Below are 72,089 nucleotides of genomic sequence, written 5' to 3'. Positions count from 1 at the left end.
AACTATTGAAGTTACACAGCAACAAAAATACCCCTTTTCTAGGCAACAAAAAAGTCTTTACTTCACCTCTATGCTAATTAACGCACCATTCAATACACTACAAACTCACATTAAATATTCTAATTAATGACCAAAAACACATAGTAAGAAAAGAATAGCATTTCATGGAACCCTTTTTATCGTTTATCATTGGAAATATCCAATTATCATAGGAAGCTCTTGACTTACTTCAGGTTTAACATGTTTTATCAACTCTTGTTATCTGGAGGGGCTTGGTGTACAGCCTCGGATCGCACTCCTGAGATAACGTGTACCTTCCCAATACTTTCCATATTGCTATGCAATGCCCCAGATTCAACCAGTTGTGCCATAACCTAGTCCAGCCTCTTCTGTTGAACCTGAATTTTAATCAAGTTCGGACAGCTTTTTATTTTCTCTGAATGTTAAAAACACCCACAACTAGTTATTATGTATCCCATTTTTTATCAGTGGAATTTAATGGGCATTGATAATGCATTATAGATTGCTGGTTTTATTAGGATAGTTGTCTCTTTTTAATTGATTAGAACGTTTTCTTTATATGTTTTTATCCTTTTGTAACTATATGAATATTCTGTATTAAGTGTGGAGGGGGATTTGGGATACTCATCCATTAAATTGCCCAATCTATTTTCTATGTACCTTTATGATTTAAAAAAAAAATGATAATGTTTTGTTAACTTACTTACATACTTACTTACTTATTTACTTACTATTCTGTCTATTCGAACTCACCAACACACACAAATAACAAAAACTACTAAACGGAATAGATTAAGAAAATAAATCAAGCTACATACTCAAAAAAATACATGAAGAGAAAAGATGAATAAAACTTTGCTCCAGAAACCAATACAATAGTGAAGTATGTAGTTCTAAAAATAATATTAAACCAATAGAAGAAAATGTAAGTAAGAAATGTAACAAATAATTGAAACAATATTATAGTTTAACATACAGGCTTATTTCGCAAAGATATTCTTGCCTGAATACATATGCTAATTGCCAAAAATGCCATAAACATGCCTACAAGGAATTCATGAAAGCATTCTCGGCAGGGTTAAACTAAATCACTCCAACTACTACTATTGCTAATTACTCTGCCACAAGTATGGAGAAATACTCAATATTAAATGCCACCAACAAGTGCAGGTGAGCATTACAAGGCAAGGTTAGTCTAGTAAGATTGTGAATGCCGACAGACAGGTACATTTGTGGGCATTCATAAGCTAAAATCTGAACCTTTCCCACACTCGTATTGGTTGGAACATAACTGTTCTTCCAAGATGAGAAGGGTAATGTCCACCTCAAAATACAATGAGAATGCTGTTGACGGGCTTCTCCTACTGGGAAAAATTGTTTCATCAGGAGGCAAAAGTGTACATTTGCACAAGGGCTTGGTATCTACAGTACTTAAGTCCACATTATGTAGATTTCAACTTAGAGGACATTTAAGCCATTGGGAGATATCACATGACATTACACATAGTACATGTGGAAACACAGAGACACCTGCTTGCAATTAAGAAACAGAAAATCCAGATCAAGGAAAAAAAAGTCCTGGTAAGAAAATGCACTAAATCAATGAAAACTCAAATCACCACAACAAAAATGAAAAAAATATGATAAACAATCACAACATATTTAGCTCATACATACTCAGTCTTTTTGGATTACAGTCAAAATAGTCTAAATGGTTTCATTTAACGCCTCACAAGCAATGCTTTCTCTCATAACCTATAAATGATATACATATTTAGAAGGAAACACACATGATTGAATGTAGTAGAAATGTTTGAAATAGCAATCAAAGAAATACTTCTGAAGACCACCCACCATGAGTAACTGAAATAGAAACGCTGAAAGTACTTAAAGTAATTAAAGGCATTTCAAACACATACACTGTACCAAGTGGAGCCATATTTAAAGACCATTGTCCAAAAATGCTCACTCACATTGCCAGTCAAACGCTAGTACATTAACCCTGAAATGAACTATCTAGAGAAAAAGATCAGATAACTACGCCAACCTCCATGCTACCAAAAATGTAAGTAACCAACTACCTGACCAAAACACACAACAAATCCAAATAACCAACCAACTACCCACAACACTTACAAATACTCAATCATCTAACTATAACACAACAAAAAACATTTATAATAGATGACAATGAACATGACAACAAACAATTGTGTTAGCTCTGAAGGAAATCCTGCAAAAATCATCACACTAGATAAAGAATGGCACATTAAAACATGCTCGCTGTGCACACATTTTGGACACTGATAGATGCTGTCCATATAAAAATATGCAGCCAATATATACTTTTTGGCAAATCAAACGTTAACCTCTGCAAACAATGTCAGGATTTAAGAACAAAGAATAAAATATAACCCAAAGAAACTTACAATTGGCTTTGAAATGCAAATATTGCACACCATCTACAAACTAAACCCTGCAATCCAAAGGCAGGGTTTCCATTATCCCCTTAACCCCTTCCATGCTCATGACGAGCTCAGCTCGTCATACAGTACAGTGCTCCTGTGCTCATGACGAGCTGAGCTCGTCATGACCACACCCATTTTTATTGCTGTCCGGCACAGCAGAGGAATATGTGCAGCATCCATGTGGTTAACCAAGCCTTCTGGAACAATATCACTAGTGAAGGATGACACTATAAACAACAAATCACTAACATTTGCACCGTACCAGCCTGTAACTGAACTCTTCGACTATCAACGCAATCAAACTACCAATCAGAAAATGAAAAGAAAGCATTCTTAGATTATTTTGAAGATGCTTCGGTCAGAAGCATAAATAATGCTGGTAGCAGAAGAGCCTTCATGTTTCTAATCCCGGGGTGGGATTGTTATTAAAGCACACTAGATGGTGAAACAGCAACACACAACTCCACCAAAGGAAAGCATTACTCTTTTCAAGGCATCATATTAAATCATCACTCATATGCATACTTGTTTACTCCACTTTCTAGAAACATTACATCAGAAACAAAGGGGCTTATTATGATGCTGGCCGTCAAATACCGACTGATGAGTCTGCGGTCCTCCCTGCAGTATTATGAAGGTGACCATTCCTGCACAAAAACAATCTCCCCACGACACAGGCTTCCTTGCACCATGATGCAAGGGTGCTGGTGCATGGCAGCAGTTTGTGTGCCATCGCAGGGAGAAGCACAGAGATGCAACATATTGTTTTAAATATGTTGTATTTCTGTGGTCCGAAGCAATCGCAGCGTGGCACAGCAAAATGACTTGCAGCACAACGCTGCATTTCTTGCTTCTAAATCTGTCCTTAAGTCTCCTGAATTGGAACCACACACAAATTGTGTCTGTTCACAACAACCCCAGGTCCTCCAGCAAGGACACAGCCATATTTGTGTATTCCACTATCTGTAACCTTTCGTCATCTATAAACAGTATGTTGTCCTGATAAACTATTTTATTCAATCGTTCCCATAGAAATGATGCTACCGGCTGCAGTACGTTTGTGAAAACCATGGGGAAGAAGGCAGACTGAATGACAGGACAAACAAACTTCAACATTTTTTCACCCCACCTGAGCTGTAAAAAAGTCTAATTGCATTCTCATATTGGAATTGTCAAACAGGCATCTTTCAAATCCGACTGGGTCAACTAATCCCCTGTCTGCAACATGTCTTTCAATAAGGGCATGCCTTCCATCTTGAAATATTGGTACTCCACCCAATCGTTCAGGTTTCTCAGATTTATCACTGGTCTCATACCCTTGTCCCTTTTCACTACCAGAAATATATTGCTGAAAAATTCCTTTTAACTCTTCTCTTACTTCCACAATGGCTCAGTTCGCCACAAATTCCTGAACCTCCTTGACCACCAGTTCTGATAGCTCTGAACTGCACCTTATAATTCCTGGGAGATGGAACTGTACTACTTCTTTTATAAAGTCTATATGATAACCTTACACTTTTTCTAGTACCCATGGATCTCCTATTACCTGAGTCTAGTTGCTAAAAATTGAGCAAGTCTGTCTCTCAATTTTAATGGGGTACCTTAGGGTTTATTCTTACTTGATTATGGGGAATGACGTTTTCCACAATTTCCTATCTCTCTTGTTCTTTGTTTCTCTGGGTAAAATCAGGTAGCTTGGCAAGAGATTGATATTGATTGGGCCTACAACCTTATGAAAGCAAAGTTCTTTTGATGCTCTGCCCACGGCCAGGGAACCTGCTGCTTGTTCACCCGGTTCAACCAAACACAAATCTGTCAAAGACTTATCTGATCTTTCATTGAGATTTTTGCAGGTAACTAAATGCCCCTACACAGTTCAACATTTCCTTTATCAAAAATCATCTCCAAATAGCAATCCATTTGCAGCTTGCCCTGCTTCCTTATTGGCTAATTCCACCAATTTCCAGTTTATTTTAATTAAAATACTTTTCCTGCGCTCAAAAGAGTTAGCCATATTTGCATTCCCTAATAGACAAACTGCCCTCTGAATCCATTCTCTTAAGTATTTTTACCAACATTAGCTTCCTCAACCATATCACAGATCTTTATTGGTGGTTCCATGAGGTCCAGCAGTCTATCCTGACACATTCTCAGGCCTTTATCTAATTCCTTCCTGAGATCTCGTTGCCCTTTTCCAAAAAATGCCAGAGTCTTAGCATCCAAACCAGGTGCCATCATAACCTTTTTTTTTTTAAGTTTGGCCTCGGACATTCTGATCTCTGGCGTAACCTTACATTTTAGGAGTCTGTTTCCACAGCCATGTTTGCACATACCCAGCAACATGGTCTGCCAGGGACCACTTTGGTGAAAGTGTATGTTCAATAACATGGGATCAAACATAAAACCTCCTAAACGGTCTGTTATAGCTCTAGCTTCTCCGATTTACGTACTCTCTAATAGTTCCAAGATCTCTATCATATATCTGTTCTCATCATCTGAATCAAATTCAGAAGAACAGCTCAATTCCACGTTTGGGCTATTGAAAGATTCATTCCAGAGAACCACAGAATGGTTACATACACTACTCAATTTTTTCTTAACTTTCTCTTGATCCTTCTGTTGGCCCCATGAGTGTCCTCGACACCACCATGTTTTGTACTCTAATAAACCCCAGTTTCTGCCTCCATAGATTTATTTCTCTTTGTATGTGCCAGGTTTTAGTCAATAGTCCAGATGTACAACCCCATGGATTTGCGTCTTGCAATTTGCGTCAAATAGCGAGTCGCAATTTGCTAGTCGCCAAAATCAGTGTACGTACCCAACTGGTCCCCAATTTGTGAGTCACAAATTACTGGCATCACAATTTAGCACGGAAGCAAATTGCGACTTGCTAAGCACACACAGATAGTGTTTGCGGTAAAACAGACAGTTTAGCGTGCACAAATAGCGTACGCTGCAGAGAAGGGCATTTTGCATGCGCAAAGAGCGACTGTGAGCAAAACCACTTCCTAGGAGACCAGAAGGACCCCAAAACAGGAATTGATGATCCTGGAAAATCCTGAACCAAATTGACATTACATTGTAAGGGGCAGCAGCACAGTCTAACACTGAACGCCAACTAACCAAAGAAAACTAATATGTCCAGCAAGTGAGAAGGCAGGCAAGGAGTGGATGCACAAACTCAAATTCTCAGATAAGGAACTGGACATACTAATTGAAGAATGCTGCAACAACCATGAGCAACTGTTCGGGAGGTCATCTCATACTGTCCCAGAGTCTGAGAAACGGAAAATCTGGAGAGAGGTGCAGCTGCGCATAAATGCCCTGGGTGTGGCTGACTGGTCCCTGGACAACCCAAAGAAAAGCTGGTACAACATGCTCTCCAGGGCCAAGAAGATGGTGGCAGCACGGCTGCGTGAAGTACAAGAAACAGGCTGAGGCCCATCCAATGTTTCAGAACCATCAGCAGCAGAGGCAATGGTGGAGAGTACCCTGGCGAGAGAGGCAGTTGTGGGATTTGGGACCCTTGACACGGCTCAACCTACACCACTCCCTGGTAAGTGTAAAATGTGTGCAATATTAGTATGTTTACCAAAAGTCTGCTCCCCACATGCATGCCACACACCCAGAACCAATTGCATCTACATGCTCCATCGACATAATCCAAAAGTCACAGTTGGTGAATTATGGGAAATATAGTACGTGGCGTAAACAGTGCAGTTAGGTACTGACGTGAGCTGAAGAACATGGTACCACTGCTGAGATAGTGACTCAGAATTTGTTTCTTTATTTCCCCTTCTGTAACATAGATACACCTTTGGGAGGAGAACCAATGGCAGATGATAGTGATGCACAGCAGGAGCAGGTCCAGATGGAGGAAGGGCAGGATGAGGGAACAGCCAGCAATTGAGCCAAGTATGTATGTATAAGCTTTATATCGACAACTTGTGTCATAAAAGCTATAAAAACACAAGTTAGGATAATAAAAAGGCAATAAAAAGAAAAATAAACAACACATGCAACAGTTTATTACAAATAAGTGCGTACAAACATACTTTTCCTGCGCTCAAAAGAGTTAGCCATATTTGCATTCCCTAATAGACAAACTGCCCTCTGAATCCATTCTCTTAAGCATTTTTACCAACATTAGCTTCCTCAGGCTAACAGGCTAACAGCCTTTGTGTCATAGACCTGAAGAGCTGGGGCTACCGGCCTACTATGTGAAGTGTGATGCTCCTTTCCCAGTGACACCGTTACTCGCTTATGACCCAACAGCATCTTAGTTAGGTGAGGCCTCCACATCATTTTGTCTGAGAGACAGACACCGGGATAGTCGAAGGTGCCAACTCTTTCCAGGGGACCCTCACCTAACAAAGGCCTGCCTTTATAGGACCTGTGGGGGTTAAAGGCCATCAATTTAGTTTTAGACCTATTATTAACCAGCTCCCTAGTGTTGCAGAAAGAGTGGAATCTGCTAAGTAACTACTGCAGTCCAGCTGGTGTCTTTGACACCAGCAGGGTATTGTCTGCTAACAAGTGGGTCAGTACCTTATTGCCCCCTAAGGTTGGTGCGTCTGCTGGTTCTTCTTGCAGAAAGCTCACCATTCCATTTATGTAGCGAGAGAAAAAAGTGGGAGCCAGGACACAACCTTGTCGAACTCCCCTACTTACTGGGTAGTGATCGGTCAGTTGCCCCTGCGCCCCCCCATCTAATTTGTAGATAGTCCCTTCATGTAACCAAACTACCAAACTGAGGATGGGTGGTGGGATACCCATATCTTTTAGCGCCAACCATAGTTTGCCCCTGGGGACTAGATCAAAGGCAGTCTTTAAATCGATGAATGCTAAGTAAAGACTGCTCTTGCCAATCGTTACCACTTTCCAATAGAGGAACAAAAGTCAGAATGCCTGGTCAATAGTCCCCGTCCTTACCCTAAAACCAGCCTGGTACTGGGATAAAATTGCATTATCGTATGCCAGTAATTGGATTTTCTGCAGCACAACTCTGCAGAAGACCTTCTTTAGGGTGTCGATCAGGCTAATGGGCCTATAAGTGAGGATTCATCTCTAGCTCCTTTCTTATAAATTGGGAACACCTCTGCACTCTTCCAAGACTCTGGGACTGGGGCACGGCTGGCTATTGCATTAGACAGGATTAAAATGTAATGGGCCCTGTTTGGGATATGAACTAAAAATAGATCCCCTGGGATTCCATCAGGACCTGCAGCTTTGGACGGCACTATTCCACCTATTTCAGCCTCCAAAAAGTATCATCCACAGGGATGCAGTAGAAGGCAGTCATCTCTGCTGTGGGCGTAACTCCAGAGGTTGTATAGCGCTTCTGTAAGAGCTCATACCAACCCTGGCCAGTGATAAAGTTAGGGGGTGATTGTACTCCTGAGCTACTACCCCAGGTGACTGAGGGCCAGAATTACTTAGGGTCCTTTGCTGTGTAGGCTTCCTTAAGTTGCTGCCAGCAGGACTCGTCCCAAGCCTTTTTTGATGAGTGCAAGGTAGCCTTATAGCGCTTCCTGAATGCTTTAATCAAAGGGTTGTTCTTAGCTATAATTGCTGAAGCTAGAAAGGGAACGTTTGCACCTACAATCCTTTTTGTACCAAGAATATATTCCTCCTGATAGAATACTGGGCTTCCGTTCTGACCTAGGGACTAAAAGGTATGAGCTAAGTCGGTCGAACTTTTGCGAGTGGGCCTTGGCTATATCAGCCATTCCTCATTTGCTAGTAACCAAGGACTGGAGTTTGGAGGTGCCTACTAATAGGTCAATACCCTTAATCTTGTCTTCTTGTAAGGCAACCTTTTGCCATTCAAAAGATCTCCTTTTGTTATAGGGAAGGACCTCTCTGGTGTAGGACGTGGGAGGACTGCGCACAAAATAGTAGGATGCTTTCCACAAAGGGTTCATGCTCAAGCAAAGAAGATTATGATCACTCTACTTTCATGTCTACCAGAACTCTTCGGAGCCTCCTATCAAGAAGGATGTAGTTGATGCGGAAAGGGCAACTAACTCTATTGTATGTATGTGCACCGTGCCTATCCGACGAGGTTCTGGCATTCACTGCCCTCAGACCAAACTCAACATTCAGGGCATTAAGGTGGAGCGCCGTCTGTGTCCTTCTTTTGACTGGGGGTAAATTTAGATGGGGAACAGCCTATTTAAGGTCGTCATCCTCATTGCCGAATAGATCTTCTTTATCGAGGGGCTCAAAAGTGCTATTGAATTCACCTGCTACTGTTACTCTTGAGTGGAATGAACTACTAGCGTAGCTTTCTTTTAATAGGATAAGAGTAGATGAGAGTCTACTCCCTTTATTCCCCCTCACATAAACATTAAACAAATCAATGGAATCTCACCCATAGGGGCGCTTAATACCAATCTCCAAGATATCTGGACTGGACCTAGAATGGAGAGTAATCTGGCACCCCTGTACAATGCTCACCCAAATGATCAACCCCCTGCTGGACGCCCTCTCCCTCTTGCTGTTGCTGGTGAGCAATAGTATACATAACCTGATTTAAATAGGGAAACCAGACTCCAAGTCTATTGAAAGATGCAAATGTCATATACCTCAATTAGAGCATTACAGTGAGGGAGTGACATTTTGCTGTTTAACCCATCGATGCAATCAGATGGTTGAGCTGGTAATACACATGTGAGCGCCCTAATGATGTCATCACGAATCACTGAATGACAACCCCTGATATGACATATCCAGTGAATCTCTTTGTTGATCAAGGAGTCTTCCCCCTCATATCCCTCCATTGTGCCAAGTTTGGGCACATTAACCATAAAAACAATTCTGGGTGGGTAACAAACACTGAAGAAATTATTGAATCGATTGATTCCTGCTATATTGTGACAATGGTTGCCTCCAGAGGCAGGTTAATGTTGCTAATCCCAAAGCGATAATTAGGGCTGTGCACAACCGTTGGATTAGGGGGATGATTTGCTCGATTAGGAGTGGGTTAAGGAAGTGTTTGTGCTCAGGTAGTAGTAGCAGGGTGTAACTGGGGGGCCCAAAGGTGGGGGTATCCCTTTTGCATAAATTAAGCTGACGGGGCATGGGATGGTTACAATTGGTTTGTATGCCACCTCCCAACATGGGTTTGGCAAACGATGCGGTGGTGGACCGTTCTGTAATAATGTTTAAACTAATGTAGTGAGACCATCAATCATTACTCTCAAGGTTCCTACTTCGTCCCTGAGATCTATGATAAGTTGGTGCGTGCTCTAGTTCAGGGGCTCTGGGTTTGGAGTGGGTGTAAATCACATCAGAAAGCACAAGAGGCTGCTGCCTTAGGCCCATCAGGCAGATCTGAGAGAGGAGAAAACCTGTTAGCACTGGAGATGCTGGATTCCAAATTTAATATTGTGCTACATGGGGGATTAGGAAAAGTGGATGGGGAGAGTGGAGGTGAGCCCTCGCAATGTGGGAAGAGTTCTCCTGATTGTGTGCAAGGGCCATCCCCCCCGGAAAGTGACTTTTTAAACATAGCTGGGATGACAGGTGGATGACTGGGGCTAGTTGCTCTGGGGGATGGTTTGTCAGTAGAAGTGCGTGGAGAAACAGATGGATTAACTTCTGTAATATCTTCACACACACTTATCAGAATGTCAATGCGAAACAATATACAATTGTTGGCTGGATGTTTAAGAGATTTCCTGACCTTTTTCTCTTTCCCAGCTTACCCACAACTCGTACCCTCCATAGCTTTTCTATTCCCCATTCCACAGGCCTCAGCCCAAGGTAAATGAAAACTAGAGGTGGGAGGAATCTGCGTAATCGCGTTACGCAAATCTCAGCGAAACGGTAAAAAATCACTGTGAACACGCAGAAATTCCGCGAACAAATGTAATTGCTTGTTCGCAATGCTTTTTTACTGTTCGCAATCACTCTTTGCGTGCTCGCGGGTAAATATCTCACAAACACGCATTTGAGAACGCGAACAAGCAAAAAAGTTTGCGAACTTGCGGAACGCAGAATTTTGGGCAATTTTGCGTTCTCCGCAGAACGCAAAATTACCCAAATTCCGCAAATTCCGTAAGCGGAACAGAATTTACCGCCCAGGCCTAATGAAAACCAACTACGATCTAGACCTTTTCCAGCCCAGAGTGACAAGATGTTAGAGCAAGTTGATGGAGATATTAGTGCCCAGCCCAACAACTGGCCTACATAGCAGAGGACTATAATCCAACCCACAAAATAATTGAGACAAGGCAAGGGGAGATGCTCTTCCAGGCAACACAAAACGTAAACAGTCTAGATGATTCTCCCCATGCAGCAAAAACAATGAGTACAACCAGTACAGGGTCCCAGGGGAGATTGCCACTCAAAAAGAGAAGAAAAAAAATACTAATTTGTCCAATGCAATGTCTTAGCAAAAACAGATAGCCAGTGACAATTGTTCTCAAAAATATCATAGTATAAGGCAGTAACAGTACCAGCTTGCTTGTTAAATGAGTCTACCAAGCCCTGACCAGGATCAGTTAATAAAGAAAGTCAGGGGACACAGTACCTCAAATGCCAAGGAGTGACCTGCATAGGGCTGCCGGTGGCCTTGCCCTGCCTCTTCCTGGCAATGACTTGGCACGGCCTACGCCTGGGCGTGTCCCGTGTCGCAGGAAAGCGTTGGCGTTTTTAAGCCCTTCTGGCAGCCCCTCCTCCTGAGCTGGCAATAAGGGTTTCTGGGGCTTTGAGTCCCCTGAGGTCGAGTCGTGGTGCTTTTAAGAGTCCCGCGTCGCAGGAAAGCGTTGGCACTATTAAGTGCTTCTGGCAGCCCTTCCTCCTGAGCTGGCAATGAGGGCTTCTGGTGCTTGGAGTCCCCTGAGGACGAGTTGCAGTGCTTTTATGTCAAGGAAGGCACCCACCTGGATCTCCTTGCTCTTGATGGTGACATGCGAACCCAGTCTCCTATAAGCTCCCCGAGTGCCAGGATTATGATTGCTGCATCTCGGTTTGTATGTCTCTAATGTCCCCAGTGAGTTGTGAGAGTTGTGAGCTCTCCTCGGAGAATTCCATGTTTGATTGTTGCCAAAAAGAGCGTAGTGGGGCTTGGTCTTCAGTCAAGGAAGGCACCCACCTGGATCTCCTTGCTCTTGATGGCGACAAGCTAACCCCAGTCTCCTCAGAAGCTTCCCGAGTGCCAGGATTATGATAGCTACCCTGACACCCCGTGAGACTCCAAGGAGAAATGCGGAATGGGAGTGAGAGAGAGAAATGAAGAATCTTCCTGAAGTGTATAAAATGTTTCTTTCTTCGGAACTAAGTCTTCGACCTCAGCGTGAACAAGGGTGAAAGTCAGGAAGGCTTCTTACAGTGTTCTGGATTAAAATAAGACATATAACATATTACAATGTCAACAAGCAATAGGAGTTATGTGCTTTTTGTATTATTTCACTATCAGACAACTAATTAATACCTAAAATAACACATGATATATCCTGGATACTCTCTCTGGTTCGCTTTTGACTGTATGAGACTGTGCACTTCTTTTCCGTACTTTTACGCTGCAATCGTAATAAAACAATCATCAAAAAGGACCCTTGATCATAGTACATGAGACCTCAATTAACAAAAGGATAAATGTCACAAGGATGACCCATATACCTGTTGTCCTAAATATCTTAGTTTCTTAGTTTTCCAAAATATTAAATGTCTCCCATTATTGTTCAAATATAAAATGTTCCACAACCTCTGTTTACTCCACAAAGGTCCGTTTCTACCCTGAGTCTCTTATTTGAGTTTAAAACCTCTGTTTACTCCACAAAGGTCCGTTTTCATCATAAGTCTCTTATTTGAGCTTTTCAGACTTGTTCTTGACTTTGTGTCTTGTCTTTAACCTTGAATACAATGCCTTCTTCAAGATTGATTTTGCCAACGCTGTTATCACAGACCTAAAAAAATTAATAACTCACCGAGTGTTGTCTTCAATCGGAACAGAGCTTTTTACTTAACTGTTGTCTGTCTTCTCTTTTCAGGTTCGAGGTACTCGAAAGATCCGGTTTCAGAAGGAGGGGAAAGAACCTGCAGATGACCACCAGAGGACTGCCAGAAGGAGCAGGGATGGAGATTCCAACAACAGGAAGGCTTGAGGAAAACCGCTGCATGCCGACGGGCAGGACCGGAGAATCAGGTAAGTGCTGGCAATGGCGAGACCAAGCACGTTGCAATGGTGCTAGCGCTTTAAATAGCCTTCAGCTGTTCTGCAGACTCATGCTCATGTTCGGCGGTTGCAACGTGAAATATTAATGAGCATCTGTTCAGCAAAGCTAAAAACATGTGATTCTCATAGTTTCTCTGTGGTTTAAAACATGTGAGGCCAACAAACAGTAATCTCTATACATCATTTAAAGTGCAGCATTGAAAGTCCATATTGTACTGGGCCAGGGTAATTACATCAAGAACATACTATTTACCTGCGCATACGGAGTGTAAAGAACCATGACACCAAATGGGAAATAACAAAGAACTAAAGTATATGAGGGTTGGACACTGGACACTAAGAGGGTTTGGCATGGGTAATGGCCATGGTACTCATGACATTTTAAGAGTCTTGCGTCGTGGGAAAGAATTGGTGCTTTTAAGTGCTTCTGGCAGCCCCTCCCCTGAGCTGGCAATGAGGGCTTCTGGGTCTTGAAGTTACCTGAGGTCAAGTTGCAGTGGGTTTAAGAGTCTCGCATCGCGAAAAGCATTGGTGTTTTTAAGTGCTTCTTGCAGCCCCTTCTCCTGAGCTAGCAATGAGGGCTTCTGGGGCTTGAGGTCCCCTGGGGTCGAGTCGCAGTGGTTTTAAAAGTCCCGCATCGCGGGAAAGTGTTGGCGCTCCTCAACGCTTCTGGCAGTGCCTCCTCCTGAGCTGGCAATGAGGGTTTCTGGGACTTGGAGTCCCCTGAGGTCGAATCACGGTGGTTTTAAGAGTCCCGCATCACGGGAAAGCATTGGTACTTTTAAGCGCTTCTGGCAGCCCATCCTCCTGAGCTGGCAATGAAGGCTTGGAGTTCCCTGAGGTCGAGTCGCAGTGGTTTTAAGAGCCCCAACTTGTTCAAATGTACAGGCAAGTGCTGCATACCGGTCATCACAGGCTCCAGCGCATGACATACCAGCAACATAGCAATAAGCACCATCCCAGTGCACTCTGGATACCAGGATCTGCATCCGAAACAGCAGTCAGGACTGCGGCTTCAGGCTAGGATGCATGCTACCAACCAATTTGGAGGAGTCACTCAGGCGGTGTTTGGTGGCCTGTAGCAAGCCATGTTGAAGGTTCAGCACCAAAACAGATTAGGCTGATCAATTAGAAGCAGAGCCAGAGATTACATAACACAAAAGATGGTTTAAAACCAGGCTTGCATTGATGCATTCACAGGGGCTATTGGGCAGCTGTGCACAGAGTTGTTTGAGGAGAGAGGGCAGCAGAGGAGAATGGAGCGCAGTCGGGCAAACAGAATGGCATCAATGACCTGGGCAATCGGTAGGCTGGCACAGGCAACAACACAACATACCAAGTGCACCCTGGCTCTGCAGATTCAAATGGGCCACTACAGTGGTGACATTGCACGAGGGCTGCAACAAATAACAGCTTCAGTGGAGGCAATCCAAACAAACGTGTTTGCTACTGGAGGAACACCAGAGAAAGCAGACAGTGATGTGTCCTGCAGCAGCAGTATCTCTACTGCACAAACACCTATGCAGCAGCGAAGAAGCAGTTACCAGCCACCAATCCCGTGTGCCAGATCCCCACATGCTGGGCATAGAGGCAAGAAGTGTTTTGTTTGCACAAATGTGTATGTTTCCCTTTTTTTGGTGGTTCAGTAACCACATGACATTTCTACTTTCATTTGGTTTTGTGGATTGAGATGGACAGGTTGCCCAGCCTTGTTTTATGACATGCCCTCAAATTAAGGGAAATTCCAATTGCTAAGTTCACATTTTGTAGTGTCATTTGTTGTGTGTAAAGTGTCAATGGTTATGACGTACCTTGGAAAATAGTGTCTGGCTATGTGGTCCATGTGCCTTCTCCCCTCTGCTGCTGAGCTTCCTTTGCTTGGCTGTTGGGCCAGGGTCTTCTTCTCCCAAGTCTTAATCAGACACCTCCACGGGCAGGCCACGCCTGCAGGCAATGTTGTGGAGTATGGCACAGGTTAGCACAATTTTGCAGACTGTCTCAGGCGCATACTGCAATGCTCCGCCACTCTCGTGAAGACATCAGAATTGTGATTTTAAAATGCCAAATGTGTGCTCAATGACTGACCTGGTGCATCTATTTGATCTGCTGTATCGCCTTTCAGGTGCATTGTTGGGAGACAGGTAAGGTGTGAGAATCCATGGATGCAGGGCATACGCACTGCCATCTGGGGAGAGATTTATGATGGTGAGAGAACATGCAGACAGAATTTAAAGGGCAAATATATTTCACTGTGGACATGAAAATTTAGTACCTAGTAGGTATCCTTCATCAAAGTCACCTCTTTCTAATTTCTGGTATATGCCACTGTGTCTGAAGATGTATGAGTCATGGGTGCATCCAGGATATTTGGCAACAATATCTGTAATGATGTTGTTTGCGTCACAGACAACTTGGATGTTGAGGGTATGTGTGCTTTTCCTATTACGGGATATGTATTCTATGCATAAGGGGGAACATATAGGCACATGGGTCCCATCTATGCACCCCATGACCTGTGGAAACCTTCATATTCTATAAAATTGCAGTTTTGTATTTTCAAGTTCCTCAGCATTCCTGGGCAGGTAAGTTGATGAATGTGGTGTAGCATGGCATCTAAGAAATTGTGTTAGAAATGTGAAAGTGCGCTCTACAACACACCTCCGGCCACTGCAATGACATCTTGTAAGCTACAAGTGGCCAATAGGCAGACCCTCCAGCTTATCGCGATTTCGCGATTTGCAAAAAAATTGCGAAATCGCGCGATCTCCGCAAATGCCGCGATATTTGCCATAAAGCCCGCGAAATTTGCCGTTTCCGCCCGTCGCCCCCGTTTCCGCCTTAAAAGAAGGCGCGAGGCACCCATTCAGTCATTTGCGGCGAGAGAAGGAGAAGACGGCGGCCGAGCGAAGGGAGAAGACCAGCACCACACCAAGAGGGGGAGGAGAGAGCACGAAGCTGCAGCGACGACACGAAGACTCTTCCTCAGCAGAGACCGGGGCTCGGAGCAGGAGGAAAGCCGGCCGGCAAACAGAAGACAGGTAAGTCCGGTCCGTCCTACGCTGGTGTGGCCCCGCCGCACACATAGGGGAGAGCGCTGCCCTGGTGGGAGGGGGGCAGCGGAGATGTGGCCGACCGGCCCCGGGCTGCGGAGATGTGGCCGACCGGCCCCGGGCTGCGTGTTTCTGTGAGAGCGCTGGCCGGGTGGGAGGGGGGCAGTGCAGGGAGGCGCAGGGAGTAACAGTGCCACAAACTGTGTAAAGCGCTCGCACATGTTTTTATCTTTGATACTTGCTCAAGTGCCACCTTGCCTACATAACGCTTGTTCGTGTGCCTGAGTGTCTAGCACCTTTTGCAGTATTACGCCTCAAATGATACTGTGTTCTCTCTTGTAACTGCACATTTGTCACTTTTTTCTTCCTGTGCACTTTTTACTACCTCATGTATTTTTGGCTGCTCACAATTCTCACTACCTCATGTATTCTGTGTGCTCACAATTGTTACTATTACCTTTTACTTTACTACCTCATGTGTTTTTGGTTGCTCAACATTTTTACTACCTCATGTATTCAGTTTGCTCACAATTGTCATTATTACCTTTACTACCTCATGTATTTTTGGTTGCTCACAATTTGTGTTCCATTTATGTTCCTTTTGTGAAGCGCTCTGACACCTTCGGGTAAAGTCCGCGCTATGAGTCACAGTGGGTATCAGGGTTGCAAAGGGATTTTCTTGCCAGGGAAAGCTCTGAGCATTTGCAATCCCTGCCATGCTAGGAAAGATACCAAGAATATTTCTCTAATTTTACGTGTGTGAAATTTTGTATGCACCTGGGAAAATGTTTGCGGATTTTTTAAAGTTTATCTTTATTGGCTGAGCTCTTCTGTGCACACTGCCAGAAGAACACCACCTGGCCCGATCACAAAATAGCAAAAAATCCCGATTTGGGGAAAACTCCTTTTTGCGTTGTAAAGGCACTCCAGGGTCCAGGGGAGACACAAATATTGGGAGGAAAGAATGATGCGCTATTTGTGCACCCTGGTATACTCTACAATACCTGCTTGTTTTTCCCCGTTCCAAACTGTACAGCCCCACATTGTGATGTATGTCATTCCATTATTTGTTATTTGTTGTAACTGTTCTCTATGCAGGGGATGGTGTTGGGGTGGGGGAGTGTGTGTGTGTGTGTGTGTGTGTGTGTGTGTGTGTGTGTGTGCGCGCGCACCCTGCTGCTGCCTGTGCTGTACCGGTTATGCAAGGGTTGCTTGCACTGATGCTGTCTGTGCTATATCTGCTCTGTGTGTGAGGGAAGCTTGCACTGCTGCTGTCTGTGCTGTATCTGCTCTGTGTGTGAGGGAAGCTTGCACTGCTGCTGTCTGTGCTGTATCTGCTCTGTGTGTGAGGGAAGCTTGCACTGCTGCTGTCTGTGCTGTATCTGCTCTGTGTGTGAGGGAAGCTTGCACTGCTGCTGTCTGTGCTGTATCTGCTCTGTGTGTGAGGGAAGCTTGCACTGCTGCTGTCTGTGCTGTATCTGCTCTGTGTGTGAGGGAAGCTTGCACTGCTGCTGTCTGTGCTGTATCTGCTCTGTGTGTGAGGGAAGCTTGCACTGCTGCTGTCTGTGCTGTATCTGCTCTGTGTGTGAGGGAAGCTTGCACTGCTGCTGTCTGTGCTGTATCTGCTCTGTGTGTGTGAGGAAACTTCAGTTTCAAGAGCCATTTGGCCCAGCTGCCGCAGCGCACTGGTAAGTTTGGTGTCCTGGGCACCTGGTGAGTTTCCTAACTCTTTACTTGGTTTCTGTTACAGAGCATCACAGGGGAGAATCCGCTGTTGCAAGAGCCAGACTTGGGTCAGCTGCCGCAGCGCACTGGTAAGTTTGGGGTTGTGTGCACCTCTGGGGAATTTCATCGTTGTTTATTTTGGTTTGGGGCAATTGCTGTTTTCTCTGTGGGGCAAGGGACTGCAGCTTCAAGACTCATTGGCCCAGCTGCCGCAGCGCACTGGTAAGTTTGGGGTTGTGGGCACCAGGTGAGTTTCCTAACTCTTTACTTGGTTTCTGTTACAGAGCATCACAGGGGAGAATCCGCTGTTGCAAGAGCCAGACTTGGGTCAGCTGCCGCAGCGCACTGGTAAGTTTGGGGTTGTGGGCACCAGGTGAGTTTCCTAACTCTTTACTTGGTTTCTGTTACAGAGCATCACAGGGGAGAATCCGCTGTTGCAAGAGCCAGACTTGGGTCAGCTGCCGCAGCGCACTGGTAAGTTTGGGGTTGTGGGCACCTCTGGGGAATTTCATCGTTGTTTATTTTGGTTTGGGGCAATTGCTGTTTTCTCTGTGGGGCAAGGGACTGCAGCTTCAAGACTCATTGGCCCAGCTGCCGCAGCGCACTGGTAAGTTTTGGGTTGTGGGCACCAGGTGAGTTTCCTAACTCTTTACTTGGTTTCTTTTGCAGAGCATCACTGGGAAGAATCCGCTGTTGCAAGAGCCAGACTTGGGTCAGCTGCCGCAGCGCACTGGTTAGTTTGGGGTTGTGGGCACCTCTGGGGAATGTCATAATTGTTTGTTTTGGTTCGGGGGAATTGTTGTGTTCTCTGGACTGTACTGCATTTTTTTGCTGAATCTTGACCCTTTGGCCTGATTTTTTACTGTCACTGATTTTTTTGTCCTGAATCCTGACCCTTTGCCATTAATTTTTACTTGCCATTGGGCCAGGTGCCGCTGCGCACTGGTAAGTTTGGGGTTGTGGGCACCTGGTGAGTTTCCTAACTCTTTACTTGGTTTCTTTTGCAGAGCATCACTGGGAAGAATCTGCTGTTGCAAGAGCCAGACTTGGGTCAGCTGCCGCAGCGCACTGGTAAGTTTGGGGTTGTGGGCACCTCGGGGGAATTTCATCGTTGTTTATTTTGGTTTGGGGCAATTGCTGTTTTCTCTGTGGGGCAAGGGACTGCAGCTTCAAGACTCATTGGCCCAGCTGCCGCAGCGCACTGGTAAGTTTGGGGTTGTGGGCACCAGGTGAGTTTCCTAACTCTTTACTTGGTTTCTTTTGCAGAGCATCACTGGGAAGAATCTGCTGTTGCAAGAGCCAGAATTGGGTCAGCTGCCACAGCGCACTGGTAAGTTTGGGGTTGTGGGCACCTCGGGGGAATTTCATCGTTGTTTATTTTGGGGCAATTCTTTCTCTTTCTTTGCACGTGGCTGACTGGACACGTTTTGGTCGAATTTGCACCACCCATGTAACCGTTGGCATGTTACATTTTCTATTTTCGGGCACTTAATTTGAGCTTTTCAACAATTGCTATGGCTTTTTCCCCCTGCGCTTTTCACACTGTCTGTTTGCTCAACACCGTTCGGGGACTGGCATTTACCATTGCAGTTATGGCCCAACACGTTTGTCACTTTACTTGTGCCTCAGGGTTGCATGCATTTCTTATCGTTGAGCACCGGCGCTTTCTGAACTTTCCTTTCAACAATTGCCTTTCCCCCCTTTGAGGTGTCTTTAGTAATACCAACTATCTTTGTAGGTGAGTTAACTGACTGCGCCACAACCGGGAGATCTTCTGTTTTACAAGGGAGCAACAAGCCACCACAAGAAAAGCAGAATGGAGAAGTTTATGCAGCCTGCAAAGGGTGTGAAGCACAGATCACATCTGCCCACCCAGATAACCGCAGCAGACCGGGCCAGAGACTACAGCAATGTGATGCACGCTGATGGTGGGGTGCTGTTTTGCAGTGTGTGCAATGTGGCGGTGGACCACATCCGGAAACACACTGTGGATATGCATGTGCGGTCCCAAAAACATTTGAAGCGCTGTTCAGATGATCCTGACCTTCAATCTTCGCCGAAACGTGCACGCCAGATGACAGTGAACTCGCTATTCACCAAGAGTACAGCTGCCGGTGCCGCAAACCACGAAATGATAACTGAGTGGGTTAATGTCTGCACCGCGTTGAACATTCCGCTCAGCAAAACCGACCACCCTGTGTTGCGCAAGTTCCTGCACGAGCGAGTACGGAATGGTGGAGCGATACCTGGGAGTCATCAGCTGCAAGAACGGTATCTCCCAGAGAGATATACAAGTGCCAAGAACGAGCTGAAAGAGCTATTGAAAGATCAGAAGATTAGCGTTATCTTTGACGAAACACCAGATGTCGAAGGGCGGTGTGTTTTGAATGTGCTAGTTGGAGTAGTCTCTCCGCAGGGTGACCGTCAGATCCAAACCTACCTGGTGGACACAGTCTTCCTATCCCAGTGCAACCATGGGACTGTAGCGCAAGCTGTTGTAAAGGTGCTCACAGAGTACAGCATAGACTTCCAGAACGTTGTTTCCTTCAACACTGACAATGCGGCATACATGCTCAAGGCATTCAACACAGTGTTGAGGAATCTGTACCCAAACTCCATCCACATCACCTGCTTGGCACACATCATGAATCTTGTTGGGGAGTCATTTAGGAAGCCTTTTGTGGAGCTGAATGCTTTCCTGCTGTACTTCTCCCGCATCTTTTATATGGCTGGCAGCAGAAAGAGAAGGTACCTGCACCATCTTGCAGAGAACCATGGGATGAAGGCACGGGTGGCACCTGACCCTTGCAGTACCCGCTGGAATTCTTGGTTCGCCGCAGTCCAGTACCACTGCAAGCACTTTCAGGCCTATGCTGGGTTTGTGGAGTCAGAGATGCAACTCAGCAAGTCTCCCCCAGATTCCCTTGAAAATCTACAGAAGATTTTTAACACCGACCAAAGGGAGTGCATTAAAGTCCAATTGGACATTGTGGCAGAAAAATGCCAAAGCATTTTAAACCTGATGGAGCTATTCCAGAGTCAGACTCCAGTTACCATGAAGGTATACGATTATTTGGAGGACCTCCACATGAACTTAACCAACAATTCAGTCCTCACTGTGGAGTCACTAGAGCCGTTTGTACAGACCACTGCAGGGGCAAAACTAAGCCTGGCACAGAAAAAAAAATTACAGCCCAGCTTAATGAAGCTTTTGAACATTCATTAGAAAAGGTGGCCAAATACATGGGGGAGGCCCAGCCAGGCATACAATTCTTGAAACAAGTGCGCCTCTTCAACCCTGCGCGACTCAGCATCCTGCCTAATGAGAAGAGTGCCTATTCAGCAATCCCTGGTTTCAGCGAAGTTCCCGATCAGGAGCTTCGCCTCTACTTTGACAATGTAGGGCCAGAAGCAGTGCAGGTGTCTGTTTCTGGACTTATTGACACCGACCTCTTTTGGCGTGGGCTGGCTGACCGCCTTCCAGCTCTTTCCCAACTTGCAGCTGTGTATAAGGACTGCGTCACAAGCTCTGCAGATGCTGAAAGGAGCAACAGTATATACAAAATTATTCTCTCTTCCAGACGACGGTCCCTTTCAGAGCAATCAATCCGGGCATTATTGTTTTTACACTACAACCAGCAGCACAATACTGGTCTTGATTTGGAGTGCTCGGAAGAACTTACCGTACTTGCCCAAGATTAACATGCCTTTTAATTAAAACAAATGGGCTGAATTGTAAATAAACAAAATGTACATAGCTCCATGTTGTCAAATAACTCAAACAGTAAGATATCTGTGTTTGGTGTTGCAAAAACCACAAAATAAAATGCCGCTAAATGCCGCTAAATTTCCATTTTTGTGCCGCTAAATTTTCATTTTTGTGCCGCTAAATTTGCCTATCCATGCCGCTATATCCTGGGGGGTCTGAATAGGTGGAGGGTGTCAAGCAAACCACCCACATGGTCTCCTTGCACTTCCTTGCGATGATCGAATCCCAATCTCCCTAGAGGCTTCTCAAATGCAGAGTAGAGTATAAACTCTGAAATCCGAAGAGCCCCCAAGGGAAAAGGGGGTTGAGAATCAAAAGACAAGAAAAAGAGATGTTATCTGGATACTGATGCGCAGGACCGTTTTCACAACTTCTATTCAGCGTCTCTGCACACTTATAGAGAGGCAGTTTCTAACTGATGGCATCCATGTATCATCTAAATAAATGAAACAACCATACATTAATGTGAATAATTACATTAGACAATCAGTGGCATTGTATCTCTAGGTTATTATAATAAAGTGTCAATGTGTTTACCTAAAACAATCAGCCTTTTCCTTATGGCTTAAATCGTTTTTTCTATAACCCGTTTAATTTTAATTTTCGTGACCTGCAAAATAAGTGAAATCATTAAACAGTGATTAAACACCTTTTGCATTTGTTAAAATCTCCTAATAAACAATTCTCAATGTATTTTGACATATCAAGTTACCTTTGACGAGTGCTAATTATTCTTACCTGTAAACTATCATGTCCAGAGAATACTCTTTAGAGTTTGTATTATAAACAATGGTCCTTGTAGAATATTCTCAGAGTTCGTATTGTAAACAATAGTTCTTATAGATTGTTTGTCACATATTTAGTCAAAGTCAAAGTCAAAAAGCTTTATTTCGATAAAATGTCATTATCATAAAAGCAAGTTAAAAAGGAATTGGTAGTTAATAATAAAATTAGTAGCACATATCCAGTTAATAACACAGAGTATAACATTTGCTAGAATAAACATTGTTTAAAAAGAAATTAAACAGAGTATTTAAGCTTTCTGGCTCGAATAGCCCAAGCCCAAAATAAAAATTTTGCTAGGGCACAGGCATAGGGTACATAGCTGTCCGAAACAAGTATCCTAATTGCCGCATCATGGCTCCTAGTTCCCAGTTGCCGGCACAAGTTCTTCAGCCACGCCCTTCTTGGGTTGGCATATTCCTTGCAGACAAATAGGAAATGGGCTAATGTCTCTGGGTGGGCTGAGCATGATGGACACAAGTCAGTTTTGACTCTGCAGGATTTCCATGTTTTGGTGAAAGTGTTCAATGGGAGAGTACCCGTTCTAAATTTAAAATACAAGGACCGGGCAAACGGTTTCCCGATTATGTCTAAGTAGGGTTCTCGCCTGGGACAGTCTTTAAACATCAAAAAGTCCTCTGTAAGCCTGCCAATGGATGTGCTAGAATGCCTTTGGGAGCAAATCCAATCCCGATAAAGGTTTTTAAGTACATGTTTTGGAGGAGAGGTTCTGCTTGACCAGGAATCCAATAGGCCCAAGTTCAACAATAAGGTTTTCATATCTGTTAGCCATTTGACTCTGGCCCAGTGTGGTGACGCCATTATTTCTTCCAGACTTCTGGCATAGGCACTGAGTTCCTCTACCCGCCAAATGCGGGCCCATAATAGGAGAGGACGAAATTTCGCAGTTTCGCCAATCTGGGTACAGCCAAGGTCCATAAATAAGGGCAGAAGTGGGGTACTTTGAGGGAGGGACATTATTTGTCTACAGAATTTATTCTCAGATTTTTGTAGAGCTTGAGAAGATGCGAAGCCCCAAAGTTCAGCTCCATAAAGTGCAGAGCTGACACCCTTGGCAGCGTAGATCTCTAGGACTGTTCCTATTGGTTTGAACGAACTGGAACGTTGCTCCCTTAATAGGGCACCTGTGATCCTTTTATGATTCAGCAGCATCTTATCTAGATGGGGAGTCCAATCCATTTTGTCTGAAATGCGTATCCCTAAATAATCAAATTCTTTTACCCTTTCCAGGGGCTCGGTGTTTAAAATAGGGGGACGCACTTGCGCTTTAGGGGGATTGAGGACGAGGTATTTTGTTTTATTGGTGTTTATAACCAAGCCTCGGTCAGTACAAAAGGATTGGAAGTTGTCCAAGAGTTTCTGTAGTCCCATTGGGGTTTTGGAGATTAGGAGCGTGTCGTCCGCGAAGAGGAGGGTCGGTATACGTACCCCCCCCAGGGATGGTTCGTCAGATGGAGATTTAAGTAAGTGCTCCACCACCCCATTGATATACAAAGAGAAAAGGGTGGGAGCCAGAATGCATCCCTGGCGGACCCCTCTCTCGACCGGAATACAGCCCGTTTTCTCCCCTCCAGAGCCCCACCTGATTTGGGCAAAGCTGTCCTGATGGAGCCTGACTAGTAGGGATAGTAGATACTGTGGGAGCCCCATGTTGGCCTGAACCTTCCATAGCAAGTCCCTGGGGACAAGGTCAAAGGCAGTCTTTAAATCGATGAATGCGAGATAAAGACTGCCCTTGCCTATCACTACCACCTTCCAGTAGATCATCATAAGCCTAAAGGCCTGCTCTATCGTTCCAGTGCCTACTCTAAAACCGGCCTGAAAATCGGTAAGTATTTTGTTTTCATCTACCCAGTTAAGTATCCTGAGTAGAATGACTTTACCGACAACTTTTTGGCTTACATCTAGTAAGCTGATCGGCCTATAATTGGACGGATCATCCCTAGGGCCTTTCTTGTGGATGGGAACCACCTCTGCCCCCTTCCATGACACGGGAATGGGGGCACCCCTACAGATGGCAAGAAGGAGGGAGTGGATTAATTTACCCCAGTTGACACCATCCGATTTTAGCAGGTCCCCGGGGATGCCATCTGGTCCTGCAGCTTTTTGTGGAATAGCATATTCTACTTCCTTCAGTGTAAAGTCAGAGTCGCTAGGGAGAAGAATATAATCAGTGTAAGGAGAGGAATAGACTGACCCTCTTCCATTCATGTCGTTATGGCAGGAATAGAGTTTGGAAAAATGAGCCTCCCATACCTGACCCGGAATATTGCAGGTTACGAGGTCGCTATCCGGTCTGTTTCGTGCCCTTATGGTGTCCCAGAAGGATTTAGAGTCTTTTTTTATACTGGCTTCCTTAAGGGTTAGCCAGTAGTTATCCTCCCACTCCCTTTTAGCTACCTGTAAGGCCTTTTTATGGTCTCTTCTGGCAATTTGGATTAGTGGAGGAGACTTCCCTTTGACTGCCTCTATTAGGCGTGATTTGGCCTTCCTGCATATTGCCGAATACCAATCGTGTTTGCCTTTAGGTTTAGGTTTCTGTTTCCCTAATGGCAATTGTACCCAAAAGAGGTCTCCAATAGTTTTTACGGCAGCTTCAAAAATAGAGGTAACCTTATCTGCTGCTATAGTTAGATCAATAGAGCCAATTTCGGCTTGCATGCCCTTAACCACTTCGTCTATTGTGGATAGTTTATCGGTGTTGCACATAAACTTGCTCCACTTTAGACGCCTGCCACAAGTGGCGACAGTAATCCCCTGTGGGCGGCCAAGAGAGACTGGCAATACTTCAATGTGCCAAGGATTTTTTAAGGATAAGGAGAGTGGGTTATGGTCGCTCTCTGTGGTATTGGTAATAACCATATCGTTAACATAGCTCCAGAGGCCCCTATCCAGCAGAATATAGTCAATCCGTGTGCATTGGCCAACCCTGTTGAATGTGGGAGCACCCAGGAGATCAGATCGAGTGCGACCATTAGCAGCTCTTAATCCAAACTCCAATGTGAGTGCGTTTAGATGGATTGCACTGCGAGTCCAGCGCTTGATGGGTGGGATAGAGAGGGTAGGGATACCCCATCTGCTGTCCTCTTCTCCTAGATCTGGAATTCCTTCTAGAGGGAGTGGTTCATATGTACAATTAAAATCCCCTGCTACTAGGATGTGTCCAAGACCACTCTGCTCTCCCAACTGAGCCTCAAGCTCCATCATTGTGGGTGAAATACACCCATTTTTTGTTCCCCTGATATAAACATTGTAGAGATCAACGGTTATACTTCCCCGTAGACCCAGTAGGGAAACACCAAGAATATCCGGGGTTCCTGCCTTCTTAGTAATTATTCTGCAGTTAAGCAGGATACTTATCCAAATAATAAGCCCCCCCGATGGCCGTCCCTTCCCTGCCTTGGATTTTACTGCTGGTATAAAAAAAGTGACAAACCCCACCCGGTGCAGTGGCTCAGTGGCCCAAGTCTCTTGAAATATGCAGATTTTGTGGGCATCAACCAGGGCATTCCACTCCGGGAGGCCTAGTTTCCTTGAAATCCCAGCAAGGTTCCAGCTAAGGATTTTTAACTCGCCATGTGCTGAGTTTCCGTCAGGAATCACAATACAGTGGGGGTTAGATGAATCTGCACTGTCCCTAATTAATGTAGGTGGTGACACCTCTAAGTTTGTAGGGAGAAATGTACCCAGCACTGCATCCTTCATGTCGATATTTGCATGAGGGAGGTTAGTATCTAAACCTCCCTTAGGAGAAAGTCAATCAACCTCATCCAATACACAGTACCTATTAGGATGGGCAAACTGTGTGTAGGAGGGGTTAAAGGACAGGGATGGAGACGGATCCTGCCATGGCTGTTGCCAATGGTGATTGGCAGTGAATGGTTGCTGAGGAAATTGCTGCCACTGCTGAGTAGAATGGAAAAAAGGTGGCAAGGGGGGGAGAGGTTGTTGCCACTGGGGGCCAGCATGGTGCGGGACAAAAGGTGGGAAGTTAGACGGCTGTTGCCAGTGGTTAGGGGCATATTGAGGGGGACGTACAGGCCCTTGGTTACTTGGAATAATTGGCCGGTGGAAATTGGGTCTTGTCAAGTTGGGAAGGAAGTAAGACAAGGGGAGTGGTTTAATCTGGGTGGCAGGACCGCTGTTAGGTGCATTACAGATGAAAGTTGCAGCCCCCACATCCCTAAAATTAACAGTAATTACATCCCCTGGAATTGTTTTCTTGCTCCTACCCACCCAATCCCCTCTCCGTACATTAAGAATATCCCCACTCATACTACTAGGCAGTGGTTTGTGTATTTGGAGCCACTGGACACATTTATTTCTTAACTCTACGTAGGTCTCTTTAGCTCCTTCCTTCAGTGGGGGAACAGCAGTTAACACAACCACAAAAGGAGTAACTTCTGGTGGCAGGCTAATAGACTTATAGCGGGACTGCCTTGGCTTGGTAGCTTCAGAGTTATTGGTAGAGTCAGAGGCTAGGGTATTCGTAGGTTTCCCTTTGGGATCCGTGGTTTGGGAGGTGTTAGATTTGGTACCAACGGCTAATTGCTGCACGGATGAAGAATTGCTCACCGCTTTTGCATTGGGAATAGGTGGCGGTTGAGCAGGGTTGTTCCCTGGATGGTAAGAGTGTGATGCAGCTTGGTCCTTGGAAGATGGAAAGATTTCCGCTTTATCAGTTGTGGGCTTGGTGACCTTAGCTGACAGTTGGAGATTGGGTGGTGGTTCTCTGTACCCTTGTTGCTGAACAGGCCCAAGCTCATTAATTTTGTTGGGCCATTTAGTATTAATGAGCGATGTTAGCCTATCAAGTTTAGAAATCAAGGGTTTAATTTGGGCCGCAATTGTAGCTTCGAGATCATGCTTAAGGTCCGTGACCATGTTATCGACCCAACATGGTATGCCAGGCGCTGTATGTGAAATAGGTGTTACCAAATTATGGTTACTAGCTTTGGCTTTGGTCTTCTCCTTAGGTTTAGACTCCTTAGTTTTGGACTTAGACACTACTTTTATGGGAATAAAAGCAGCCTTTCCCCTGGAAACACTAGGCACGTGAGGGGTCGACTTGGCAGCTAACCCATCCAGGCCCGGCTCCGCCTCTCTAGGAGACCGACAGGCTTCTAAGTCTGGGGTCGCCTCCAGATCCACAAAGGACGGGTCCGACTCCGAACAGGTAACTGACAAGTCGACAGCACTCGGTACTGTAACAGTGCCTATAGTGGTCAAGGGCAAGGGCAAAGAGCAATTGTTCGAAGCTTGCTGAAGGGGTGAATTTGCATTTGCAAGGGAGCCCAGGGAAGAACGCTTGGCATTCATTAGGTCCAGGGAGACTCTTTTCTCTAGGAGCACAATGCTCTTATCAATTGTCTCATTTACCCGTGAGATGAAAAGGTCAATGGGACCAGTCACTTGCGCTACCTCCGTAGCTTTTTTGGTACAGCTTCTTGTTTTGTGCCGCATGGTTGGCGTTAAAGATGAAAATGCTATACCAGGTATTGGATGGCAGTGGCCTCAAAGAAGGTTAAATGACAACCGGCCTACCTGGATGGTGGTATCAGGGCGATGAGACAGGGATTCAGGGCCTGGGCCATCCTCTGCCGTCCTTGAACGGCCTTAAACGGCCCGCTCTTTGCCCGGTCTTTGCCCCGGCCGTTGCCCCGCGCGCGTCCCGCGTGCGCGTTGCTCTGAACGATGTTATAGTAAGAGCAGGTGGAGGGGCGGGAAGAGGACCAGCTGCGGCCGATCAGCGCCGCGCTGCACGCTAGTCCTCGCAGTCCCGCCTCACGCCTTGGGGTCCAGCTGCAGCCTCACACAGGTCGCGTTAGGGCTCCTTGCACTTAGGGAAGTCCAGGGATGATGGCAGGCAAAAGTCCTCAGCCTGCGAGCGGTGCCCGCGGAGCGGGGACCGCGAGGCGTCACTTGAAGAGCAGGAACGAGAGTACACTAGGAGACAGCACTCTCTGCAGGACGCTTTACTGGAGGAACCCGGGCGGTTCACACACCGCGATGTTTTTGATGGGTGGAGGGGCGGGAAGAGGACCAGCTGCGGCCGATCAGCGCTGCGCTGCACGCTGGTCCTCGCAGTCCCGCCTCACGCCTTGGGATCCAGCTGCAGCCTCACACAGGTCGCGTTAGTGCTCCTTGCACTTAGGGAAGTCCAGGGATGATGGCAGGCAAAAGTCCTCAGCCTGCGAGCGGTACCCGCGGAGCGGGGACCGCGAGGCGTCACTTGAAGAGCAGGAACGAGAGTACACTAGGAGACAGCACTCTCTGCAGGACGCTTTACTGGAGGAACCACATATTTAGTTCAAAATTAACTTTGCATATGTGCTCCAAATGCACTAAATTCTAGTTCGTTTCAAGGTTCTTAAAATGCACTCACCGATCGTTCTTTCAGGGAAGAATTTCACATTCAAAATTCAGTGAGTCACTTATCTCTTGGTTGTTGTTTTTTCTTTCAGGTTCGGCGAACTGGAAACAAATGCGGAGGTCGTGACGTCTGCGGGAAGGAAATACTGTCCCGGAAGGTGAAGAGGCAGCGACCGAAGATGCTGGGAAGCCGGGAACTGGAGACGCGACACACCAAAAGCTGGAGATCACAGGTAAGAGGCTTCTTGTGACGAGATCAAACAGCACTGAATGTTACACGCAAGCGGTTTAAATAGCTTTTGAGTGCTCGCGTATGCCGCGTGAGTTCCGATCTTTTTACCTGCAGGTGAATGCAAATCTGTACTATTTCAGACTGCCTTCCACGTTTTAGCAATGAAAGATTCTGCATAGTGTTGACATATGTAATGTTAATTTTTGGTAGTTTGAAACGTGAACATGTGCAATGGTAATTCTTTACAGTTTTTTTAAACCTGCCGGTTGAAAAGATTTCCATGAGCATATCCCAATGCTTGATAGTGATTGAGTCCATTGTCCATAATAAAACCTTTTTTCTTGAACAATTATATCATTAAAACATTACTACTTTTAAGACAAACACGTGTGCTCGTAATACTTTGAATGGGGGAATAACCGGAATATCTTTAAGAGAAATTAGGAAGCTTTTAAAAGAATATCTTTGGGGTGGTATTCCTGAGAGCCATGACAGTTCTTCCATGCAAAGGTCGACTTTTGGTCATGGTTTGTTCGGATGGGAGAGATGGAAGAGCCTAACCAATCTGGGAGCATTTTCATTTGATGCTGGTTCCCAAGACCTCTCTGCAGCATCACAACCTTTCCAATCAATTAAATAATGTAATTTCTTATTAAATCTCTTGGCATCAAGGATTCGATTAACCTCATACTCTAAATGATTATTTATAATAATTGGAGGAGGTGGATTATCGACTCTAGTTCCTAGGTTGTGGGGTTTTATGTGGGATACATGAAACACTGGATGGATGGGATAATCAGCTGGTAGTGATACTCTAACTGATAATGGATTTATGAGTTTTTGAACAGGAAACGGGCCAATGAAATAAGGTTGGAGCTTTCTTGGACCATCCAGGTGAATATTTTTAATGGACAACCAAACTAAGTCCCCTACCTTATAAGGTGGTTCCAAGGTTCAATGTTTATCTGCCTGTCTTTTAGTGATAAGTTTACTTTTTGTTAAGCAGTTTCTGGCTTTTTCTTGGAGGTTTTGCAATTCTTTTACTTTCTCTGATACTACCGGTATTTCTTCCTGATCAACATTTGCTTGAATTGGGAAACATCTAGGATGACGACCAGTCATAAAATAAAACTGAAAGCATCCTAAGGCTGAATGTATACTGTTATTATATGAACATTCTACCAAAGGTAGCACTTTATCCCATTGAGAAGTGACAGTGGCTTAAAAACATCGTAAAGATTGCTCAACATATTGATTAACTTTTTCAGTTTGGCATCCATCTGCGGATGAAAGGCAGACGATAGTGCGACTTCAATTTCCAATTGCTGACACAGGGCTTTCCAAAATTTAGAAATGAATTGTGGACCCCCATTGGATACAATCTTACTCGGCAGGCCATGCAATTTAACAATATGCTGAATAAAAACAGCACAAAACTCCATTGAAGCAGGCAGTTTTTACCAGGGAATAAAATGACCCATTTTTGATAATAAATCAACAACCACCAGGAAAGTAGTAAAATTGTTAAATACGGGCATTTCCGTAATGAAGTCGATACTCACTGTGTGCAAAGGGCAGGAGGAATTGGTAGTGGCTGTAAAAGCCCAGCGGGGGCAATATGTTGAGATATATTAAGGGCACAAATGGGACATATTTTGACATAATCTTGAATATCATATCGCATTGATTTCCACCAAAATTGCAGAGAACACAATTCCAATGTTTTTTGTGTTCCGGGATGATCCCCTAAACTCGAGTTGTGATGCCAGCTCATTATTTGATTCCTTTGCTTTTCAGATGAGATGAACAATTTCCTTTTGTAAAAATATAATCCATTGGTGATAGAAGTGTGATTTTTCTGAAACCAAGTGTTCTTGTTGATTTTTTGAGATTCAAGTTTAACTTCCGTCAAAAATTTGTCTGATTAAGTTGCTGCTACTATTCTGTCTTTGGGTATGATATTCTTTAGTGGTTCTTTCTGATCTTTGAACTCATTCTCATGTAAGCGGGAAAGAGTATCAGACAGTAACTGTTTCTGTCCTGGACGATAATTGATTATAAAGTCAAATTCACAAAAGAAATTTAACCACCTCATTTGTCTTGGTGTCAAAGCCTTAATGGAAGTAAATAATTCTAGATTTTTATTATCTGTGTAAATTGTTACAGTATGTTTAGCTCCCAAGAGATGGCGTCTCCACTCAGAAAATACATCCTTAATGGCTAGAAGTTCACGCTCAGCTACTGTATAATTCTGCTCTGCGGGTAACAATTTTCGTGAAAAATACGCGAAAGGGTAAAGATGTCCTGTCTATGGATCTTTCTGCATTAAGACTCCACCCACAGCTGTCTGAGAGGCATCTGCTTCTACTATGCAGGGTTGGTCTGGTTCTGGATGAATTAGTATTGGAGCAGTAGTAAATGTCCTCTTTAATTCTAAAAAAGCTTTATCAGCTGCCATACTCCAACGAAAAGCTTGCCCTTTTTTTAGCAGTTGTGTAATTGGAGTTACAATTCTTGAAAAATGTGCAACAAAATGTTGATAAAAGTTTGCAAATCCTAATAACTTTTGAACTTCTTTTACAGACGTGGGAACTGGCCAGTTAGTTATTGCTTTTACCTTTTTGGGATCCATTTTGATTCTTTCAGGTGATAGAACATATCCTAGAAACTCTACAGAACGAGCATGAAAAACACATTTTCAATATTAGCAAACAAGGAATACTCTCTGAGTCTCTGCAAAACAGTTCATACATGTGAGACATGTTCTTTATTTTTAGAAAAAAACAGTACATTGTATATTAAGACAATAACAAAAATGTCTAGAAGGTCATGGAAAATTTCATTTATGAAATACTGGAATGCCGCTGGAGCATTACACAAACCGAGCGGCATTACAGTATATTCATATAAGCCAAATTTAGTGTGAAAAGCAGTATTCCATTTGTCACCCTCTCACATGCATATTAAATTATATGCCCCACGCAGATCTAATTTTGTATAGCTAGTGGAATCTTTTACTTGGTCAAGGAAGACGGGAATCAATAGTAAAGGGTACCGGTTCTTTATGGAAGCCTTATTTACTGCAAGATAATCTATACAAGATCTCAAATGTCCAGATGTCTTTGCCACAAAAAATGTGGAAAGGAAACAGGAGACGTGGAGTGGTGAATAAAGCCTTTCTCAAGTAGTTTGTCAAGATATTTTTTTAAGTATTGATTTTCAGACTCAGTAAGAGCATGAATACGGCTGCAAGACAAGGGAACTACAGGTATTAAAGCAATCCTGCAGTCGTAAACTCTGTGAGGAGGGAGTTGAGTGGAATGTCCTGGATCAAAAACATCTACAAAATCCTTATATTCTTTCAGTAAAATGGTTTGGGAATTTTGCGTTACTGCACGGTGCATGGGAACATTTTCGTCTCAAGCTTCCTGGTAACAATGAGTCCTACGAAAGGTAGAATCCAGAGTGCCAGTTCTTAATACCCAATCTATTCTGGGGATGTGTTTTTCCAACCAAGGTATTCCCAGGATGATCTCAAAAGCTGGTGTGTCAATAAGGTCAAATATGATTTGTTCAGTGTGACCATTTTTGCTCACAATGGTCAGTGGTACTGTGTGAAATCGAATTAAGCCTGATGATAAGCCTGAACCGTCCACTGGTCTCACCGGTTCTGGCTCATCCTTGGCTATATAAGATATACCTAGACTTTTGCCTAGATTTATATAAAAAAAGTTCCCTGTAGCTCCTGAATCCACTAAAACAGGTAAGACATGTCTTTGTTGAACAGTTACTATAACTGTCATGAGAATCATCATGTGTCCAGCTACGTTCTTATTAACATTTGGAAAATTTTTGGGAGATCTGGGTTTGGTGTTTTCGCAAAGAAACAATCTCAGCTTTGCTTGAGAGAATTAGTTTTCCCATTCAGATTACTCTGTGAGAGCGGCGTCTTTCTTTTTCTTGGGTCTTAAGGTGCACTCTTTGGTAAAGTGCCTGCTTTTCCACAATACAAACATAATTTTTCTCTTCATCTGCTTTCCTTTTCTTCAGAGGACAGTGGCGTCCTTGTGGTAGCAAGCCTCAGCCAGGCCTACTAGTGCAAGGGATTTACCCTTCTCTGCTTAGAGTCCTTAGACCAATAGTAAGAAGTTGGCACAGAAGCTGGAATAGAAAAGACAGAGTTTATTAAACCTCATGAGATGGAACTACATTCACACAACACCCTTCGGTATAGTATGAGGTAGCACACTGACTAGAAGGAGCTTGGTCCTTTTATACCCACGCAGGGGCTGAAATGAAGGCGATACAAGGCACAGAGTGTTGGTTTCAAATACATATAAGGTCATACAGAGAGTGTGCTAGCAACAATTGGGAAGGGCTGACAGTTAGCTAATTCTGGTGGACCCATCTTGACAGTTACAAATTGGAGACAGCTGCATGCTCAACTGAGCATGTACAAAGAAGAAGAGGATAAATATATTTTTGGGTTTTTTTTCGTCCTCATTTGCCTTTCCCCCTTTTCAAGAATTGCCAACCACCGTGCGTGTCCGTCACCGAGAAGCTTAGAGTTTTAGTTGTCTCCCGCGACGAGCACGATTTAGTAGCATTGGTGCAGAAGAATCCTGAAGAAAACCAGAGGGGGGAGGGAGAAAGGAGTGGGCCTGCAATTGCTTCATCGAGGTATTTTCCAACCTGTAGGACCGATAGTGAGCCAAGGAAACCAAGGTCCATGGAGTGTTGTAGGCATAATCATAGGACCCGGAAAAAAAAATTAAAAAACGGAGCACTATCTCCACTGGAGCAACAAGTCCCAAAAAGCCAAGTTATGTTTGCTACAAGATCTGGTGAAGTCCACCTTAGATGTTTCATATAGGGACATCAACCAGCTATTGTGTGATGGAGCCGTTTTTTTTCTATCCAAACTTTTCAAATTTGTCTCCTAGCCAGGAGGATTGCATGAAACAAAAAGGACCTTGCCTGGCCTGTGATGCCAGCATCCAAGCCAAAGATTATTAGTGGCAGAGTGATGGACAGTGATGTATTTAAAATAGAGTCCAGAGTTGACTTCACTTCTTCTGAAAACCAGCCGATGTAAGGGCAGTCCTTAAACATATGTACATCTGATGCTTCGATGAAATCGCATTTATTACATTTCTTTCCTGGGAGGAATTTGGAGAGCCTCAAGGGCGAGAGGTAAGCCCGGTGTACCGTGAACAGGTGATTACGTCTCAACCATGCCGGTTTAACGATTTTATAAAGGAGAGTAAATGATTTTACCCAGATCTCCTCGCACTGAAGGCCTAGCTCTACCCCCCACAGCTCATCAGGTAAAGTAAACTCCCCATAAACCTCATCCAACAGCCTCCAATACCACAAAGCTACCTCTTTGCCTCCCCCTACTCGCTCTACTTGCTGCTCTTCCAGATTGCTAGCTTTCCCCAGTGCAGTTCCTTTCAGACACAAGGCCTTGGCCTAGCTATCCAACTGCATGACCTTAAATCTAGAGAAACCAGGGCCAACCTGCTTCCGTAGCTCCTCCCATGCCCTTACAGATCCTTCTGCCAGCAGCTCACCCCATCTTATAATCCCAGCATTCTTCAATGGAATAAATAAGCTATCCTTTAAACATAACGGTAGACCTGGGGAATTCCACACTGTTGCAAAGTTTGAATACTCTTTCTAATCTGTACCCAGGCTTTCAACAGGGACTTAAGGATTTTCAGCTTGACTTTTTAAAAGAATTTCTGGTCCCCAAATTTATACAGGTAACCATCGATTGGCAAATCCGCTCCCACCAGCATGGCTTTAAACATTGGCCCTATCGATGAGTTAGATGGTGTTTTTAAAAGCATCCTGGAGTGGGACAACTGAAAAGCCCATGCATAGTGCTGTAAGTCAGGTAGTGCAAGCCCCCCCTTTTCCCTCCTCCTCCTCAACTTCTTCCATGCCAGTCTAGTTGATTTGTAATTCCAGATAAAGGAATTAATCTCTCGCTGGCACTTATCCAGGATTTTTGCATCAAAGGCCAGTGGGATGGTATTAAAGATGAATGTAAATTTGGGGAGTATAGTCATCTTTATCAAACTTACCCTACCCAAAATAGTAAGTGGAAGGTGAGCCCAAGATTTTAATAGCTTTCTGCACTCGTTGTAAACTCGATCAAGATTATTTTGTGCGATGTTTCCAACATCTTCTGTAACCCGTATTCCAAGGTATCACGTGGAGGTGGTCACTCCTAGATGTAAATTGGGGATATTCCAAGCCATTATATCTGTTTTGCTGGCGTTAATCTCGTACCCTGAAATGCGTCCAAACTACATTCACACAACACCCTTCAGTATAGTATGAGGTAGCACACTGACTAGAAGGAGCTTGGTCCTTTTATACCCACACAGGGGCTGAAATGAAGGTGGTACAAGGCACAGAGTGTTGGTTTCAAATACATATAAGGTCATACAGAGAGTGTGCTAGCAACAAGTGGGAAGGGCTGACAGTTAGCTAATTCTGGTGGACACATCTTGACAGTTACAAATTGGAGAGAGCTGCATGCTCAACTGAGCATGTGCAAAGCAGAAGAGGATACATATATCTTGTCTCTAGGCAGATTTCAAGAGCAGTTAACAGGAAGGTAGGACAGAGCACATGGCAAACAAAATGGGCAACAGAAATACAAAATGGATTCCGTAAACGGACAAGATAGTCTCTAAATACAAGATGTCTTCTGCTAATGCTTAACCTAATCATTGCTAAATTACGACAGACGACCCTTTCAGCATTTGCTGAAGACATTTGTCTGTCTAGGGTAATCTGGATCTGCATCCTGTACATTGATGTTCATCATCTCAGTAACTTCACTAGTTAGCATTTGTTGTTCTTTTGTAATATTTCTTTTGGCAGGTGTACAAGCAGTGATGCACATGGAGCAAATCATGGGACCACATTGTATACAAGTACAGCATGTAAATAGTATCACCAGTAGTATACATAGAATAGTCAGTAGCTTCCTGCCTCAAGTAACAAAAAGTGTCCATATCCAGTTTGAAAATGTCCATGTACCAGTCTCTGGGTGAATGTCTGCAGCAATCTTATGCAGCTTAGAGATTGCGTCATAAACTGAAGGTGAGTGGTCAGGTATACAGATGGAGCAACTGCCACCGATGTTGCGGCATGCACCACCTCGATCAGCCAAGATCACGTCGAGCACCATCCTATTTTGGAGTGCTACAATTCTTGCAATTTGCAGTTCTTCTGTAATGTTCCCAAGTGCCATAGCTGTCTGATTGGTGACGGCTTCCACTACACGAGTCAATCATCTGATCTTTCTGCTATTCAATGCAGCACCCACAAAGAAAAACAAAACCAAATTGAAATCGGCATATTGTTGCAGAGCGGTGTCTGTCTGGTCAATCTCGTCAGTACTTGTTGTCCGTTTATATCTATTCTTAGAAATATCATTGTACAGTTTCAGGTCAAGATGATATGATGCAGGTGCTAAAAACACAGGTGGTAACAAAAATGATATGTAGCATACCCCTGACCATCCAACAGGTAATTGGTAATATCCTCTAATACCACACACAAAGTAGGTGTTGTGCGACGATATAAAACTACTATTATTAACACCCTCAATGTTCAGCGTAGTTATACATTCACTTCATCCTACGGGAATTCTCCCAGCACTGCCAATACATAAATCTTCTTTTGCTCTTGTTACAGAAATCACAAAGGGTCCAATGTTCTTCATATTCCTCACATTTGTGAAGACATATGGTGTCAAAATATTGTCCGGTTAGTATTCATCCCATTCCCATTTAGTCCCTTTAGCTTGAGGATAACCATTTTCATCTTGGTAACATTCTTTATTTAATTGAAAAATTATTCCACCTACTGAAGGCTTTCCATAAGCAAACAAAAGGGCATACCAAGCTTGACATGAACCATTATGGGAAAACGGTAGATGAATAAAAGGTGTTCCTCCTTTCTTCTGGTGTGCAGGTATCATCCCACATACCCAACAATTGGTAGTATTTGTAGCATTATGGGTATGATGCAACATCTGAATGAATGTGTTATTCAGATAGGACTGTCGATGTTTCTGCTCATGATAAGGAAGAGTGTAATAATAGTGTTCCAGTGGAGCTGGAGTAGTTGCAACAAAAAGCTGTCGAGCAGGAACTGCTTTCTCAAAGAACCAAGTGGTTATTGCCAAAACCACCAGGGCAACAACAAACCCTACAGCACAAATAATTTTCCTATTATTCATTTCAATAACAGCGATGATCGATCTTTCTAAGAACCTGTCGAAAACAATCGTTGGAGTTCTTATCCCTTGGATAGCCGTTGATTTCTTCACCATGGGCCGTGACGAGTGTCACTACACTAATGCAGGGTTGATCCCCCCCTTGCCTCATTGGCTCTCCGTTTCACAGCACAAACCCAGGGCGGTAGCTCAACCAGTCTCGTTCAAAACTGCAGATTCTTTTCTCGGTCTCAAATTGTATCGCGATGCTCCAGGAATCGTGTGGTCCAGGAAGACTTCTGTAGACTCGTCAGATGAGATAGCTTGACCTTTTTCCGTCTCCAGAATTTCTCGATGGTCGGCCAGCACAGCAGGTTCCACCACAGTGGGCGATACACGCTTGCAATGCGTGGTGTGGAGCCAATTCTTTCTGTTCGTCACTCGAACCGCTGTCCTTGTAGCCAACAGCACCTGCTCCGGATCTCGCCACCTCGGCTCCAAGCTGTTTGATCTGTCGAATGCTTTTATCATCACGTGATCACCGGGACGGAGGTCCTGGGTCTCACCTGTAGATCTGTCAGGAAGAGCTTCTCGAACCTGTTTATGAATAGAGGTCAAACTGTCAGTTAATTGTGCCAAATAATCATTCAACAGAACACAAGGTACATCATGTATGGGGCGTGGCTTAGGAACTCCCCAAATGTTCATCAGTCTTCCAAATACTATCACATACGGTGTAAGACCTGCTCGTGAGTGTGGTACTGATCTTATGGATAACAGTGCCAAAAGTAATGCATCCGGCCACTTTAGGGAAGTGGAAGCCAGTATTTTCGCCAGCTTCAATTTTAAGGTAGCGTTATACCTTTCCACCAATCCTGCTGATTGTGGGTGGAAGACTGTATGGAATTTCTGTTTGATCCCTAATCCTGTCATGACATAATCAACAACTTTCCCAATAAAATGAGGTCCGTTGTCACTCCACAAAATTTTACAAACACCATACTAGGAAAAAATTCCTTCAGAAGCACCTTTGCTGTGGTAAGAGCAGTATTATCCTTTGTAGGATACGCCTCTATCCATTTACTAAAGGCACATACCACCACTAGGACATATTTTAGATTATTACAGCGTTCAAGCTGGATGTAATCCATCTGCAAAACTTCAAAAGGTGCGGTTGGTGTAGCAAACCCTCCTGTAGGAGTTTGTGTCCCTTTTCCAGGATTGTACTGCCAACAGATGAAACAGGAGTGTACCACTCTTTTAGCTGTGCTGGCAATTTCAAGATGCTCCCAGACTTGTGTAAGCAATTTAGTTATTGCTAGAGCTCCAACATGTGCCAGCCCATGTGCCATTTTAACCATAGGTTGTAAATAGGCTGCAGGCAATTTCCATTTATTCATTTCTTTGTTACGCCAACAACCCTCATCGTCTAACATTCCTTCTTTGGACCACTGCTCAAGTTCTTCCAAAGAGGCAGATCTCTGTATATCCAATACTTACTCTCTAGCATCATGCCAACGCTCAGCTTGTGATTTTACTACGTACATAGGTGTAGTGCTTCGTGTATTGCAGTTTCACGAGCTACACGATCTGCAAAGGCATTTCCTTGTCTTATTTTGTCAGTGATCTTCTTGTGTGCGCTACACTTCATAATGGCAACTTTCTTTGGATATGTAAGTGCAGTCAAGAGATTATGTACTAATTCTCTGTGCATTATCTGCATCCCGTGGGATGTAAGAAAGCCTCTTTCCTTCCAGAGTAGGCCAAAATCATGAACCACTCCAAAAGCATAGCGGCTACCTGTGTAAATGTTCACACATAAATCAGTACTAAGCTCATACGCTAGTGTCAAAGCTATTAGTTCAGCTGCTTGAGCCGACTTCTGTGGTATGCGAGCTGTTTACACTACTGTTTCAAGTATGGTGATTGCATATGCAGCTGAGGTTGTGCCATCCGGTAACTTTAAACAGGACCCATCAACCCACAGCTCCCCATCAACATCAGTAAGGAATATACAATCATGAGGCTCCTTGGATTGAGACTGAGTCACAGGATATGGCAACAAAGTGGCTGGGTTTAGCGTAACACACCTCTTCAATGTAATATGAGATGCTAACAGTGTCAATTCGTATCCTGTCAAGCGAGCACTAGTTAAATGCTGAGTTTTGGTCTGATCCAAAAGGACATCTACTGCATGGGGTACTAGCACAAACAGTTTGTGTGACAACACTATCCCTTCACTCTGGCGTATGGACACAGCTGTTGCTGCAACTGAACGAAAACATCCAGGCAACGCACGAGCAACAGGATCAAGAACTGCAGAAAAATATGCACAGGGACGCTGCTTGTCACCTTGTGTCTGTACTAAAACTGACAATGCACATCCATCTTTCTCGTGTACATAGAGTGTAAAGACCTTCGTATAATCTGGTGTGCCTAACACTGGTGCAGAGCAAAGATCTTGTTTCAACTAGCGAAAGGCATTTTGACATTAATCTGTCCAAGGAAGAGGAATCGAAGTGTTCTTAGTCAAAAGTGCTAACAATGGTTTAACAAAGCTAGCAATGGTTTAACAATGTGTGAAAATATATCCATTGCCTACAAAATGAAGTTAAACCAATAAATGCATGGACATTTTTCTGTGTGGAAGGTACTGGAGTGTCTAGAATTGCTTGAATGCGATCTGATGTCGGTGCATGGCCCTCCTTAGACAGAAGGTGTCCTAAATAGGTCACCACCGATCTACAATATTGCAATTTCTTCCGTGATACTTTATGGTGATGTGTTGCAACAAAAGAAAGTAAGGACAAAGTACATTTTTCACACTGCTCAGGTAAATAAAATTATTTTATTGTCTTAGGTTAATTAAAACCATTACAAAAGGTACATTGATGGCTCATATCATCGGATAAAAGATGATAAGAAACATTTTAAAAACAAGAAAACTTTGGTTAAAAAAGGTAATAGTACTAAAACAGTTTGATGGGGGAGCGTGATCATAGTATGGGGTCTTGGCCATTGTTCAATTGATTCGGTCTGGGCCAACTTCATTGTTTTTTAATTTCAGTTCCAAAAGTTTCAGGAATTTGACCAACTTCCCATTTAATGGCAGAAGGCCTGGGTCAAAACAAGCGAGAACTGCTTTTCTGCGTGTGCGGATTTTTTGTTCATTGAAGGTCGTTTTTAACAGTGCTACTCTTTCCTCTTTCAGCTTCGGGCAGGTGCATAATAGATGTTCAGGTGTATCAGCTGCCAACAAGATGTCATCGACATATTGTATGAGAGCCACTTATTCAGGCAAAATAAAGGAATCGAGTTGTCTTTTTAAGGCTTGACTATAAATACTCGGACTCTCAGTGTACCCTTGAGGAATTCTATAAAATCTGTATGATCTGTTATTCAAAGTGAAACCGAACAAATATCGGCTATCAGAATGAATAGGAATCGAGAAGAAAGCGTTCTTCAAATCCACTACTGTAAATGTAGTTGCTGTTGGAGGGACCAGGGTAAGCAATGTCGTTATGTCAGACACTACAGGGTACTGTGCTACTACAATCTTGTTGACTTCTCTCAAATCGATGATAAATCTTAGTGTCAGTATCTTTTTTCAAAATGGGACGAATTGGACTATTGCAGACATTATAAGGAACTTCTTCCACCACTCCCACCTTTTTTTTTGTTTTTTGTTTTTTTGTTGAGGTTTTCAACAAAGAAATTATACACAGTACAAATGATACATCATCATATGCGGATTATCAATAAAATCAGAAACAAATGAAATCAAACTGCAGTAAAAGTAACTACCAGTAAGTTGTCTCTATGTCCTCCTTCTGCTTTGCAAGAGTGAACATAATTACATACAATTCAATTTGCATCTGAACATTACCAAGAGCGCTGAATATCGGGTATGTGTGAACTAACAATGCATGTCAATAAACTTTTGTGGGGGTATCCCCACGGGAGCAAGCGCAATAAAGTGTGGGATTTACAGCTTCGGACATCTCATATAGTAGATGTCATCCATCCGCACAAACACACCGAAATAGCAAAGAGACTGAACATCACACTGCCCATGCAAGCTAATGCCCTGCTTATGTAGTTGCTGGGGTCCCACCTGTGATATCCGGCGTGGGGGAAGTTGCCCTTGCTCTCGCCCATTGTAAAAATGGTTCCCAGATGTCACGGGGTCTGGACGCCGGGGGCATCAACTCCCAGTAAATACCCAGCTGTGTGTGCCCATTAGTGACATCTGATAGCCATATGTTAAATTTAGGTCCTTTCGGTCTACCCCATCAGATAGCAATTTGTCTTTGTGCATAAAGTAGCAAAAGGGCATGCAGTTTCCTATTTTGGGGCACAGTGTCACACACAAGACCCAGGAGACCCAAGTGTGGGGATGGGGGATCATTCCATCCAACTATCTGATTGACAGCTTCAAATATCTCCCTCCAGAACTCAGTCAGTTTAGGACAGTGCCAGGCCATATGCAAAAACAATGCCGGTCAAACCCACATCTCCAGCATTTCTCATCGTCCCTCAAGTGCATTTGATGGAGGCTTACAGGGGTCCGGTAAAACCTATGGAGAAACTTAAAGTGTATGAGTCTCAGCCTATAATTCGTGGTCAGTTCCAGCAACTGCCTACAACAGAAGGACCATTGTCCGTCCGTCAACTGGGGATCTAGCTCCTCATTCCAGACCTGCATTGACTTTGGAACCCTGACCGGGGCTTGATCTTGCTCAGTGGTATAGATGCGAGTCACTAACCTATGTGGTATAGCCCTTGCAAGAATATTCTGCAAAGCGTTTAATGTGGGGGGAGCCTCCGGAAACCCCTCCCACAATGAGCGACACGCAGCCTTCAATTTATGGTAAGCAAACTTCTCTCGGAATGAGCTCTCGTGTCCCTCCTCCTCCACTGGCGGGGGCCTGAATACGCCATCTGGGTATAAATCCACAAACGTGTGTAGTCTTGTATCTCCCAGCATCACCTCACCACCGCTTTCCTCCAGACAAGCCAGCATCGAGTTTTTCCGCAAGGTGATAGCAGGCGCCATGCACCATCTCAGGGTGTCCGCCGTGTCCACATCTAGTGTAGGACGGGGGATTTCTTATAGATTGCCCCCGATAGTGGCCACTGCCACATGGTACTGATATGGAGTTGGGTAAATCCAAAAATGCAGGAATTGGGCCTGTGTATATAGTGCATATACGTGCATATCCGGGGCGCCCAGGCCTCCCTGCCTCAGTGGCAAAGTCAGGTGGGCCCACGACACTCTAGCCTGGCCTCCCGCCCAGACAAGCGACAGTAGCTGGGAGCGGGGCCGGTGGAAGAAATGTTTTGTGAGGGGGATTGGCACATTTAAAAATAGATACAGAAATTTGGGTAGCACCACCATCTTTGACAATGCCACTTTACCTGTGATGGAGAGTGGTAATTTGGACCAGATTGCTACCTTGCCTTCCAGCCAGTCCACTGCTCTCCCAAAATGTAAGTTCCAAGTGTTCTGCATATTACGGCTAATCCAGATTCCCAGGTATTTAACCTCGTCTGCTTCCCAGCGTAAGGGGAATTCCGACTGGACCTCGGGAGGGCTGTCTGTTAGAGGGAAGATCACAGATTTCTTCCAGTTTATGGACACGCCGGATAGGCCGCTGAATTTAATGAATTCACGGAGTAAGGGGTCTAAGTTCTCTAATTGATTTAGAACATACAGAGTCACATCATCTGCATATAAAGATATCAATAAGCTCCGAGTGCTGAAGCCTATTCCCCTGGCCGTATGATGCTGACGTATTCTGGCCGCAAGGGGCTCCATGGCAATGGCAAAGAGCAAAGGTGATATCGGGCAACCTTGCCTGGTGCCACGAGTCACGTCAAACGTCACCGAAATCATACCATTCACTCTGGCCCTGGCCAGCGGTGCAGTGTAGGGCAGCCGTATTTGGTTCATAAACAGAGGACTGAGCCCCATGCGTGTCAGTATCCGAAATAGATATGGCCACTCTAAGGAATCGAACGCCTTTGTGGCGTCTAGGAAAACTGCAGCAGCATGTACCGTGGGATGGAGGTAGTGCAGTGCCGAGAATAGCGTTCGGAGGCTATGGGATGTAGACCTGCCGGGAATAAACCCCGATTGGTCAGAGAGAGCGATCATCGTAAGAAGAGGCTGGAGGCGGTTTGCTATGAGCTTGGCATAGATTTTGACGTCCACATTTATGAGGGATAGCGGCCTATACGAATCCAATGCTGTGTCCTCCTTATCCGGTTTTAATAAGGTTATTATCGATGCCTCTCGCATGGAAGCTGGCAATATTCCTGTCACCAATGCCTCTGCATACACCGCATGAAGTCTCGGGCCAGTTCCTCTGCATATGTTTTATAGAACGCTGTAGTAAGGCCATCTGGACCCGGGGCTTTATTCAAGGGCAACCCGCTTATTACTTGTGAAATATCAGCAATTGTTGTAGGTAGGTCCATGTAACGGTGATGCATATCACTGAACCACATCAATGCAATGGAATCTAAGAATTCTTGCATGTGCTCTGGGATCGACGGCTGGGTGGTAGTGTATAGGTCTGAGTAGAAGGCTTTAAATTCACACAAGACCTCTGCTTGCCCTGTAACGGTGCGACCCTCTGGAGTAGTGATCGTGTGTATAAAAGAGGCGGAGTTGGATTTGCAAATCATTCCCGCTAGCGTGCGACCCGGCCTATCTCCCTCTCCATATCTCCTCGCCTCGGCATACTTGCCCAGGAACTTGAGTTCTCTCTGGGCCTCCTCTGCAAGTTCCAGTAGTTACCCTTTCAGTACCGCCGCAACCCCTGGGATCAAGGCAGAATCGGTGTTCAAGATCCTTAATCTGCTTCTCAAGTGTCGTTATCTTACCTCTGATGGCCTTCAGGACCCCTGCTTGTAAGGCTATGCATTTCCCCTGTATTACCACTTTAAAGGCGTCCTATAAGGTCGCCATAGTGGCCAGCGAACCTGTGTTCAAATCAAAGTACTCTGTGATGTCAGTCCTAATCTCCTCTTTAAAGGCGTCATCTAGTAGCACATGAGGGGGGAGTCTCCAGCTAAAGGCACGTGTAGGCGCGTCAGGGAGTGACAATGTGAGTAAGCACGGGGCATGGTCTGATAGTGAGCGAGCCAGATGACATAATAATATTAATAATAATAAAACCATTTTTAAAGCGCCTGGTTACACTCAAGACAGTGTGTCCCCGCGCTATAATGGATGGCACAACCTGATTGGGGAGTTGGAGTGGGTGGGGGGTGGAATGCGGTTGTTGGGTATTTTATAGTATGCCAGTATCTGTGCTCCGAGATGAATGTTGAGTTGCACTATTGGACTGCATGTGAATGGGTGGTGGCTATACATGTAAGCTTGGGGAGTCATACATACTTCCGCGTCCAGGAGGCAACATCAGAGGACAGCAGCCAGAAGTCCAGTCTTGACCAGGTCGCATGCTGACTTGATATACAGGTGCCCTCCCTGGCGAGTGCGTGTCTAACTCTCCAGATGTCAAGCAGTTTGCCCTCTAGTATGAGATCATGCAAGGCATTACAGGCACGTGGGTGTAGCTGTCGTGATGCACTCTGTCAGTCTAGATCATCATTTAATACTACATTAAAGTCCCCACCCCAGATGATAGTGGTACAGTCCATAGAGGATATACGCGCCCAGACCTTTCTAAAGAACTCCGGTGAATCTACATTTGGCCCGTATACAGCAGCCAGTATGACCGATTTGCCCCCCGAGGCGCCCCTGAAGTACGACGTAGCGCCCTTCCGGATCAATATATACATTATTCGCATTCCAGTGTAGGCCTCTACAAACAAGGATTGCCACCCCTCTTGCGTAGTTTGAGTAGATCGCCGAATGAATCCCCCCCCACTTATTGTGCTTCAGCTTCGGTGATGGTTGCGAATTAAGGTGCGTCTCCTGTAGGAAACAGATGTCAATGTTGTGCCTCGCTAAATATGCATGAATTAGACATGCTTTCCTGCCGTCATATAGTCCCCGCACATTCCATGTGAGGATTTTAATAACTTCTGCCTTCATCCCCATCGGAGTCTCCCCAAGCTTACATGTATAGCCACCACCCATTCACATGCAGTCCAATAGTGCAACTCAACATTCATCTCGGAGCACAGATACTGGCATACTATAAAACACCCAACAACCGCATTCCACCCCCCACCCACTCCAACTCCCCAATCAGGTTGTGTCAATTACCCCCCACGTCCACATAAAGAGTGGAAAAAACAGAACTCAGGGAAGCACCCCAGGAGGGCGAGGAAGCGCAGGCATACTCCCCTGTTTTCACAGGGTGGCAGAGGGGGATGTAATCGCAAACCGCAATGGCACAGGCAACCCTTATGAAAGATAGTGACGGATTAGACCAAAGTGCAAATGAAAGCATCTCCAACATGGTATTCTAGGCAGAATTATCTACAGTATAAACTTTTAGTCTATCTGAAATATGCATACAGTCGCAATGGTCAACAGAGCATGTAAATGCCACCTGCAGCAAACACCATACAAAATTTACCTAGGTGAGGCAACAGTTCAATCGTTATCACTCAGGTGGTCAGTTTGCAGTTCACGACCCACAGTCACCGTTTTGGATTTCGGACCACAAACATGCTTGGCATATTTCAGAGCAGATTTGGCATCCGTAAAGAAATGAGCTGACCCATCATGAGACACCTTAAGCTTTGCAGGGTACAAGAGCGAGTATGGTATCTTCGCCTGGAGTAATAAGCGTTTAGCCGGGAGGAACTCCCGACACGCCGCCTGTACCATTGGGGTGAAGTCGGGGTAGAAAGAGAAAGAATTTCCCTTATGGGTTATTTGACCCTTTTCTCTCACCAGCCTGAGGATGATGTCTCTGTCCTGATAGTTCAGCAATTTTGCCAGGATTGGCCTTGGAGTGCCGCCCACCGGTAGCTTCGGGCCCAGCGCCCTGTGTGCCCGCTCAACTACGAACACCGGGGATAGGTGAGGATCGAACAGCTCATGCAGCAGGTCCGTTATATAGGTCTCCATCTTGGTTATAGCCGTTGTCTCCGGAATTTCAAGGACTCGAAGGTTGTTCCGTCTCGAGCGCACTTCTAAGTCGTCGTTCTTTTCCCTCATGACCGTCAGCAGCTTGTCCATGTGAAGGAGTTGCTCTTTCGTTTCCTGCTAAAATTCATGAGATTCAGTATGTCTATTTTCCAAGCAGTCCAGCCTAGTCTCGTGTGTGGACACTTGGGATTGGACCGAGTCCAGCTGAGAGGTCAGGTTATCTAGTTTTGCATCAACGTTGCACAAGCTAGAGCGGATCTCCAGCATCAGTGAACGTAGATCACCTTCCTGGCTTTCTGCGTCTCCATCACCACTAGTAGCTCCTTGGGTCGCCAGGTCAGGACCGGTGGGTTTGACGACACGTTTGTTTTAGAAGTTTATTTTGGCTTTTCGCGCTTCATTTTTGCCCATGATGTTGGTTTGCTATGGGACCCCTGATTGGGGGACAATGCTTCACACTCTAGTGCGCGCAGGCAACGCACTCCGATCACGCCGTCACCCAGTGCGGCCCTCTTGATGGTAGGGGGTCCAAGTAGCACCCTCACTGAGGCTAGTGGAGAAAGGTAGAAATCCGATCACTGCCACCAGAAAGACTTTGCACGAGTGTGTTACACATTAGCAGTGCCGTTACATATCCCAGTCGCACAGTAATGTACAGCAGCAACAGGGCAACCACAACACGGGCAACATATACAACGTAGTAGGATCAATTCTCCAATGCCCAGAGGTTGTAGTTTTGTTGTATTTCTATCTAGGACCCTAATTCGATATTCCTAATGTATGCCCTTGTATGGCTATAATAAATAATATCCTTATAAAGGCATAAGAATCATATCCATATTTAGTCGTAGCCCATGCAGTCCAAATTAAGCAAGGCTACTTTCCCAGACTCCTAGAAAGTACAACATGTTCTTTAAACAAAGCAAACCTCCAGCAACCTGGGAAATCCCCATGCTTCTGTTTTGATTTGTCCTAGAACTCCTGCGAGCACTGAAAGAACGGCCAGTTCTTAGTGACATCTTTATTGACGTCTTATGTCCAACCTTACGTCAAACCCGGCACCTTTCAGGTATAAATATTCCAACGTTGCCTTAAGCAAACACACGGTGGTTTGGAGCAGAGCGGCTATCTACTTGCCCGAGAGCCCAGCTGATGCGAGAGCCCACGGACGACGCCCCTCCCTTTTGACGCACTGAGAAAGACGCTGTCTTTTTCTCCAGCTGAGAAAATCCGGCTCCGGGGTTTCCAGCCACCCTTGCGGGTTTCTATGATATCGAGTCCTGAGAGAGAGATACCAGACCTCCTGCTTTCTATTAGACCAGGAGCAACGTGGCCGTTCTAGCCTGCTACACACCACATCCAGACATTGATAAAATGTCAGTATCGGAACTTTTAGCCCAGCTAAAACTACTAATTAAAATACACAGACAATTGGTCCAATATGTAATGCGGACTTCAACAGTCCAACCAGCAATTAACATTCCACAGCTGATCCCTCATCCGGGGAACACAAACAAAATAACACCACAGAACAAACAATCCTGTCTTGGTAAAACACCCGCAAAACGGGAACAAATTCCATTCTGGTTAGCACAAAAAATCACTCAGATAGAGGCAGTATTTCCTGATACTACACCTACTGAGAAACATAGAATTCTGACTATCTGTCTTCCAATGGGGATGGCACCATAAGGGGAGGACTGTGACACTTGGGGCACAGTCTTTGCTTCCATTTACACAAAAACACATGATGTTCCGTCCATGGCGGTTATACCAGATGTGCTAAGACAGATTCAAAATGAATACGGTCCAGAACCTGCTTTAACTCTGGGTATGAAATTACTGAAAGACTTCAAGCAGGTCTCGGCTATATTATTAGCCAACATAAAAGGAGAAGCAGCATCTGTGGCGATCCGCCAGAAATTGAAAGAAACAGATATAGCAGAACAACCTTTTGAACTTGCCAGAATCATAGAAAAATCCTATGAAGAACTAGGAAGAGATAGTTTGGGTGGGAAACCAGTAAAACCCCAACTAACTGAAAATCCTGAAAAAACATTTATTAAAAATAATCTAAACACTCCAAAAAAGAGTTGGAATGGTAATAAACAATCCACTCCCAAAGAAAAACGTTTCCAGTACAGAGGAAGGTCTCCTCAACGGAGAGAAAGATCTCCGGACCAAGGACACAAGTCTCCCCAGAGGGAGCCCTTTGAGAAAAGATACAACCTTAGAGATAGGGATAAATTGAGAAAACCTGACAGATATCAAGATAATGATACTCGTCACTCTCGATCTTTTCAGACTTCCTCACAGAAATCGGAAAGAAGAGGACGGTCAGAACACAAGGAAGAGCACGTCAAGTCCAAAGACAAAGAACCTGCTCATCAAAGTAAAAAATTACAATTTCCGAGAAAGAAGGTAGCCAGTATTAAAATAATTAAACATGCAGAGGATACTGAGGACACAACTGAAAAACGGAGAGTGGGCCCAGACAATGCTAGACAGCGTAGCAGAAGTGACAATAGCTTGCAAGATCTTGATGAATCTTCTGGAGACAGTGGACACGAATTAATACATTCAGGTGGAAACTGCAGATACCAGAGTTAGCAAACCTCATAAAATATATGAAATAACATTACGTATAGACGGGGACAAGACTAAGAAAGTAAAGGGTCTCTTTTGGGATAACCTTTCAAAAGGCTATGACATCCTGTTAGCTGAGAAAGACTGGCCACCAGATTTTGTCAGGGAGTGCCCTCATGGCGAAGAAATGATTATGCCTGCCTTCTCAAATCATATTCCAATTCATAAAAAATATACACTTGCAAGAAAATGGGCAGTGGCCCAAGCTCCTGCATTATATAAAAATCATGTAGGATGGGATGAGGACTCTCCCCCTCACAAAATCCAGTTAAAAAGTCAACCCACTGCTCAAAGGCAGTACCCAGTTAAACAAGAAGCTAAAAAACAAGTCAGGGAGATCTTAGATCAACTTGAATACCAGGGGGTGATTGAAACATGCATGAACAATCCTTTGTTTCCTGTCTCCAAGCCAGACGATTCATATCGTCTAGTTTTGGACTACAGACACTTAAACTCCTGTTGCAAAACTTTTGCAGTACAAAACTCACACAGTGCAGCACTAATGAATAACATCGTGCGCAAAAAATACAAAACGACATTAGACATCTCTAATGGATTCTTTTGTCAAAACATTGCACCTGAGAGCAGGTATTTCACCGCTTTCTCAATAATGGGGTCGCAAAAACACTTCTGTCGACTCCCACAGGGATTCAAGAATAGCCCAGGATTATTCTCAGCAAGAGTAACAGAGTTACTACAAATATATGATGATGTCTTTTTCTCCAGCCGAGAAAATCCAGCTCCGGTGTTTCCAGCCGCCCTTGCGGGTTTCTGGGATATCGAGTCCTGAGAGAGAGATACCAGACCTCCTGCTTTCTATTACCCAGGTACGGAGCTGACTAAACCCTTAAGAGAATTCTTGATTCAGATTCCTTGGCAAAACCCAACTTAACTTAAACTGTAACTTACTTACTCCTTCCCACGTATTGGGCTTAGGTCAGGTACACCAGGGTAGGCGTAAATTAGAAGCACCAGTTGAGTACGTTAGTCAATGTTTTTATGTATGTATATATTTTATCCATTTTAAAATATCATATGGCTAAGAAACCATATCAATGCTTTTACAGTATTATTTCATAATACTCCTTTTACTGTACGCACTTTACTTCATGTTAAGTATTGCCATTGTGGCAATTCATTTCTCTTGCATGAGAAAGAAGACTGCTCAACAAATAACACCTTTTATTGAAAACGCCCGTCTCTCTATTTCTCTGCACTCTGGTGAAACTAAGTATGCACGATTGACTGAGTGAAATAGTTGTCTATTGTTTTCACACGACTCTAGAGATACACTCTTTATTCTGAGGGAGCAAAGTTGTCATGTTTATGGTTGTCAGAAGCTAATCCCTTCTTGTCTATCCAGGGAAGTTAAACTCCTCCTTGTTTATTCGAGAAAGTTTCTAGTGACCTCTGAGCTAGCTGGCAAAACTAATTAAGTCTAATATAGTCAGTAGAGACCTAGTATACACTGCTGAATATATTATTCAAATGCGCAGAGCCTATTGGGAATATAGGAACTACACTACAGTTTTGCACAGTCCACTCTGCAGCCATTCCGGTCCAGGTTTCCCCACACTCACGGCAGCCCACACGTGAGTAAGTACCTCGACTCGTAATCTTGCCTCCAGGAGGGGCCCCTTGATTGCAGTATCTATTAGAGCGAAATGGCGGACACAACCGTCTCTGATGTCTCTGATGTCTCAGATGTCAAGCGTCCCGCTGAATCTGACCTCCCACGACAACAACAGGCGGCGCTTTGGCAATTTACTGTACCTCTGCCTGGTAGTTCATGAATTTAGGCCGTGAAATAAAATCCCAGACTGTTAGTAGATATATCTCTGCCATCCGTAACCATGCGGTGTCTACAGCCCGGCCAGTGAACAGTGTTCAATAGGATTTGGTGCACCATGACGAGGACTCACTCAGGGGACTGCCTACTCTGTTCCACAGCGAACAGCGGGATTGCAGCTCTGAGGCGCAGTGTATGGCGGTTTACAAAATGGCATCCCCCGCTGGACCTCGAATCTTTCACCTCGTACCTCGGGCTTCAATTGTGTGCAGGCCTCCGACTGCAGCTCCCTTGACGGTTGTGTCATGCATCAGATGTTGTCCGCGATCCACTCAGTGCCCCAGAAGTGTCCGCCCAGGGTCCTCAGCTTCAGCGCAGATGGGCCCACACGTCCCCGGCCTCGAGTACAAGGCCCAGCCGAGCAGCGCCGTCTCGTGTCCGGTCACCAGCGGCGGTGCGCACCGGCCACTGCAAATATCGATACAGGCGGGCCGGACCGCCCTCTCAGGCCGGGAAATGTTATCCACCGTATGCACCTGGGGTTCCGCATCGTGATGCGGTATCGCCTGTCCCCTACGTCCACGAATAACAGGATTATTGCAGGATTTTACCTTCTGCCGGCGGAGCTCGCCTAGAAAGCGGCCATTTCGCCGCCCGGCTAGCCATGCCCCCCACCACTTCCACCTTAATCAAATTTTGTCCAATACGTGTAAGTGCTTCTTCTCCTTCACAAGAAATTTTATACTGAGGCAATCTCGGCAGTATGGCACCCTCCTTAACACTAATATGTACTGGTGGAATAACCATTTGTCCTACATCGGTATCTGAAGTAGCCCACAAAGTACTAGGGAGTGAAGCTAGGGCAATATCCTATTTAACAATACACAATTTCTCAATCATGGGGTGGTTGTCATTTAAAATAACCCGTACTCCTTCTGGAGAACATCGTATCGTGGCCCTGAAATATTTGAGCATGTCAAGACCCACAATGTTGTCTGGTGTATTTGGAGAAAGCAACCATGGACATGGAGAAGTAAACATTATCAGCATGGAGTGCAAGTGGTTGTGACAATGGGCTAAGGGTGGATGTTCCATCGAAGCCTATTGATGTAATAGTTAAGCCAGACAGGGGAGCCCTTGGAATCAAGTGTTTAGACAAGGTGCTACAAGTAGCTCCTGTATCAACCAGAAACTGATCAGTAGAACCCAAAACATGTGCTGTAACATAGGGACCCTTCTGATCTACTGGAACTTCATCAGATTCCTTACCACATCCTAGACAATCCTATGCATAAGCAGAATCTTGCAAATTAGACGGCTCATAGTCGGACATTTGATATTGATTCCTCTGTCAAAAGTATTAGCCCCCTCTTGTCCACGTGTATTAGCATCAAACCTAGCATAATCATTTGTATTTCCTCTAGGCCCTGAATATCCTGAACGATTTCTCATTTGTCCCCGCCCACGTGAACCCTGCTGAGCACGTAGCACTGGACAATTAGAAATCCAATGTCCGAATTGTCTGCAATATGCACACTGATCAACAGACAAATCTACACGAGGATAGGGAGGAAAAGACAAACCATAAGATCCACGTCCACCTCTATTATTACCTCTAGAAGGTGGGCCATAAGCTTGAGCCATCATAACCTTTGTTTTTAACTCTTTAAATTTGTTAGCCTCCTTACTTTTGCTTCTAATTCTTGTATTTCATAATACTGAGCCATAGTTAGGAGAGAATCCGGAGAAGAGGTAATCCATGAACTTTCACTCTCCTTTAGGTGACTAGCTATTTCGGCAAAAGGTTTGTGACATATTTATCGACAAACAGATGCTACCTGTGTCATCTGTCAATGACTGACCACTAAAATCGTGGAATGCTTCTTCAAAGCATGTGAAGAAGCCTGAAACAGATTCATCTATCTTTTGCTTACAAGACGCTAACATAGTCCAATCTATCTTTTTAGGGGGAATAATCGTGTTTAATTTAACCAAGATAGCTGCTGGAAGATCTAAAATTAGCTGACACGGTTTTTGTGCAGGTTCTCTATCTTTATCTAATTGTTCTATATCTGGCCACAATGCCCCAAATACCACACGATCATCAACTTTACGCACAGTTCTCTATATATCATGCGGTAATATTAATCCAAAAAACAAATCAATGTCAGACAAAGTCATAGTACAAGTGCTAACTGCACCCTCAATTTGTTCAATAAAAGCTGTCGGATTCTTTTGCGGATCAGGCAATGCATTTTTAAGAGCCATAACATCTGCTCTATTCAAAGGAATGTAAACCCAATTATGAATAAAATACCCTTTCGCATCAATAGAAGTCTTATCATCCCTTTAGGAGGAACAGATAAAGGCGTGGCTTCCCGCATGGGTTTCACATTTACAACATTCTTATCTGTTTCGAGCGTCGGAGCTCGTGCCATGTTTATTCGAGATGTTTGTACAGCTGCGTCTGCTGCCTTTTTCTCCTCCCGCAAACGGGCTGCTTCATCACGTAGTTTAACCAAGCGTCTGCTGGTGTCAGCCACCTGGGAGAAGACAAAAGAACCTTCACGTAATTGCTTACAATCAGCTGCTATATGATCTGGTTCTACTTCCACCGAATATTTCCTAAATCGCTCAAGAACCTCTCCAGCAAATATCTCGGTGAAATATTTGTGTTCCCTTTCCGACCAATTCTGAATAGTATCTAAGATTTCAGAAGCAGTATTAGTACTACGATCAGCTTTGCATGCCGCAGATCTAATCTGAGAGGAACGTTCGGTATTTAACATTGAGCGAGTATCTTGGGCTTTATCCTGCTCCGTAGGAGAGTCCTCATCTGACTCATCAGGAGCAGAGGGAAGAGTGTACAGAGGTGGACAACGATCTAATAAGAGAAAATAATCTTGGGGTTTATTAAGAATAGGATAAAGACGCCTACGAATAGCGTATTGGCCATTTACCTGTAACTGACGCTCCCTATCTTCCCTTTCTTTAATTTCTTTAATCTCTTTATTTTTCATTTCTAATGCTTTCGCATGCACACTTTTACACTGTTCTTTTTCAATCAAGGCCTGTTCACGCTTCATTCGCTCACGCACTTCTGTCTCCCACTTTGGCACACAGTCAAACATGTCTTGCCTAGCGTTTTGCTTGAATATCCGTTGCTCCACATACTGAATCTTTCGCAAATCAAATGACCCATGCATAGGCCAACGCAACTCAGGATCCTTGCGGGTGTATTTATTCCACAATGTGCTTTACATTATGGACGAAATACCATATTTAATATACATGTCCCTATTAGGCGTCCCCTCCGGGGTGGGGGGGGCGTTTGTGCGTCATTGATTCTCAAATTGGTACCACTACAAAAGCAACACATTGGACGGCGGGTTGTAGTACGTGACGTCGGTCACATGACCTAGACGTATCACGTGGGTCACGCACGTAATGGCCCTGAATCCCTGTATAACGGATGTCTGACCAGACTACACCCATCTCCAGATAACAGCGGAGAGGGAGATAGGTATATGGCGGCGAGTCGCTGTGTCAAAAGTAAGTCTGGGCAAGATCGGTATACGCTAACATGGTAGAGCGTGACTGAATACGAGTGGGATTGGATGATATTATTATTGGTCTTCCCTATATCCACTTTTATTACAGATGAAACACAGTGTGAAGATGAAGCACCGCTGTTAATCTATGTGGCCAGATAATTCTTCTGTACATTGTAAGTTGCTGGGTTTGATATTACATCATTTTCACAAACATGTTACTTTAACAATCTTCCTTTTGTCTGAACTTCTATGAACATTTTAAGGCGAGTGCCGCATGGTGGACACTTCTTTTTTAAATAGGGGTATGACGTTACTGTTTTTAATTATGTGACGCTTGAGGAATATATAACAATTCTCCTTACCAAACGAATTGTGGGTCAGCGCACAGAGGGACCGAAGTTCGGTCTTCATGGAACCCTCTTGTCCCAAATGTTTATAATAAAGCAAGGGAGGGTTATGACTATAAGGGTTGTAACGCACTTAGTCATTTCAAGAATGGCTTCAACCACCACCTAGTAAGGAAAGGTTTGATTTCCAACGGACAATGCTGGTATAAATGATTTGAAAGTAATAATTTATGCCCAAGCAGAATTTGCATATTAAACAGACTGTTTTGTATAATTTTGTTTCTTTACAGAAGGGGCTCCCGGTGATTTCTAGGGGCTCACTGACACGGGATAGAACCGTGAGTTTTTGAAGAATCAAGAACTTGTAACAATTTTTTATACACATATCCTCACGGTGTGGACGTGCTTTAGTGAGCCCGGACCCCCGGTGGATGTCACTTTTTGGTCCTGATGAAAGCTGAGCCGAATTTGGCATTAACAGCAGAAACATGTTGACCTGATTGTATCATGGTCTTATTGATTCCACAACAGAATTATTATATAGTCCTCACTTATTTTTAATGTGACCAGCTGGCCCATTAATAAAGTTTTTTTAGGTACTGCTGGGATCTTTTATTCAGCACTCACATCACTGAGCACTAACCATTTGTTTCACAACGAACCAGCTCCGCTGCAATCGCAGGCGTTGAAGCACACGAGGGGGACACTCGGTCTCCCTCGTGGGAACCCAATGATGAAGCATGTCACCACTAGGGTGAGTGAGGGTTCTTTTTACAAATAGATTTATTTGTTTTACTAATAGAGTTGTCTTTCTTTCCCTTCCTTTTCTTTAAGGTCATCTAATTGTATATAGCACAGTCACTAAGTCACTCTTTTGTTGTTGAATTGTGTGCTGGAAACAGGCATACCAAAAATAGTGCAAAAGATGCAGTATTATAATCAAAAGTAGCACTTAAAGTATTCTTCGTACGTTGCGCCGTTCAAATATTCTTAGAAGTAGAGAAAAATCTCCTCATTACCCCCCTATATGTATTGCAACACATATATATACATATTCATAGGACAAGTTCAATATTTGGCCAATTCCATATAAAAATGCCACAGTAAGCGTTTCTAAACTAGCTTACCAATCCAAGGCGTCAAACTTACAGCAAGTGCCGCAAAACGGCTCTTACCATTCAAATGCTGTCCAGGTTCCTACTTCCAAGTTCTCAAATCAACCAAACGGTCACTGCACGGCGAATCAACAGAAGAGATCTCAGTCGAGGACCGGCGCCGCCTGGATGGTCAGATCAGAAAGAAAGTGAAAACGCTGTGGATGCCAACACTCAGGTCTCCTCCGGCAGTGATCACGTCCAAAGCGAGATTCCAATCCTTTGTCTCAACCAGGACTTCGGGCATCCGAGTCCCCAATGAGTCCCACGTTGGAAGCGCCAATTTGTGGTAGCAAGCCTCAGCCAGGCCTACTAGTGCAAGGGATTTGCCCTTCTCAACTTAGAGTCCTTAGACCAATAATAAGAAGTTGGCACAGAAACTGGAATAGAAAAGACAGAGTTTATTAAACCTCATGAGATGGAACTACATTCACACAACACCCTTCGGTATAGTATGAGGTAGCACACTGACTAGAAGGAGCTTGGTCCTTTTATACCCACACAGGGGCTGAAATGAAGGCAGTACAAGGCACAGAGTGTTGGTTTCAAATACATATAAGGTCATACAGAGAGTGTGCTAGCAACAAGTGGGAAGGGCTGACAGTTAGCTAATTCTGGTGGACACATCTTGACAGTTACAAATTGGAGAGAGCTGCATGCTCAACTGAGCATGTGCACAGCAGAAGAGGATAAATATATCTTGTCTCTAGGAAGGTTTCAAGAGCAGTTAACAGGAATGTAGGACAGAGCACATGGCAAACAAAATGGCCGACAGAAATACAAAATGGATTCCGTAAACGGACAAGATAGTCTCTAAATACAAGATGTCTTCTGCTAATGTTTAACCTAATTGTAGTAATCTGCTTCTTATGGAATGCATCTCCCTGGCCCTGGTTCTCTACCTGATGCACTAGCTATATGATGTCATTTGGAATGTTATGGATGTTTGTACTTGAAGGTGGAGCTGTTGGAGAAGATAGGCTGAGCAGCCAGGAGGCTGCTCCTGGTGGGGCATATATTAAGGCTGACATTGGAACTTACTAAGCTGTAACTTGAGGAATAAACTACAACTACAAGAAGTGTCTACTGGATTTCTTTATTTCTACACTAATCATTGATAAATTACGACATCCTGATACCCCCAATCTGCATTGGTTCAGGTTCAGGGTTTCTTGAATCTCTATCTATTTTCTCAGTTTTTAAGATAATAGGTCTAAAGTCCGTTTTAGGTTTTTTCACCTTTTCTTTCACTTAAACGATGATCTAACTTAACTACTAGATCAACAAATTCCCCATAATCAACAATAAATGCTTTAGATCTTCTATAAGTCCTCAGTGAAATAAAGAAGTGCGCTTCTCTTCTGGCCAATGGGTTTCAGATAACCCTGGGCTGTGAACTACGCTAAGCTCGCGGAGTTTGCGGAGTTTTGGTAACTTTGCGATTCGCGTAGAATGCGAAGTTACCGAATACTACGCAATCTGCGACGTAGTATAGCTGTTTTTCTTCTTCGCGCGCTCAGTATGAATTCTCACACACGTGGTAACGACTTACCGTGATTCTGCGTTCACTGACAAGCTTTCCCATCCATTTGCATGCGTCACGAGATTTGGAATCTGCTCGCACGATCCCGCGAGAGTCATGCGGACGCGCGATCTGACATCCAGCGGCACTGTTGGTAAGATCCCGTACATGCGGAAACTGCTACCTGGCAAAGAATATCTCTCGAGCAACATAAAACCTTCTCAAAAATTATCATTTTGCTCAAAAAAACTCCTCAGATTGTGATTTGGCTGTAGTTTTTTGTGCAAGGAGTCCTTTATCTTTTTTGACATTTTTTTTCAAGATGAAGGAAGTGCTCCTGAGTCTCCTGTTCCTGACCAGCAGGATCCTCCCAGAGCTTTGTCCATGTGCTGTTCACTTTCTCATGGATTTGGAGCTGGAAGGATCACTTTTTGTGTCTGTCTGCTGCATCATATAATTGGATTGGATTTGAGGACTTTTGAATTTGAGATTTTACAAGTAAGTTGGAGAATTGGTGTACTTGTTTGTTTGATTGGGGCTTGTTTGTAGTGAACCTAGTACCTACATTGTTTTGGGATTTTCATCGTTTTAATTTTGTTGTTGTTGTGGGTGGCCTGTAGTTTCAGTAGGGGCCTTGTTATTTTTATTTGACATTTCAGCCAGTAGGCCCAGATGTACCTATGGGTGCATGTTTCTGTGGTTTCTGTTGAATTTAAACATCATGTAAGGCAAGGATTGCATTGGATTGAATTGCTAAATGTGTTTTTTGCAGTGTATTTCACTTTTTGGGGGGGTGTGTGTGTTAATAAATAAATACCTTTGTTGGATGTGTGTGTGTGCTTACTGTGTAACTAACTTTCCAACCTTTCGTAGCCCTGTTGATTTTCGTTTCTGCATTTTTTAAATAAAGCTGTGTTGTTTAGCAGGCCTTCTTTGTCTGGTCATATTTATATAGGGCTTATAGGCCTGCTTGAGGTCATTGTTTTCTATGGCCTGTTGTGACTGAGAGTGACCATGTGGCTTGGGGCCATCTTGTGGTGGTAGTTTAGGTGTGTGCTGCTTTTAACATATAGGCCTGCATGTCTTTTCTTTGTTCCCCTTGGCTTATGCTTCTTCTTGTTGTGGCCTGGCCATAAGGGTCTTTTCACTGGGTGTGAGTGTTTGATTGGTTCAGATGCTCCGTCCATTACCACCCCCTTTTGTACCGCTGGCCATAAGGGTGGCAGTCATTTTGTGAAGGCAGGCAGTGTGCTTTTGCCATAGGCTTGCATTGTCTGTCTTCCATTTCTTTTTGTTGTTGGTGGCTAGCGGCCATTTTGTGGAGCCATCCAGGCAGGTTCCTTTTGCCAAAGGCCTGCATTGTCTGTCTTTACTTTCTTGTTATTGTGGGGGGCCTAGCCATGTGGGTGGTGGCCATTTTGTGGAGCAAGGCAGTGTGCTTGCTTTTGCTATAGGCTTTCAAGCTTGTGGCCTAGTCTGCCAGTAGGCCCAGAGGTAGTCATTCATGGCCAGGGTGCATGAAACAACTGTTTCTGTGTTGTCTGTTGAATTTTAACATCATTGATGGCATTGGATTGACATGCAAAAAGTGTTTTATGTGGTGGTGTTTCAGTTTTTTGGTGTGTGTTAAATAAATAGGTCTTTTCAGCCATTAGGTAACCCTGGGTGGTCAGCTTGCGGTGTTTTGGCAACTCCGCACTGCGCGACAACGCAAACGTACACTTTTTTTCTTCTTTACGCGCTCAATATGCATTTTCGCACGTGCGATAACGAGTTTTTGTAAAGATCGCGATACCGAACACGCAAACTTTGCAATCTGTCGAAGAATATCTCTTGAGCAGTATAAAACCTTCTAAAAATGATTATTTTGTTCATTTTGCACAAAAAACTCCTCAGGTTGTCATTTGGTTGTAGTTTTTTGAGCAAGGAGTCATATTTTTTTTTTTACAATTCTTTTAAAGAGGGAGGAAGTTCCCCAGAGTCTCCAACTTCCTGGTCTTGTCCTTTGTCTTCACTTTTTTGTTATTGTGGGTGGCCTGGGCATGTGGTTGGTGGCCATTTTCTGAAGCCCGGCATTGTGCTTTTGCCATAGGCCTGCATTCTCTGTCTTGTCTTCCTTTTCTTGTTGTTGTGGGTGGCGGCCATTTTGTGAAGGCTGGCAGTGTGCTTTGGCCATCGTCTTGCATTGGTTGTCTTCTGTTTCTTTTTGTTGTGGGTGGCTAGCGGCCATTTTGTGGAGCCATCCAGGCAGTGTGCTTTTGCCGCAGGCCTGCATTATCTGTCTTCACTTTCGTGTTATTGTTGGTGGCCTGACCATGTGGTGGTGGCCATTTTGTGGGACCAGCCACTGTGCTTTTGCCATAGGTCTCCAAGCTTGTGGCTTAGTCTGCCAGTAGGCCCAGAGGTTCTCATTAATCATCATGGGTGCATGAAACAAGTATTTTTATGTTGTCTGTTGAATTTAAACATCATTTAGGACATGGATGGCATTGTATTGAATTGTAAAATGTGTTTTTGGGGGTTCACTTTTTGGGTGTGTGTTAGCTAGGCCTTTTTTCAGCCAGTAGGCCCAGAGGTACTCATGGGTTCATGAAAGAACTGTTTCTGTGGTTTATTTAGGGCATGGATGGCATTGGATGGAATTGAAAATGTGTTTTATTGGGGGGAGTGTATTTCAGTTTTTGGGTGTGTCTAATAAATGCCTTTTTTGCATGTGTGTGTTGTTGTTGTGGTTGTTGTGTAACTTTCCAACCTGTTTTTAGCCATGTGGATTTTTGTTTTTGCATTAAAACTGTGCTGTTTATCAGACATCCTTTGGCCAAATAGGCCTGCTTGAGTTCATTGTTTGCCGTGCCTTATGCCTGGGAGTGACCATGTGGCTGGGGGCCATTTTGTGGTGGTAGTTAGTAGTGTGCTGTTTTTGCCACATAGACCTGGGTGCATTTCCATTGTTCCTCTTGGCCTACTGCTTCCAAATCCATCTCCATTGCTAGTTGCAGCTCTCTGATGCTGCATCCATTATCCATCCCATGTGTTGCACAAATTTAGGCAAAACAGGCCCCACTACATTTTGTTTTTGTTCTTTGCTATTCTTATTCCTCCTGAGTGTATACAGGACAGCCCTGGCCTTGTTGTCAACGTCTTATAAATGGCTACACTATTGTTGTTCTGTTCACTAAAATGTAATAATTGTGACCATCACATACTAAGTTATATATTATATTAGTTTGATTGTACTATCGTTTGGCTGATGTTCTTCTGTTTTTTTTGTTTTTAGGTGTACAAAAGACTGAGGAGGAGGTGTCATCATCATCCGTTGGGCTGCCAGACAGACGTCCTGCAGCTGTGCACGACGTGATGCGTGACCTGACCAGACATCTCTGCAACTTGTGCAACTGAGTGCTGCTGACGTCTGAAGAAGATGGGCCCCAAGAAAGCAGGTACCAGGTCCTCCAAGACCAAGAAAGTTGCTGAGAAGAAGGAACAGAACAAGGAAGTAACACTTAAGTCTGGTGTTCCCTCCAAAACCTTTTTTGAGAAAACAAAAATTATGCCTGCAGCAGCGGTGTCTGGGGTCAAGCTGAGGGCCCAAACAACCAACCCAAGCCCAAGCACATGAGTGTGGAAGAAGTAGCCAGCCTAATGGTGCAAAGCAGTGATACTGAGCCTGAGATAAACTCATCCCTATCTCAAAGTAGTACCCAATCAACGCAGGAAGAAGCACAGCAGATTAGTGGTCAACAACAGCCGCAACCCCCACCTGCAATAGGAGTTGTTGTTCCTCCCGAAGTAGGGGTAGTTCAGGAAATTGAGCCTCATGCAGAGGAAGAAGAAGAGGAAGCCACTCATTCAGAAGATCCATTGTTTTCCAAATCTCTAGCAAGAAAAAGGAAGGTTAGTCCATCAAGTTCTTCGCCAAGCCCCCTTCTGATGATCTAGATGCCACTTGGAAGCCACAAACTGAGTCTGGGAGGGAGACACGTCCCAAGACCAGGCTGGGGAAAAGGAAGGTTCCAGAAAGCCTGACACCTATGGAGGTCAATGTAGAACAGCAGATGATGATGAGCCAGTCATAATGAACATCACTCCCGGGCCCCGAGGAGATGGAGACCAACATTGTTACCCAATCAAAATCATTGCGAGGGATGTAGCACACATCTCTCCAACAAAGGCAACACAAACACGACCTACAGCTTCCATATTTGCAATAGCAAAGACCCGGCAGCGACCAACATCCAGCACAACCACCACCTCAGTAGGAGTAGGTAGTGATACAGCACAGAGTCAATTTCAATGCACACACTCCATTGGAAGTGGCACCTCCAGCAGGAGGCAAAAGTTAAGCTCCCCAGTTTGGGACTTCTTTACGGTTAGCGAAAAGGAGGAAAACATTGTTATATGCTCAATTTGTAATACCTCTGTCAGTCGGGGTAAACTGATCTGAAAAAACACTACTTGATAAACTGGGAGGACCACTTTCATGGCATAAAACTGCAACCATTGGTGTTGGTGGGGATAAACAAGTAGAAGATCCAATCACGGTGGAAGAGGATGGATAGGGAGAGATTCTCTCTGGTCGTGGTACACAAAGTAACCCTGTCCCCAGCAGTGCAGTGTTATTGTCGCCCACATCTTCAGCAACATCTCAGTGGCACAAGAGTAGGAGTCATCCTGGGACAGCAAGAAGTACTTCAATGAAAAAAAGTGAGTCGTTGAGCCTAGGGAAGACCATGCAGCCTACCATTATCAGCATGTTTAGGGGGAGGGGCAGTACGAACGCAACCACCCAATAGCACGTTTGTACAATGCAAAGCTGGCTAAAATGCTAGCACTGGACCTTCTACCTTTTTCTTTTGTTGAAGGGATGGGTTTTCTGGAATGTGTGACAGCCATCTGCCCAAAATGGCAGGTTCCCAGCGCTACTATTTTGCCAGAGTTTCTGTTCCAACACTACGTCACGATGTGCTAGAATTAGTTGGAATAGCCTTGAAGTAGAGTGCTGTTCAGAGTATCCACATTACAACAGACATGTGGACCAGTTGCCAAGCCACTGATTACATGTGCATCACTGCACACTGGATCTCTTTTGTGGGGGTAAGAGACCGGATATCTGCTGGTGTTGACGCTGCTGAGATTTTTGATGCCACTTGCAAACATGCAACTATTGCCATGTTTGCCATGGAGAAATCTCATACTGCTGCAAACATTTTGGAGGAGTTTAACAGCAAGGTCTTTGAGGGGCTGCACCCAAGAGGGCTTAACATTGGTTTTGTTTCCACAGACAATGGCAGTAATGTAGTTAAGGCCATGAAAGATGGTGGCTATTTCAGGGCCCCATGTTTGGCACACTGCATTAACATTGTTGTTCAAGACTTTCTGAAAAATGAATTTAAAGTCAGCAACTTAATGGCCACCTGCAGAAGAATATGCACACATTTCAGCCACTCTTTTAAAGCCCAGAAGCAGCGGAGCGGCATTCAACATGAGCATAAAATGCCAGTCAAAGAGGTGCCAACACTTTGGAACTCAACTTATTACATGCTGGATCGTCTGTTTGAGCAACATATACCACTCAATGCTTATGACATGAAAAGATTAGGGGATCCTACTGTAAGAGGCATGTCCATTGAGATGGGCAAATGGGACCTTGTTAAATGCCTGACAGAGATACTACTTTCTTTTGAGGTCTTCACACGTGATGTCAGCAGGGAGGACTGTACAATGGGCCAAGCTATCCCATTGTTGCACCTGCTCGAGCAACAGCTGAAGGAGGTGTCTGAAACGTACGCAGGTGTGGATGACAAACAAGATGCATAATATTTGGCGGAATCCTTAGCCGTTCGCTTATCTGACAATACAAGGATTCAAAATAACATTGTGTCACATGCACAATACATTACTGCCACAATTTTGGATCCAAGGTACAAAGTATTTCTGAACAGTAAGGCAGTAATTCCTTTTTCAGAAGTGGATGTTGCCAAGTACAACACTTTGATAGCTGAGCAAGCCATTTACTTTGAAAATGAACTGCTGGTAATTAGAGCCCCCCGCCCCAGGCCAGAACAAGTACTACAGAGCAGATTTCAGAGTCAAGTTCTACTTCTGAGCCTGAGTGCAGTGCGTTTGCCTCTCAGCAGTCACCGACACCAACACTACCAATAACATCAACAACAGCAAGAACAGGATCATCCACATTACAATCGGCAACTGAATGGTTTCTACGACAGGGGTATGGTAAGTCCAGTGCTAAATCTGCAAAGGCAAAAGAGGCCGGGCACATCGAAGCACCCCTGAGCATTGAGCGGACAGTCCAGGATGACCCAACAGAGGTGTTCATGAATTGAAACCCATTGGTGTATTGGTATGGGAAAAGAAGCCAACGGATAGTGCTTATCAGGCTGGCGATGAAGTATCTGGCTTCCCCCGTCACAAGTGTATCTTCAGAGCATGTTTTCAGTGCTGCTGGTGCCATTGTAACTTTGAAAAGGTCCAGACTATCACCCAAAAGCGTGGAGAGGTTAAACATGATCAAAACGAATCAGCACTTTATACCACCGGAGTACAAAATACGTGAATCACAGCAGGATGAGAAGAGCGACTTAGATAACATAAGTAGTGGGTTACATGACCTACTTCTGTCCGCACCACCAGAGTTTGAGTACATACTCCTCTTCCCTGACAACTAGGCTTTCAAATTCTTACTTACATCCTTTCTTTATTTGTGTGTGTGTCTGTCTTTCTGGTTCAAATCAAATCACAACAAACCCATCACCACTGTCTTCTCTTTTTATTTCCCTATTGGAGTTGCACGTTTGTGCATTTAACTCTCCACTCCACTCCTCATAGTCCTGCTCCATCTTCCTGACTCGCCCTAAATACATTTCCATCAAGCCAGACATTGGATGGAGGTGGAGAATAGTACAAGAAAAGCTGCCTCTAACTGTCCCTCAATAAGAAGTGAATCGTGACTATAGCTATCCTCCGTTTTGTTTCCTAGCTGAAACTCATCACTGTCCGAAGGCTACCACCTATGCCTGCAGGCATCCACAACTCTTCACTGTCAGAACTTGGGCAGGCATCCAAAAGTAAGCTCATCACTGTCAGAAGGTTAGGCATCTGATCTGACAGCCAAAGAGAAGAGCAAGACAGGTAATAATTAATGAATGATGGCATGCATTGCATTGGATGCTTGCTGACTCTGAGCAAACGTGCATGAAGTGGAACTCTACTAGTTAATCTACGAAGTAAAAGTGACTCAAGTGACAGTCAATATTTCCTTGTTGTTTAATAACCACATTGTACTCCTACTACTTCAGGTGCAGACCAATATCCGTTGCCAGTTTTTAATATGGAATATGGACTTAATCGGAGTCACTACGGACTGAGTTGGTGTTGGACAACACGTACCACACCATGATGATGACCACCATACTATCGTTGCACGTAGTCAGTCAGTCGGATCGGAGATGATTGATGGAATACCTGCATTGCATGAAGTGGCATAAAAGGTAAACACAACAATTCAACAAGAACCACTGCATACCTAGGCTACATGTCCGTGTAGTGGTGGAATCGAGTGTAGTGGTATGACTGACAGCGGCGCCTTGATTTAGTTACTTGATTTGGAAAATGCTATGTTGCTGTATATGCCTTTTGTCTGGCTCTGTCAAAAATTAAGGTAAATGGAGGTTGGCTCACAGTCCAGTGCTGTGGGCCTGTTCTGTCCTGACTTCTGTCCTGTTGTTGTTGTTGTAGCTTAATGCTCTAAACAGAGTAGACATGTTGTATCCAAGCCGCCTCAGTCTGAAAGTGTTCTCTCAAGAGTCTTGTCTTCTTGCACTCCACCGTAATTGATGCTTTTTTTTTTAATCATTTATTTTTCAATACCCCTTTTGTTTTTCCATTTACACTTACAGGCCAGCCTTTACCCTGTGCTATACTGGGAGAAACAAATCACACTTACCTTACCAATCTGCATCAGGCAGGCAGTGGCACCCAAGATTGATGTGCGGAGCGTCCATGGAAGGAAGGACCAAGAGGAATGACAAGATGCAACTCCACAATTGGACCAGGATTATACAGCAACTTTAATATCATTCATCATTCATCTTTTAATTAATTCGATTCCTTTTTTCTCTTCAATCATTACGACTGTGTGTTTTGTTGTTGTTTGTTTGCTAATTGATCCCTACAACTATTTTTTAATTTTCTTTGCTAGCTTTAAAAGTAAGCCCGGTACAACATGTAATTTGGGTCTCTCTGAGGGCATACAGGTAAGGCAAATTGCATATTAATATACTACTGCCCTGTACTCTCTAATTGTGTAGTAGTAGTAAGTACTACTCATTAACCATCAAGTTATCTTCATCATCATCATGCATCCATTTCCTTTTTCTCCCTTTATAGATTTATTGGATAAGATCATGGTCGTCTTCCAAGATTGCATTTCGCTTTTGTTGTGTCTATGCATATTGTTTTTCTTCCCATCCATTCATCAAACCCTAACCCTCTTCCTCTGGGCTGTGTGATTTATATATAGGTGTGATGTGACTACATTAAATGTACACCAACAATTGATCACAGGCTTGCTGGGGCAGATGTGGTGAAAGCAATACTAATTCAATTTCAAGGCAGGGTGAGGATCTTCTTCTGCTTGCCCACCCATGCTCAGTCTATGTGCAATCCAATTTCTTTTCCAAAATGACCCATCTAATACATCATAATTCATTACCGGCATTGATTGGATTAATCATCAACATCCTACAACACAGCAGTAAAGGTTACGAATTACGATTGTGTTAAGTGACTCACTCGACCCAACTACAGTTTGTAACTTCTTGTACTAGGCTGTCCCCGCCACCATTATGTTTTATTTTACTTTAGCAGTTGCAATATTTTTTTGTTTGGCAGTGTTCTTCTGTACTGTAATTTACATTGTTCTACTACTCCTCCCACAGCCGCTCTCAGGCAAGTGACTGTCTCTTTTTTTTTTTGCAAATGCTACTGCCAGTGTCTCGTACTACCACCACATCCATGGCAACTTCTCCATTCTCTTGGGAAACCATGCAGCCATCGTTGTGCCGAACCTAATCATCATCAATCACAGGTAAGATAAGTTTGGTGGGAGGTATAATGGACTAGGAGGAGAAACTGACAGTACTAGTAGGACAAATAATTCAGTGAGGGGTACCGCATCTATCTGTTTGTGTGTTACAAAATCGGCAGATATTTTAAATCTAACACTGGCTGTGGGCCTGCAGCAGCAAGGAAACCATGTGACATCAATAAGTAAATCAGTAAGCCCCCCCACAACACATTAACATTGTATGTTAAGTATAAATATTTATTACCCTAACACAAATAAACTATCCCACTGTGACCTGACCCACCCCTCTCCCTAACCCCAACCAATGTCCAAAATGAAAAAGTCCAAACAATGTCCATAAACCCCATCGCTGAAACCCCACCCACCAACAAAAAGAATTAAAAAGGGGCAATCCAATGTGGTCCTAAATTCAGCAGGCTTTGAGGTGCTTATCCACGAGGATCTTGACCCGCTCCTCTAGGTGCTCCTCTAAGCATGCCACCCGGAGGAGCATCTGGCGGCGAAATGCCCTGCAGTTGCATTCAGGGTTGGGGGCAGTAGTGCTAGATGTTATAGAAGCATGGCAGCGGGTTGCTGCCTAACCGCAGTGCCATACCACTGGAGGTGGGGCCTGGCTGGGGCCCGGGGCATTGGAGGAGGCTACAGCTGCAGCCTCCTCCTCCGTCTGAGCCACCAGCTGTTGGTACTCTTTGCAGATGGCCTCCAGTTTCTGGCGCGGGTCCTGGCTGCCAACTCCTTCCATGTTGGTCTTGCTTGGGAAGGACGATCTATATCAAGAAAGAAAAAGAATATTGTAACCAATACACTTTGTAACAAAAGTAATTCAACACATAGTGGCACAGTAGCACTAGCAAGCACATTACCTAACATCTGTGGTAAGTATCTATCCTAAAACTTCCTCAGACTCTAACATTTGTGGAAGTTTCAGGCATTATACTAGCACTATGGACTCCAATACACACCAGTTGTCTTCTTTTTATCTTTAGTTTAGCGAAATTACATAACCTTGTTGTAGCCGGCCGGAATGCCAGCTCAGTCAGTTAAGCTTACACCCAAGACAAACATACGAGTCATGACCCAGACTCACGTTAGTTTTATTTACTACTACAGTCTGCAGGTGGGGAAGCTCGTATTTTTCTGTTACATGAGGGCAAATGCTCAATTTCACTTTCACCCTGACCTGGGTACTACAAAAAGGCAGATAAGGTTATTAGCGGTCAGTGGTGGGAGTGCTGCTGGGCGGTGACATGGGGAGGGGGAGGGGCAGGGGCAGGGTGGTGTGGTAGTAAACTATGGACGATTACAGGTAAGTAAACATATAAATATATAAAACTAATGTTGTGCGCACTGCATCGCATTTGGTGGTGCAGTGTGCACAATGAAATTTGTTTTATTTATTTACATGTTTACTTACCTGTAATCGGCCCATTGGTCAACTCCTTCCTTGCTTGACTTGGCATTGAGTTTGACCCAAACACCGTTGATGATTCTTGCTGTCCAGTATACACCCATACTGTGTCGCACACCCAGGCAGGAATCTTATTTCACCTTCGACCCATCGTTCAACAAACCATGCATCTGATTACTATCAGCCACCTGCATGCTGCTTCCAACGTATCCTTCTCTGCCAGTCATATTACATCTCTCCTGTCTTTCCTCCTTCCACCCTTCTTTCCCTTTTTGTTCAACACATCCATCAAGGTAATCTGATCTGACTTTTAGTCTTCTCCATAAAACTTTCACAGCTAAGTTGGAGTATGATAGAAGAGGCTATTGGTTACTCAACTCACACTGCTAATGCTATTGCTAATGCCATTGCTAAGTAAAGGGTGTCTTCTTCAACCGTTGTCTAATGTTCACTACAACTTCATACTTACTAATTGTCAACAGAACAGTGAGTGTACAGTACACCCTTCCCGCTAGTGTTATGTCAATAAGTAAGGAATATAACTTACCACCGCCTGCCACTGCTGCTGGCTCACCCCCTGTAGTAGCTCCTGCAGGTGTCGCTGCCGCATCTCCTGCCCCCTCCGGAATGGCTGCATTGTCATCGCCGCTGGACCCTGCAGCACTAGTGGTCGGTAGTACCCCTAGATTGAGGGAGGATAGAAAAGCAGGCCCAGAACCATAGCATAGAATGAAAAACAAGATGCAAAAAGCATCGCAAACAAGTAAAAAGCGTTCCCGAACATGAGATGCCCATCGTGAACACGCTATACGAGACCCGTAACAGGAAATAAGACATCGCAAATAGACGGGACAATTAAAAAACAAGATGGCCGTGCCCATAGGCGACTGCATGGGCAAGTTTGCAAGCCCGGGCATGCAAACAGAGTCCCGAACACACATAAAGCGTTCCCGAACAAGAAAAACTCATCGCAAACAGGCACGACAAGCAACTACGCATGCTAGCCCAGCTTGCGTAGCGCAATAACAACTTTGCGTAGCTATGTGTAGCGCGACTAAGTGAACTAAGCCCAGGGTTAGTTTCAGATAAAAGGCGATTACATTTTGTTACATAAGTGAGTAAATCTTTTGTTCCTTGACGTAAGTTTGACAATTTGTTATCATTTGATTGTACAAAGACGTGTTTAGCAAAAAGATGAGACATTGCTTCCTTGAAAGCATTAACATTTTGTAAAAGAGCATCGTTATTATCAATCAAAGGAAAGGCCCAATCTGCAGCCACCCCACCCAGATAAGGTATTATGAAGGCTATCTTGGTAGAATCAGTGTTAAAAACTTGAGGTTTTACTAAGAAAATGCAACTGACATTGACTCATGAAAGTTGCATTTTGAGAACACTCTCCAGAGAAGCGTACTGGGTTGGCTAATGGGACTGGCTTGGTGTAACATAAGTTACTTGTAAATTGGAATGTGACTGCTGTGCTGCAGAATCTGATGAAGAGAAGGTTGTAGTACCAAACTTAGGGGGGGTCAAAATTGAACATTTAACAGGGGTTTTAGGATTTCTCCACTGTGGAAACTCTGCCCTAATTTTTCTCGCAGCAAGTGATTCTCATGTTTAAACTGTTGCATTTCTAATTGGAGATTCCTGATAATATCTGAAAGCTCGGAGGTGTCGTTAGGTAGATCCATGTTCGTTTGCCCCAAGGAAGAGCTTTTATTTATATTGGCATGATCTTCTGTCAAGCAAACCACCCACCTGGTCTCCTTGCTCTTCCTTGCAGTGATCGAACGCCAATCTCCCCAGAGACTTCTCAAATGGCATAGTAGAGTATAAACTCTGAAATCCGAAGAGCCCCCAACGGGGATGGGAATCAAAAGACAAATCAATCAATCAATCAGGGGTTGGTAAAGCGAGCTACTCACCCGCGAGGGTCTCAATGCTCTGGGGGAGGGAAAGAAGGGCTGCTTCGGCCGGAAGAAAAGCCATGTCTTGAGAGCCCGTCTGAAGATGTGCAGGGTTGGAGAGTGTCTGATTTCGACTGGGAGAGTGTTCCATGTTGTGGCTGTGGTGTAGGAGAAGGCTCTCCCTCCAGCTCGGCTTCTGTGGATGCAGGGGACCTCTGCCAGGGCAAAGTCGGCTGAGCGGAGGTTCCTCTTGGGTGCGTGGAAACTCATTTGGTTGTTGAGGTATTTGGGTCCGATGTTGTTGAGGGATTTGTAGGGGTGTGTGAGTTGTTTGTAGGTGACCCTCTTCTCGACGGGGAGCCAGTTGAGTTCTCGCAGGTGTAGGGGACAAGAAAAAGAGATGTTGTCTGGATACTGATGCGCAGGACCTTTTTCATAACTTCTATTCAGCGTCTCCTCACACTTATAGACAGGCAGTTTCTAACTGATAGCATCCATGTATCATCTAAATAAATGAGACAACCATACATTAATGTCAATAATTACATTAGACAATCAGTGGCATTGTATCTCTAGATTATTACACTAAAGTGTCAATGTGTTTACCTAAAACAATCAGCCTTTTCCCTATGGCTTAAATAGTTTTCTCTATAACCCGTAGGTTTAATTCTCTTGTCCTGTAAAATCAAGTGAAATCATTAAGCCGTAATCACACACCTTTTTGCATTTGTCCAATCTCCTAATAAACTATTCTCAAAGTATTTTGACTTGTCGTTACCTTTGGTGAGTGGTAATTATTCTTACCACTAAACTATAATGTCCAGAGAATACTCTTTAGATTTCGTATTATAAACAATGGTCCTTGTAGAATATTCTCAGAGTTCGTATTGTAAACAATAGTTCTTGTAGATTGGTTGTCACCTATTTAGTGAGCTACATTCTAATTTATTTCAAGGTTCTTAAAATGCACTCACCGATTGTTCTTTCAGGGAAGAATTTCACATTCGAAAATTCAGTGAGTCACTTATTTCTTGGCTGTTGTTTACCTTTCAGGTTCGGCAAACCGGAAACAAATGCGGAGCTCCTGACGTCTGCGGGAAGAAAATACTGCCCCTGAAGGTGAAGGAGTGGAGAGGTGAAGACAGAGGCAGTGACCAAAGATGTTGGGAAGCCGCGAATTAGAGACGCGACACACCGAAAGCTGGAGATCACAGATACGAGTCATCTTGTGACGAGATCACGCACTGAATGATACACGCGAGTGGTTTCAATAGCTGTTGACCGCTTACGTATGCTGCATGAGTTCTGATTGTTTTACCTGTATGTGAATGCAAATGTGAACTAGTTCAGGCTGCATTCCACGTTTTAGCAATTGAAGATTCTGGATAGTGTTGACACGTCTAATGTTAATTTTCGGCAGTTTGAAACGTGAACATGTGCCATGGTAATTCTTTACAGTTGTTTATACGTGCAGGTTGAAAAGAATCCATGAGCATATCCCAATGCTTGAACATGATTGAGTACATTGTCCATAATAAAACCTATTTTCTTGAAAAATTATTTCATTTAAACATTACCACTTTTAAGACAAACACATGTGCTTATGATACTTTAGAAAGGGGGAATAACCAGAATATCTTTAAGAGAAATTATAGGAACCTTTTAAAATATCTTTGGGGTGTTATTCCTGAGAGCCATTACAGAGGGAACACAACACCTGCACATATGTGGGTATTTCATTGATGCGCAGGATTCTGCTTTCCAATTGCGGATTCAAGGTGTCTATGAGGTTTTGGATGACAGTACTACTCAGCCTGTACTGGTCATAAATCTCTTCCATTGTCTTGTCAAACAATGTCAGCCTGACTCGGAAAATTCCCTCCTGTCTCCGCCTCCTCTGCTGAGCAGCTAGTATCCACATCCTCCTCGATTTCACGTACAAGGAAGGCACTGTGAAAAGATTTCAGATGCATTCTGGACCAGTTTTTATAGGTTGGGCCTGTTTATCACCTGGTTATGAATAGTGATAAATTGCATGCACAAATGAGCCAATTTGCTCATTTTCACCATTTGTGAATGGTCTATACATTGTCATTTGCGACTCACAAATTGTGAGTTGCTATTTTCCTATTGCAAACACCGGTCACATTTTTTGCAAGTCGGTATTCATTCGCATCGCAATTTTGTAATTTGCAGGTGCCTTTCATACATTGCACAGGACCATTTTTGCATGCGCAAATCATTTTGCGACCGATTTTGCACTCGCAAAATGGTAGTACATCTGGGCCAGTATGTTTTCTTTTTCTACAAATATTTCCACTGTGCACTTGAGAACCCTTACTAGTCGACCCAAGTCTATCCTCCTCTGAGGTCATACTCAGAGGTCAAAACATCGCCTCTAATTTTGTCTCCATATTGTCATTAAGATAAGGAAAATTCTGCAACATATTATTGATTTTATTCTCTAAAGAAATTTGCTTTCCATTTTGTGCACTACATTTAGCCATTTCCCATATTCACCTATTCCCAAGCAAAAATATTATTTAACTGTAAGCATCACTTAACTATAAAATATCAAAGTAGACCAAATATTGGGTAAAACTATTTCCCCACAAACCTGTATCCAAAAATCAGTCCCTCACCAAAACTCACTTCCTATGTAATGATTGACTGACAACTCATCTCAGCTGTGTATTAATAAATGAATACAAAACTGACTC

At 44.2% G+C, this 72,089-nt stretch overlaps 1 long non-coding RNA gene across 1 annotated transcript; it reads left to right on the top strand.

Moving 5' to 3' along the window:
- Positions 1–12,546: 12,546 nt before the first annotated feature.
- On the top strand, positions 12,547–70,713 carry LOC144825256 (uncharacterized). The gene is made up of 4 exons (XR_013609357.1): positions 12,547–12,642; positions 28,485–28,625; positions 65,959–66,054; positions 70,423–70,713. It is a non-coding gene; the product is annotated as an uncharacterized LOC144825256 (long non-coding RNA).
- Positions 70,714–72,089: the final 1,376 nt, after the last annotated feature.

Source organism: Lissotriton helveticus, chromosome 3_1, assembly GCF_964261635.1.
Source record: "Lissotriton helveticus chromosome 3_1, aLisHel1.1, whole genome shotgun sequence".
NCBI classification, from domain to species: domain Eukaryota; kingdom Metazoa; phylum Chordata; class Amphibia; order Caudata; family Salamandridae; genus Lissotriton; species Lissotriton helveticus.
This window is presented reverse-complemented; position numbering and strand designations above follow the sequence as displayed.